The sequence below is a fragment of the Diachasma alloeum genome, unplaced genomic scaffold, assembly GCF_001412515.2.
Source record: "Diachasma alloeum isolate Michigan unplaced genomic scaffold, Dall2.0 Dall_scaffold_00178, whole genome shotgun sequence".
Lineage (NCBI taxonomy): Eukaryota > Metazoa > Arthropoda > Insecta > Hymenoptera > Braconidae > Diachasma > Diachasma alloeum.
Window position 1 is genome coordinate 3979546 of NW_021680344.1, and position 68936 is coordinate 4048481.

At 38.5% G+C, this 68936-nt stretch overlaps 10 protein-coding genes across 17 annotated transcripts in view; 6 read left to right on the top strand and 4 right to left on the bottom strand.

The window, feature by feature from the left end:
* The window catches only part of LOC107040421 (serine/threonine-protein kinase 11-interacting protein), a 7392-nt gene extending 3002 nt beyond the window's left edge, over positions 1-4390 (bottom strand). Inside the window, exons 1-4 of one of the 3 annotated variants that reach the window (XM_015260516.2) lie at positions 4089-4390; positions 1342-3318; positions 752-961; positions 100-168 (exon numbers count right to left, since the gene is read on the bottom strand). In XM_015260516.2, the coding sequence (XP_015116002.1) occupies positions 100-168; positions 752-961; positions 1342-3304 (2242 nt within the window). In that variant the 5' untranslated portion in view covers positions 3305-3318; positions 4089-4390. Of the gene's footprint in view, positions 1-81; positions 169-751; positions 962-1341; positions 3319-4088 lie in introns of all 3 variants that reach the window. The other 2 variants (XM_015260510.2, XM_015260523.2) reach the window with 2 other exon arrangements.
* A 490-nt stretch (positions 4391-4880) lies between these two features.
* Positions 4881-7481, top strand: LOC107038789 (eukaryotic translation initiation factor 4E type 3). The gene is made up of 6 exons (XM_015258065.2): positions 4881-5379; positions 5439-5559; positions 5933-6040; positions 6210-6332; positions 6653-6752; positions 7201-7481. Exons 1-6 carry the CDS (start codon positions 5249-5251, stop codon positions 7233-7235), a joined length of 618 nt encoding a protein of 205 aa, XP_015113551.1. The 5' UTR covers positions 4881-5248; the 3' UTR covers positions 7236-7481.
* Positions 7482-18998: 11517 nt separating this feature from the next.
* Positions 18999-23845, top strand: LOC107038686 (rhythmically expressed gene 5 protein). The gene is made up of 4 exons (XM_015257921.1): positions 18999-19659; positions 21078-21249; positions 21563-21655; positions 22371-23845. Exons 1-4 carry the CDS (start codon positions 19549-19551, stop codon positions 22775-22777), a joined length of 783 nt encoding a protein of 260 aa, XP_015113407.1. The 5' UTR covers positions 18999-19548; the 3' UTR covers positions 22778-23845.
* Positions 23846-25279: 1434 nt separating this feature from the next.
* On the top strand, positions 25280-30657 carry LOC107040198 (actin-interacting protein 1). 2 transcript variants are annotated; one of them, XM_015260165.1, is made up of 8 exons: positions 25280-25491; positions 27045-27166; positions 27237-27327; positions 27749-28339; positions 29033-29760; positions 29986-29988; positions 30065-30215; positions 30348-30657. In XM_015260165.1, exons 1-8 carry the CDS (start codon positions 25476-25478, stop codon positions 30455-30457), a joined length of 1812 nt encoding a protein of 603 aa, XP_015115651.1. In that variant the 5' UTR covers positions 25280-25475; the 3' UTR covers positions 30458-30657. The 2 variants fall into 2 exon arrangements, with proteins under 2 accessions (XP_015115651.1, XP_015115659.1); XM_015260173.1 differs by lacking the exon at positions 29986-29988.
* Positions 30553-37238, bottom strand: LOC107040212 (B-cell CLL/lymphoma 6 member B protein). Of its 5 annotated transcripts, none has more exons than XM_015260193.2 (5): positions 36693-37238; positions 35428-35615; positions 34856-35032; positions 32291-32940; positions 30553-31820 (listed from the first exon to the last, which is right to left on the bottom strand). In XM_015260193.2, the coding sequence occupies exons 2-5, from the start codon at positions 35608-35610 to the stop codon at positions 31748-31750; spliced, it is 1083 nt and encodes a 360-aa protein (XP_015115679.1). In that variant the 5' UTR covers positions 35611-35615; positions 36693-37238; the 3' UTR covers positions 30553-31747. The 5 variants fall into 5 exon arrangements, with proteins under 5 accessions (XP_015115679.1, XP_015115670.1, XP_015115687.1 ...); XM_015260184.2 differs by having other exon boundaries at positions 36671-37238; XM_015260201.1 differs by lacking the exon at positions 36693-37238 and adding an exon at positions 36516-36663.
* Positions 37239-37643: 405 nt separating this feature from the next.
* LOC107039679 (eukaryotic translation initiation factor 2-alpha kinase) lies at positions 37644-44250 on the top strand. The gene is made up of 6 exons (XM_015259441.1): positions 37644-37981; positions 38703-38829; positions 39111-39442; positions 39878-40266; positions 40738-41239; positions 42054-44250. Exons 1-6 carry the CDS (start codon positions 37851-37853, stop codon positions 43462-43464), a joined length of 2892 nt encoding a protein of 963 aa, XP_015114927.1. The 5' UTR covers positions 37644-37850; the 3' UTR covers positions 43465-44250.
* Positions 44251-44293: 43 nt separating this feature from the next.
* On the bottom strand, positions 44294-47702 carry LOC107039688 (apolipoprotein D). The gene is made up of 5 exons (XM_015259449.1): positions 47602-47702; positions 47036-47155; positions 46514-46640; positions 46136-46231; positions 44294-45027 (listed from the first exon to the last, which is right to left on the bottom strand). Exons 2-5 carry the CDS (start codon positions 47153-47155, stop codon positions 44564-44566), a joined length of 807 nt encoding a protein of 268 aa, XP_015114935.1. The 5' UTR covers positions 47602-47702; the 3' UTR covers positions 44294-44563.
* A 586-nt stretch (positions 47703-48288) lies between these two features.
* On the bottom strand, positions 48289-51283 carry LOC107039692 (cyclin-dependent kinase 1). Its single transcript, XM_015259454.1, has 4 exons — positions 51086-51283; positions 50567-50862; positions 49966-50285; positions 48289-49322 (listed from the first exon to the last, which is right to left on the bottom strand). The coding sequence occupies exons 1-4, from the start codon at positions 51120-51122 to the stop codon at positions 49079-49081; spliced, it is 897 nt and encodes a 298-aa protein (XP_015114940.1). The 5' UTR covers positions 51123-51283; the 3' UTR covers positions 48289-49078.
* A 675-nt stretch (positions 51284-51958) lies between these two features.
* On the top strand, positions 51959-56413 carry LOC107038641 (ran-binding protein 3). The gene is made up of 5 exons (XM_015257864.1): positions 51959-52021; positions 52307-52393; positions 52557-52637; positions 53821-54518; positions 55065-56413. The coding sequence occupies exons 1-5, from the start codon at positions 52006-52008 to the stop codon at positions 55374-55376; spliced, it is 1194 nt and encodes a 397-aa protein (XP_015113350.1). The 5' UTR covers positions 51959-52005; the 3' UTR covers positions 55377-56413.
* A 5938-nt stretch (positions 56414-62351) lies between these two features.
* Positions 62352-68936, top strand: part of LOC107039894 (FK506-binding protein 5) — a 14989-nt gene continuing 8404 nt past the window's right edge. The window contains exons 1-2 of the mRNA XM_015259763.1: positions 62352-62587; positions 64870-68657. Coding sequence (XP_015115249.1) covers positions 62502-62587; positions 64870-68657 — 3874 coding nt within the window. The 5' untranslated portion in view covers positions 62352-62501. The remainder of the gene's footprint in view (positions 62588-64869; positions 68658-68936) is intronic.

A 68936-nucleotide genomic window follows, 5' to 3' on the forward strand; every position in this document is an offset into this window, starting at 1 on the left:
GATCTGTTATTTTTTTACGTAAAATAATTAGTGAATAATTGACGATTTAGAGTATGAACAGTGCTGTAAGAGTGAAATTACTTTTGACTGAAAGCTTACAGCTGACTTGGGCTTGGGCTTGAGAGTCGGAGTACACCATAGAAGTGGACATAGCACCCTCTGTTCCACCTGCACCGGGGGATTAGTATGTTATATAATTCCCAATTCAATAAATCGAACAAAACGCCATTAATAAGTTGATAAATATAAAAAAACAGCACGCATAAAAATAAATTAATGGAAAATCTAGGAGTTTCGCTAGGAAGTTCCATTCCAATTCTATTAGTGTTTTTTAGAATTTCCATTGAAAGATATAAAAATGTCATAAATGCCGACTTTTATGCATAATTTATTCTGCTGTGATTTTTTGTAGGAAAAAAGAGAAGAAACAAATTTATACGTAAGAAATTTTACAGAAAAATAAAAATCGATGCATTCAAAAAAAAACATGTGCGATTAATACATTAATGATTAATATATTAATAAATTAATTAAATCTCTTAAATGACTATTTCATTCACTGACAATAAATTGATGGAGATGACAAACCAAACTAGAAGTAATAAATTTAAATTCTATCAGTGTTTCGCATATCATCTGTGCAAATAAGAAAAAAAGAGAAAGCAGCTGCACTGATCAATGCAGTAATGTGATTTTTATCGTCATTCTTCTAGGAAAACAGTCTCATGCAACTGCTTTATCTGATACTCACCGATACTCGAGTGCGAGGCGGAGTGTTTCAGATTAGCTGACTGACTCTCATCGGTGTCTCTCGTCACTTCAGACCTGTCGCGATTGGACTTTTGATTGTCTGGTTTAATCTCGTCTAAGTCCTTTACATTCTCTCCGTCTGATGTCAATAGCTCGTCGGTTTGGATTACTAGAGTGCTCTTGCACGAGGGACACGTGGGGGGCTTCATACCTGAAGAACATCATTTTGAAGATGAAATAGCAAAGAATGGATTAAAATTCACCAAAACTGACGAAATTATTTTGGAAATTTTTAGGCCTTTGTCATTTTGTGCAGTTTATTCCGTAAATATCTCGTTAACCAGTTGATTTAGAGACAAATTCCTAAAAATATTTTACCTACCCCATAAAATTCTCTACAAAAAATATCTTACGACATTTTCTGCTAAACCCCTTCCTCCCTGCGACATTCGCAGAACAATGAGTAAATTTTCGTCGTCAAAATTTGATGCACTCAATTTGCAAATAAAAAATAATTTCTCCCCAACTCTCTTCCCCAGAGAAATTCCCAGAATCATAAAAAAAAAATTATCTTCTCAAAATTTTACTCACTCGCCACAGGAACAGTTGACACCCCCAGGAAGCAATCTGGATCCTGTGAGAAATGTGTCGAGCACTTCATGCACTTGAAGACCTTCAGTAAAATGGGTCTCGCCTTAATGAACTCACAAACAGTCTTCACAATTTTCCCAGCGTCGTCAGCCTCCACGAGATAAGTTCTGGTCTGTCGATCCCTCCTGGTAGTATCAAAGATAAAATCAATGGTGGGAGTCTCTCCCCTTCCCATGACACAAGACAAAACCGTCTCTGTGGACCACCTGTACTTGATCCTCCCAGTGATGGAGTCCCTCTCCTTGACGTCCTCAGCAGTGATAACGAGGAACAACTCCTCCAGCTCCTCATTCTCCCTCTTCTTCTGGACCAGGAAGAGCTGTCCCTTCTCCTCCTCAGGGTCATAAGACTCTATCCTCCCCCCCTCGACTCTCCCCCCAACTTCCTCACTGGACTCTTCATTTTCCTCAGTCCCTTCCCCAGGATTTTCTCCAATATCCTCAATGATTCGATGATCCCCAGCTGCTGAATCCCCAATTGCAGCAGAGACAGGGCTGTCAATGGAAGGTGTCGACGCCAGAATATTCCTCTCGATCCCCATGATATCCTGAACAAAACTCCCCGCATCACTGCTCAGCCACCTTTCCCCCCCGAACTTCTCCCTCAACGCCAGAATCTTCTTCTTCGTCTCCAGGTGCTCCATCGACGTCTCGAGGTACGACCTCTCCCTGGCACTCTCACTCAAGCTCTCCTCGACCTTCTCATCATCAGCGATAACAGCCTCCATGACATTCTGCCTCCTCCTCTTGACGAAGGACCTCTCCATGCTGTTCAAGGAATCCGTCATCTGGGAGGTGATGATCTCAGAGGTGTTTGAATCGGAGTTGACTGAGCAACAAAAAGAGTTCGACAGATCTTCTTTACAGGGCGAGGGGACAGACCTCATCGTGAAGAGCCTGTTCTCAGACAACAGAAGCTTCTCAGACTTCGACAGGGGTGAATGATCCAGAACGAACTTGCTTTCAGCTAACGACGAGTTGAGATGTTTGATTGTCAGGGTCCTGTGGCGAAGGTGATAGGACAGAGGATTGCCCTCCAGTGTCACCCACAGCAGAGCAGTCATCGTCTCCAGGGGCCAGAGGACCGAGTGATCAGCGAGACAGTTGAAGGACAGGTCCAGCTCGGCCAAGCAGTCGAGCCCCTGGAGGCCACTCAACGTTTCCACGTAGTTGTTCTTGAGGACGAGGGTCTGGAGGGTTCGATAAGTCCCTCGATTGAACCTGGGGACATTCTCCAATTTGTTGTAACCGAAGTTCACGTGTTTGAGACTGGGGAGGCAGTCGATTTCCCCGGCTGTTGATATGAAATTGTGGCTCAGGTCGAGGGTCTGCAGCCAGGGCGCCAGCTCCAGGGACTTGTCGAGCCTCCCGAGGCCGTTGTAGGGCAGCGAGAGGCGCTTCAGGGAGGCCCAGACGAAGCCAACACCTGCGTCGCCACCACAAGCTGTCAGGAGACGACCTATCGAGCCAACTCCACCTCCCCCTGTGCAGGAGATTGACTCCAGCTGGCCTCGCACCCCTTGGATACCAGTCACCAGGTCTATGCAGACCTTCTGGAGCTCCAGGTACTTCAAGTGACGGAATTTTGTGATGTCTATGGAGGTCTTGGGGTCGATGGGCGTCTGGGAGACCTTCAGGGAGATCGTCTTCTGAACAAAGTCGTGGAGGAACTTCAGGTCTCTGAAGACTTCTATCTCCGAGCTGTTGCAGACCTGGAAGGAACTCTCCAAGTCCTTCGAGTCGTCCACGATCAGGGAGAAGGCGTCGTTCAGGTTGTGGAGGAGCTTTGTGGAGAGGGAGAGCTTGCTGGTGCCGTTGAGGACTTGGTCTCCGTTCTTTCGCAGGAGACCAGCCAGCTCCAGGATCTCCTGCATGCTTGGCATGCCTATTTTTGGGACTGACATTGTGCGAATTATGGCTGGAATGAGAATTCCATGGGTTTTTTTGTTTAATTGTTCTTTCTCGCGAAATAGAGTTATTGAATTGATATTTGGGGATGAAAATTGAGGGGAAAATAGTAGACACGTTTTTTTTTGTCTCGATGAAGGGTGAAAGGTTTAGGAGCGATGGGGGATTGGAAATGTCTTCTATTTTTCAGGTGATTTTTTTATTTTTAACAATTTTTTTTAATGAAAAAAATAAATCTCTGATATTTTTTATTTTGTTTTATAGTGTATCAAGATGATGGACTACAGAAATTCAATCTCACCAGATTCTGTACTGAAATCTATTTTTTTCTATAGAAAATTCATAGTCATAATTTTTTTTCTTTTTTTCTTATTACAATTATAGAAATTCTCAGGAGGTTTCTGGAGATTTTGAGCTTCTACAGGAAATATTTCCGCTAATGCTCCGATTATTTTACAGGGACTAATCTATAAATTCTAGATATTTACAGATTTTCATATATCGCCTGTAAAAATATCCTAAGCAACAATCAAATTCCTGAAAATTCCTCTGAAAATTCACAAAATCATCGCTTGTAGAGGCTAGAAATTCACCCAAATATTCCTCTGAAATTCCTAGACTATTTCGTCATGAAAAATGATTTTTTAACAGGCGTCATCCCTAGACAAGTCCATTTTCCACGAAAAACCCCTATAGAACCTGTCTATAGAATTATTTCTGGGTGTGCCATGTAATTATGAGATGAACAGACAAAAGAATTGGGCGATGAAAAATACTCACGCGTAGTTCACAAATATATGCTGACAATGTAAAAATATTTTCTGACACAATATTGGAATATTGACAAATTGATCCTCTCATTATATAATGGAGTGATAATTCTCCATCGGATGCTTTGTTCACACCAGCATTGTATATTCCCTTATTTCCTCACGGTCAATTGGCACTCGGTTTATTCGACGAAATTCTAACGAGTTTCAATATCATTCCCGTGTTCCACTTACGATGAATCAACTCCAACTGAAAGTTGTTCTTTGTGTCTGTGCATTTGGGGAAGTGTTGGTTGTGTTTATATTTTTGTTGACTACGTACGCCCATATGATCAGGTCTAGCCTGTTTTATCTGGCGATTTTGAGAATTGAGTGCTCAAGTGGTAAAACAGAAAATAAAAACGAAGAGATTTTCCTATTTATCCTATTTACTAAAGATGAAAGAAACGTGAAGTTGTTTTATATCAAAATATCTCGAAAGTGCCTGACCGCTAATCCTTAATTCTGATTGGTCAATATGTGACACGAAGTTATTCACAAAAAAAAACACGCGGCATTTTCAATTCTTCATCGGTGAAATTAATGTTAAGAATAATAATGGCAAAAATCTGGAATAGCAGGAGAAATTGAATACAATATGAATACAAGCGGTTGGAAAAACAATTCAGTTGAGATAAAATATTTTGCATTGAACATTTCTGTTGAATTTTTTTTTCAATAGAATTTTCCCAAAACTAATGGATAATTTTTAATAAAAACTTCAACAGAATTTTCTTCAGACGCGACTCGCCGGATGGCGCCCTGTGCCTCTTCCCATCCATCCTCACATTTTGCAAAAGCTCAAACTCCATTTCTCACTATCCATCCATTCCATCATCATCATCATCACAAATAAACAATTCCTAATCCATCACTTCCCAAAATTTCACATTCCCATCATCATCTCTCTCCATCAGAACCCTCTGAAATGTCTTCATCAGATCAATCCCCCATTATTATTCATCTTTAATTGCTAGCAGTCGCCATTTCTACTGTTTTTCCATCCGACTTCGATACAACAAATAGACGTAGTCCCTGAATTTCTTGTTGTCGACCTTCGTCACATGATCATCTCGAGATAAAAAGCCTCGAGTGAGTGAATACGCTGGTACTCGGGGTTAATACCGAATAATGGCTGGGTTGGGGGCCAAAACAGTTGATGGATCACCTGTCAGTGTGTCAGGAGCTCCGGTGAATGCCGGCGAGGGGCTGGAGAGTGAGGACAAACCCCTGCAGTCAGCATGGACCTTCTGGCTGGACAAGTAAGAGCACTTCGATTATTATTTTTTCATCGACTAAGTGATTGTTGTTGTCAATGAAGAGCTATTCCTGGCACCACTATGGCAGAGTACAAGGACAATCTCAAGGAAATTTACACTGTTGAAACGATATTGGGGTTCTGGTCGGTTTACAATAACATTCCGAAGGCTAGTGAAATTCAGGTGAATATCTAAAATCTTGTTATCGTTGTTGAAATTCTCTCACTATATGTTAAAACAATTCATGATTTTTTTCTGTATAAAAAAGGATCATTATTTTTTATTTGTAAATAGTTCGTTATTTATAAATAAATGTGAATCAGAGAATATTTACATTTATTCATAAATAACAAACTATTTATAAATAAATGTAAATATTCTCAGAGTTTTTAAGGGTATTTTAAAAGTTTTTTCTCAACTAAAATGTTCAAATAAACTATTTTAGTGAGAACAACCAATTTAATCATTTTATGCAATTTTTTCTTTGGGAATCCTTCTACATAATTTTCTAATTTTGTCGTGCGTGTAATGACGAATGAATTTTAATTTTTTTTAGATTAAATACAGTTATCATTTGATGAGGGATGGGAGACCGCCGCTCTGGGAGGAGAGTGCTAATCAAAAGGGTGGGACTTGGAGGCTCAAGTGTCGTAAGAGTGATACGGTGAGTATTCTTTTTTGTGAATGTCTGGAGACGAGAGAGGTTTAGAAAAAGAATCTTACAAGACTCTCTCGTAGGAAATTTCCAATCCAATTGATTCGGAAATATTCGTACGATAATTTCGGTGAATTTAATGCTTTCTTTTTTTTTATCTAATCCTTAAATTCTGCAGGAAAGAGTGTGGAAGGAAGTAGTGGTTGCCGCAATTGGGGAGCAATTCGATGACTGCGTGGCTGATGGAGATGAGGTCTGTGGGGTCACAGTCTCCATCAGAGATAGGGATGATTTGATACAGGTGTGTATTTCCAAAATAGCAGTCTGTTATTTTTGGATACAAATGGAATTAATGATCAAGATTTAAAATAAATAAGCGAGAAATGAGGCTTCCCGAAACAAATGTCAGTTGGTTCTCATGTGGAAGAGAAGGCTTCGAAACACAGAAATTAAGAACGTTTTGAAAATTCTAAACTAATATTGCATGCCACTACTCCCTGAATATTACAGAGCAGCTCAATTCCTCTATTCACATTCAACCATCATAAATTACTGGAGAAATCGAGATGGTATTGAGTTGTACCCATTAATTAATCAGTTCCACACATTAAATCTTCTCAGATTTGGAATGTCGATGCATCACTAGCCCCAGAGTCAAAAATACTCCAAAAAGTTCATGATCTCCTGCCAGACGTCAATTTTGCTGCCCAGTTCTACAAGCGTGAGTATTTCGCGTACAAAAAAAACATAAAAAACGTAGCAAACTTTCTATTAGGTATTAGCTGGTTCTGTTTAAAAATTCCGCAACTTATCTGCGAATTTCAAAAGATGAAATTCTAGTGATTTTTTCTATGACATATTTTCTATTCGAAATTTTCTATAAAAAAAATGGAGAATTTTCTAGAAAAATCTGAACTTTTCCAGCAAAATCTGAAATTTGCTAGAAAAATCTGGAATTTTCTAGAAAATTATGGATTTTTCTAGAATTCCGACAGATGGCGCCACTGCCGATTAGGAGCCATAAGGACTTTTCCCCCTAAATGCCCTCTTCCATAGTGAAAACAGACGTATTCACGTTAAAAAGAAAAGAATCGGCAGAAAAAAATTAATACAATTTTCAGGAGAAATTAAGATATTCCAATTAATTTTGATTTCGATTATTCTTGCAGCACACCAGGCACATCACGCGTACAATCGCCACTAAAATCATGATCGAGAACGACGAACAATGTACAGGCTGCTTAATAATGTCAATTACCACTGTTCAAATAAAATCAATGAACTCTATTTCTTCCACGGCGATGAAAAAAAATTATTAATTGAAAATTTTTTAAATTTAACAGAGATTATTGATGTTTAATGGCTTGTTCATCCGCAGAAGTGTTTATAATCGTCCTTGTACATGTTATTTTGTGATAATAAAAAAATCGATTGAGAAAAGACAAGAAAACGTAAGAGATTTTTTTACTTGTTATTTTACACTAGTAATTTATTAATATTATCACTATTAATATTATTATAATTTATTTTTTACTACATATTTAAACTAACCCGTTTTATTGGGGAATTCCCTAATAGAATCGGGCAAAAACGAATAGAATTTTTAATAGAATTTCAAAATAAATCCAGTGCAGTATGTCAAAAAGAATTGTTTAGGCAGTTTATCGCAGACCCAACACTCGAAAATATCTTGGGGCTATTTCAAGATTGACACATTTTACCATTTCTCCAGTGCATTCATCCCATCAGAAATTCCTCGATTTGCATCCCGAGTGTTATTTTCAACTTTCATCAGACCGTAGGATTATCATACAGCCTTCGTATAAATAATACCGCAGCCTCTGATACGCTAAACATCTCAGTATTCCCCGGAGGTATGTGGGCAACGCTTTTTGGAATTTCCTCGATTGATTAATCGAACGAGTTTCATTCTTTCCATTTTTATGTTCTCACGCCGGGATTTTTATGACATACCAGATTTTTTCTAAAACAGTATTCACGACCGCACTTGGTCCCGCGGATACGTCGCCAGACGTCTGGCGTCTAACAGAAATTCTAATCATTTTAGTGATGTACCGTCAAATTCCATTAGTGTCGCGTGGATTTTCCGTTTGCGCTGGGAATTTATTCGCCAGTTATGTCAATCCGGTTTGAGTTAATTCAAATCGGGGGGGGATGGGTTTACTGAATCGCAAAAATTTTGTTATCTTCATTTTATGGGAGAATTCACTGTAATTTTTTATTCATTTATTCAATAAAAATTGAAAAATTCCGCAGCTTTTGGAGATCCAATTGTTTTAATGATCGAGTCAGATTGACAAATGATAAGGTTTTAATTAAACTATGTGTTGTTAATTCGAAAAATTATTATTGGAAAAAATTGTTTAAAAAATTATTCACATCCCGATTTATTATAGGATTTATTCAATAAAAATAGAAATATTCCGCAGCTTTTATCAATCCAATTTTTTTAATGACCGAGTCAGATTAAAAATGAGGTTTTAATTAAATGATGTGTTGTCAATTTGAAAAATTATTTTTAAAAATGATTAAAAAATTTATTCAAATCCCGAATTATTACAGGAAATTTAAATTTCTGTACAATACCTTAGACTGAATTTCCGTAAACATCGTTCCCATGAAAACACTCGGAACATTCATAAAATTTTACTACAGATCATCATCATAATCATTAATTTTCGATAATTGGTGATAAAATTGATTTTTACCACAACTTTTTAATCAATATTTACGTGTTTTCTGAATGACGATACATTTCGCTATAACTCTCCGGTTAGGGGACTATCCGGATGGATTGGCGCCAGTACTCTAGACACTTTCAATCAATTATTATTCATTTCGGTGGGATTAAAATTGTCAGCGCGGGCTTAACGATAACGGAATAAAAAAAACATAATAATGATTGACATAGTAGTATTAACGTTGCAAGGCATTGTCAGGAATTTCGTTGAGATGAATATCTTATTATAATAGTTGTAATCTGATTTCTGATTTTGACCCTTGAAAGCATTTCACTGTTCATTGTAAACTTTTTTAAGGGTCATTTGACCCTCAGTATCGTTTGAGCATCACCTAAAAACCTCCTTAAGGGCCATTTGACCCTCAAGACCGTCTGACCATCAACTAAAAGGTCCTTAAGGGTCATTTGACCTTCAAGGCCGTTCGACCGTCAGCTAAAAACGTCCTTAAAGGTCATTTAACCCTCAAGACCCCCAGACCGTCAACTAAAAGGCCCTTAAGGGTCATTTAACCCGTGAAACCCTTTAATCGTTGACTCTGAACATTCTTAAGGGTCATTTGACCGGAATACCGTTCGACCGCCATCTAAAAAGGTCCTTAAAGGTCATTTGACCCTCGAAGCTATTTAACGCTTGACTCTGAACATTCTTAAGGGCCATTTGACCCTCAAAACCATTTAACCTTTGACTCTAGACAATCGAAAGAGTCATTTGACCCTCAAGACCGTCAATTAAAAACGTCCTTAAGGGCCATTTGACCTTCAAGACCGTTCGACCGTCACCTAAAAACGTCCTTAAAGGTCATTTAACCCTCAAGACCGCCAGACCGTCAACTAAAAGACCCTTAAGGGTCATTTAACCCGTGAAACCCGTTAATCGTTGACTCTGAACATTCTTAAGGGTCATTTGATCTTCAATACCGTTCGACCGCCATCTAAAAACGTCCTTAAAGGTCATTTGACCCTCGAAGCTATTTAACGCTTGACTCTGAACATTCTTAAGGGCCATTTGACCCTCAAAACCATTTAACCTTTGACTCTAGACATTCGTAAGAGTCATTTCACCCTCAAGATCGTCAATTAAAAACGTCCTTAAGGGCCATTTAAACTTCAATACCGTTCGACCGTCACCTAAAAACGTCCTTAAGTCTTCAAGGGTCTTGTAACCGTCAGGACCATGTAACCACACATGGCTTCCCTCATGATTATTGCGCACCTGACGTAATCTCTTCGATGTAAGCTTGGTTGCCAATTCCACTTGGGGATTTATTCAATGCACGCCCTATTGGTCCGAGTGAAAGTTTTTATTTCTTTCGTCAGACCTAGGCCAACTGTCACAGCCACTGGTCTCATTGCTTTTTTTTTCTCGATTTTTGTCGAAAAAATTTAATTCCCTGAAATTTGAAAAATAACGCTAGTTTTAAATCGAAAATAGATGGCAATATGAAATTCTATCATGATTTATCTTCGATCAAAGGCAAAACAGGGTTTTTACGGTAAAATGTGAGTCTCCGAAACTCAAAACGTCGACAGCCACCCACATTCTGATGAATTGATGTCCCTCGTCGACGATCCCAAGGTCGCACGAATAATCCCCCCCCGATAATATCGTCCATCACAAGCGTAACATCTCTCTCGATTCGGAAATTATTCACGAGATACGGAAACTTTGTTTTTCCGCACGTGATGTAACATTCTATCGTCCTTCGTCCCGACTCGAGACATATTTCAAATAAAACGAGTAGACGGGTTCAGGTGGAATTCGTGTCCGGAGGCGTCAACATCTCCAGTTACCACAATGGCGCCAATTCGGGGATCTTCTGAGAGATTATAATAGCGTGGGGCCCGGTGGGTCCTACTGACGTCAATAGTTTTATCGAGTTCCACGCATTCCAGGCAGACGCGACACCGTGTTCCTAATAAAAGTCTTTAAATATTCAGCGAAATTCCGGGTGGAGACTGATGTATTTCGGTTTTTTGGCAATTTATTGATGCGCTGGAGATGATCAGTTATAAGATATTTACATTTTTTGGGGATTAATGCAGCACTGAAGTGGCAAAACAGGATTAGGGATAACGTAATTTCACTTTAAAACGCATCGGTTTTCGGGGAATAGCGCAGAACCGAAAAAAATCGTTGAAAAACCGCTCGGATTTGCTAAAAAAATCTATTGAATTTCTATTAGTTTGTGACAAATTCTATTGAGATATTTTCTACAGAAATTCCGCGGTTAAAATTTCCCAAGCGGTTTTCACCCATTTTTTAATGAAAAGATAAGAAAATGGAGTGGAAAAAATATGTAAAATTCATGTCAAGGAATTTCTATAGAAAATCCTCCAATAGAAAAAATTCTATAGATGAAATTCTACAGATTTTTCCTATAAAATAGTTTCTATTGAACATTTTCTATAAGGACAATAGACAGTACAGCTGCGGCATTCTTCAATAGAATGGATCGAAAATCAATAGAACTTCGCTGAATTTTTCTATAAAATTTTTTTAAACTTGATTGATAAATCCGCTGCACCAAATCACCGACTAGATATTGAAAAAACCCCAATCGAAATTCTCTCACCTTAATTCATTCTGCTTTCCTAAAACGAATGAATACCCGAAAACCTCGAATAAATAGTGAATATTTCATTAAAATAATTTGACGAATCTAGCGGATTCGCTAAAAAATTTGATTGGATTTGTATTGAATTTTCTTTCAATTTTTGGCTGTAGAAATTCCTCGGCTCCAATTTTCCAAGTGTCTTTGATCAATTTTTTAACGAAAAAGATAAGAAAAATGGGGTGAAAAAAAAGACAAAAAATTCATGTCGAGGAATTCTTGTAGAAATTTCATCAATAGTTCTTGATTACACGGAGAGAAATATTCAATAAAAATTACGTATCTTTTCGTAATTCCGGAGCGAAATGTGGTTATAGGAAATTTTACGGAATTGTTCCAGAGCGTTCCATAATTTTTATCGAAATCTGTGAAAAATTACGAGAGCGTCACTTAAATTTTCTGTGTCGATTCCGTAATCGGTGAGCGAATTGTGACTTCCATAATTTTTTATTAACATTTCTCTCCGTGTAATAAATCCGTTGCACCATATCCCCTACTAAATTTTGAAAAAAGTATAGAAATCAATATATCCATCAAGACCTCAACCCCAATCAGAATTCCCTCACCTCATTCAACTCATTCTGATTTCCCAAAAACGAACGAATCCCCGAACCTCGAATAAATCGTGAATATTTATTAGTCTGGTCACTCCCACGTCGGCGCCAGTAGCTCCAAAAATTATGCTAAACCATTATGCCATGCTAGATAATTCAATTATGGAGCTGTTGACCCGAATAAACCTGAAATGCTACAAAAACAATTTTTTCTCGAAAAGGTCAGTGAATTTATTCGAATGCTTTATCAACAAAAATAATAGGCTGAGTGTGAAGGATAGCTCCAGTGGACTAGAACCCGTCACTACCGGTTTCCGAACCAACTGCCGCTTGTTGATTACCTGAGAATATCGAAAACGACCTTTCGAGGCCGAAACACGATTTACAGCCGCATAAATGTCTGAAAGCATTTGTGTTAATTGACTCTAAACAGAATTATCTGCGCCGAATAACCAGGAATGGGAAAATGTCGCCTCTTTGTTGGCGAGTCGTCGACCCCGTGGACGGAATCATGCCAATAGACATGACGCATTTCCACGTTTCAGTGAATTTAAAATAGAATACGGCAGTTATATCACGCTAATAGCACTCCACGAAAACAGCATCGAGTGAATGATTACCCTGTTTACGATATTTGGTGAAAACTTGAACGCAAAAATGCGCACGCAACTCGACATTCCTGGGCATTGGAGATGCCCATTACATATGGGGAACTGTTCGATAATCTTCGGTTCCGGAAGAGAGAGGTGCTATCGCAATGCGGCAGCTATTTCAGATTTATTCTTGGATTCACGTACGACAAAAATTAATTGAAAAATCTAGCAAATTCGCTAGACAATTCTATTGGATTTCTGTGGAATTTTCTGTTAGTTTTTGGCCGATTCTATTGAAATGTTCGATAGAAAATATTCTACGAATGACTGAATGATTTATTTTCTTTTGTATGACATTACACCTTTTACAATAGAATTACAGTTTCCTTTGGTTGTGCACTTGTTGTGAGATAGTACATTGGACCGATCGAGTTGGAGGTGCAGGAGTGCACTAGTTCAATGATAATGAAAATAACAAGAACAAACTGATAATAAACTCAATAGTCTCAAGTAGTAATGCGTTAGGCCGAATGCCGGCATGTTTCCACGTCCCTCGACTTCTATTCTCATAACGCCCCTCTCGCTTCTCCTTCCTTGGCTTTTGCCTTCTTTTCAAACTCTTTCACGTAGGTGCAAAGTGCCAAGTTCGGGTATCCCCTCAGCGTTTCCAGAAGCCATTATAGAAAATATTCTATAAAGAAAAATCACACGCACGAAAAAATTTAATAGAAAAACCTATCGAATTCGTTAGAAAATTCTATTGAATTTCTATTAAACTTTCTATTAGGTTTTGGCTGATTCTATTGACATGTTCAATAGAAAAGTCAACTGAATTCGATTTTTCTATATAACTTATTCTTTTCATATATTTTCTATAGAATTTGCTCGACTCAAATTTTCCAAGTTTTTTTCACTCTATTTTTCTTTTCTTCTCATCAAGAAAATCAAACGAAAAAACTTAAAAAATTTGAGCCGAGGAAATTCTATAGAAAATATCTCAATAGAATAAGTTATGTAAAAAAATTGAATTCTATTGACTTTTGAATATTTTCTATTGAACATTCAATAGAATCGGCCAAACACTAATAGAACAGTTCAACAGAAATTCAATAGAATTTTCTAACGAATTTGATAGGTTTTTCTATTAAATTTTTTCGTCCGTGCAATAGAAGAAAACAGAAATATTTTTTACAGAATTTCCTCGGCTCTAATTTTCCAAATTTTTTCATTTTATTTTTCTTTTCATCAAGAAAATGAAACAAAAAAATTGGAACAGTTGAGCCGAGGAAATTCTCTAAAAAATATCTCAATAGAATAAGTTGTATAGAAAAATATTTCATGGAAAAACCTAGTGAATTCGTTGGAAAATTCTTATAGAACAGAATTTTTCTCGAGTCCATTCTCATATTTATCATCCTCCTAACACCTGTCTGTAAAGATTACTCGTACTAAACCAACTTAATCTCAACTCATTAAATTCATTAAAATTAATTGAGTTTTCGTTTAATATTTTTCCTTCATCTGAGAATACCCGGCCGGGAGATTGGGTCACGTAGAGATGAGGTGAATTGCCCTGACATGAGGTTCTGGGATTTCCCCGACTCATCCGGAATAGTCGGGCCGGCACTTAATAATAAACTCGGGGTTGTAAAAAATAGTTGGGAATGGCCCCGGGAATTTATGGCCTCCGCGGGTGATGAATAGAGATTCATTGTTCTGTTGGAGTGCTCCTGACGTTACGAATGATCCTTAATTCTGTTCGGAGTGTCAATTCCACTCGAGTCTTAAGATAATTTTGACTCTTGCTGGTGATCGCACAGGAGAGTCAGAATATTAAACAAAACTGTCTCTGTAAACTACTGAATCTGTAAGTAGGAATTGATCTGGTGAAGCATATCCCACGACAAATGAAGATGAAGAAACGAAAAAGATAATTTGAAAAACACTTTGAAAGTCATTAAGACTAATCTAGAATCGACTAATTAACGCGCGGAAGTCTTCTCGCATGAGACCATTGACATCGTTCACTCCATCATCGTAGAATTACCCACCATTAGTAAATTACATTCTCATGAATGTAGAGAAATAATTGAACATAAAATTTCATATTCAAATGTCAAATTCATCAATTCAGTTTTCCACATCTTGTTAAATGTTCAGTTATCTCGGTGATGAGTGCTTCTACGAAGAAATGTCAATTGACATTTTTTGTGGGAAAATTAATTCTCTGTAAAAAAGGTCCTATGATATTTTCTCTTGCAATCGTTCGTTATCGAAATAATTGACGATTAGTGAGGACATGAAATTTGATTCATTTTAATGGACGTTTTCGCTACTGCATTAATCAGTCCTTCGTATCAATAAATCGTCTTCTCAATCATTCGAGGGTATCTACGACTGCATATTGATGGTATTGTCTCATTGATGATGGAAGACCCATCAGCAAATGCCTATTTACGTCGATGAAGATGTGAATAGGATTCCGCAATCAATTCGATTGAAAATCTCCATTTATTTGTCTGAATGCGGGCTTATGCAACAGCATTCTAGTGTCTCGTGCTATTTATGGTGTCTTCCTCCTGAGTCATCAGCTATGCAGCGAATTGTTTTCCTCAGAAACCCAGACAATTTAATTTTTTCCAATTTCTATCATCCGGAGATTAACGCTTTCACTGGGAAATTGTCTTGAAGTTCAATTGAAAATCTATTTGACTATTCTATTCATTTGTCGTCTTGCGATTTTTTGATAGATTTTTAGTAGAACAAATCGGTAGATTTGTAATTAAAGTTATTAACAACATATTTAATAGTAAAAGGCAACCGGTCTTCAACATTTTAAGTTTTAATTGAATAATTGCAATTAAAAGTTGCAATAATGTTCTATTTTGCAATGAATTATTTCAATTGCAAATTCAAGAAAAAAAAAATAAAAAACTAATTCCCTAGAATTATTAGAGAAAAACTAAAAACAAAATAAGTAAACTGCGATAGATATTTTCTCGTACTGAAAGCCCTATTTTTTAAAATTAAATTTTCAAATCAATGTTCTGTTCCATTAATTTCCAGAATTAAATATTCACTCGATGAATGAAATTCTATTGAATTTCAATTCAAATTCTATTCGAAAATTCTATTCTTTTTCGTCTTGTAATTTTCTGATAGATTTCTAGTAGAACAAATCCATATTTTTATCAATAATTAAAATTATTAACAGCATATTTAATTATTAAAATCATAACAGCAACAGATCTTCATTAACAATTCAAATTTTAATCAAATAATCGCAATTCACAGTTGCAATAATTTTCTATTTTTCAATGAATTATTCTAATTGCAAACTCAAGAGAAAAAATGGAAAAATTAATTCCCAAAAATTATTACAAAAAAACTTGTAGCAAAATCAGTCACCTGCCATAGATTTTTTCTCGCACTGAAAGCCCTAGTTTTTTTAAATAAAATTTCCCCACAAATATTGTGTTCCATTAATTTCCAGAATTAAGAATGCGCAAGTTACGAATTAAATATTCACTCGATGAATGAACATCTCCCCGCAAAATTCCTCGCGATAGGTATCGCATACGCGCCAGTCCGTGTCGGGCAATTTGAGAGACCACGAATAAACGGAGATGGAAAAAATGGGAAGAATAAAAGATGCAATCCAACTATTGTGCGATGCATTACGATGGGAACCTCAGTGAATCGTGTGACATAACTACTAGGATTTTTTTTATGACCGCATAATCGTCGCCGGGGGAGACGCGGTACGAACTGTGATTCTACACAACGATTGTTTTTATTTTTTAATGAATCACGGATATTCATTGTTTGCGGATTTTACTGCCGGTTAATCATGATGATTGTGTGGTGATGGTGAGGAGGGGTGGGGGAGAATTATCGACCGGCAATTGTGGCGCAAATTCGAAAATTTAGTTCGCAAATTATAATTGAAAATTATTTTTTCAAATCGTCCAATTTTGATTTCAGTAGCGAAGTGGTAAAACGGTTTTCAATGAATATCTCGGAATCTAAGGGAGATAGCAAAATTTTTGTTACAACCTTTTTTATACAGCTGATCGATAGCTACAACAAATGTAATTACAAAAATTTCGTTATCTCCCTTAGATTCCGAAATATTCCTCAAAAACTCAACTGGGAAAACCTTTTACCACTTCGCTACTGATTTTTATTCTTTAAATTGAACTTCATTGTGATCTCATGATGTCACTCTTTAAATTAATTCGAAATCGTAGACGTCAAGTGAAATCCCCTCGATCAATCAATCAGCCGGGCAATAAATCACTCATCAATCAACTACAGAGTTGAACTAATCAGAATCATGTTGCTGACCGTTTGAAATAATTTGAGCAACTCCAAATCCAGCCGTCAAGACGTGAAATCTATTCCATCTTCACCTCTGATGCCACGCAATCCCGGAGTGAGCGACCCCCCAAAATTTCGCGGATGAATATTACATTGTTTCGGAAGAATAAAAAATCCACATTAGCATGAACCAATCATTAATTTCAACTGGCCGATTCACCCATGACATCATTAGAACAAGAAAAAACAAATATTCCCCGCGAAAACAGAATGTTAAGAACAATAAATATCGCTTGAATCAGAGGGTGACAGTTTTATCAATAAAATAAGGAAAATTGTTTTGACTCTGGACGTCACAGTTATCCTTGATAATTCCGTGGGATTTCAGGCGCCAATTCTCTCGCGCCGAGGAATAAAATTCTGGTTCACAGTCATTCCACCTCTGCTGCGAATAGTTTCATCTCCGCAAATAATGCAGTGAAAAAAAATTTATCTCTTTATTTAGGATTCATAAGTCAACTTCTAACGAGTTTTTTTTTTGTTGTCTAGACAAGGCGCAACAGCTTGACCTGCGCAATCAGAATTTCAGGATTCGTCGGCCACATTCTCTCGGCTATTTTTTTGCGGGGCTGGGGGGAATGAATAAAATGGCCGATGCACACCGGAAATGTGGTCCAAGGTCATTGAACGGATCGCCTCCGAGGTTTTTCTTATCATTCGGTTGAGAGAGAGGAATATCGGTGAGTCTGAAGTCTTGATCCGTTACGATTTCTAAGGTCAGCGGGGCTGGTGCAACTCTTCGGAGGAGAACTCATTGTTGAGATGATAATGAGAACATTTTATGATGTTATTTATTTATTTATTCATTTATTTATTCATTTTTATGTAAATTAAGCCACTGAGTGAACATGAGATTTTTATTAATTGAGGATTTTTAGTTCAATTTTAATTATTCAACCGTTGGACCATTGGCATCTGATTTAGAATGAGAATGTAACAATTCTCTTTCTACTATTTATTTTATTATTGAAAAAAATCAAAAATAATTTATTGTGAATAATTCATTATCACTTAATAAATCCCTGCGGCACAATTTTTTTTGCGGAAGTTGTTTGGAAAATAGAATTTAAATGACGCTGAATTCATGAATTGAAAAAAAATTTGCAATGTTTCACTCTCCAGGTAAAAGTTTTAACATTTTCACCCAAAATATTGCTTTTTGCTCGAGTCATTGTACTTTTCTCTCCATTTTTTCGCAGCCACTCAAAGACTAGTTTAGAGAATGCACATGCCATATTGAGAACAATTTTTCATGCTAGAGATAATGGAGATTGAAAGTTGCAGGACGTGGCATTGAAAAGACCGGGAAACGTCATTAAAAATAAGAATAAACACGACCTGTCGTACCCCAGTAGTTTTCAAAGTGATAATTAAATTGTTCGTGAGAAAAATCTTGTTTTGACCAGGTGATATCACAAAAAATAGCGTGGAATACCACCGAGATAAATAAAACGAAGGGTCCGATGGGATATCGGGCCCCTCGTCTTCGTTAGATCGTCAGGTCTTCCGGGGTCACGCTGTTTTACGACGATGTAGGAAAACTTTGAAAAAAAAAATAACTGAAAAATATCGCAGGGTGTTTGACAGATAACGTGAGGGCCGCAGATGTCAACAGCTCGAGGTCGATGATATGTTTTATGGTTTATTTATTCTCTCAAATCGTTTAATTTTCATATTGGAGACCGACTAGAACTAATTCTTTTGCGTTTCTACGAGAATTCCGGTGATTTCAACAATATTTTTGGAAGTTAATAAATTTTGGTGTTTATTTCAAGGAAAATGCTTTAATTCTTTTGAATTTCAAAGGAAAATATTCTATTTTTCTATTTTATTTTCATTTTTTTTATTTTTATATTTTATGGATGAAATTAATAGAATTAGGTTTTTCTATGGAAAGTCCTCAGCTCAAATTGTCCAAGTTTCTTCGTTTAATTTTTGTAATGAAAAGAGAAGAAAATTTGAGCAAAAAAAAATTTTAAAATTCGTGCAGAGGATTTTTTACAGAAAATGTTTCAATAGAAAAATTTCTCCAGAATAGAATTGTCTATAGAATTCACTAGGTTTTTCCATGGAATTCTTCCAAATGGAAATTGTACAGAATAAAACACAACTGAGAAAAAAACAAGATCTCATGAACCATAAGGGTCAAACTCCACCTCGAGAGGACGTCATTGCCGAGCTAGGCATGATTCCATGACGTAGGATCCATAATGACCCCACAAATTTCACCGGATCTGAAATTCCTGATCTACCTGGTGCCCACCCGGTGGGGGAACAGGCGGATGCTAACGCGTAAACACAGCGTCACGACGGAGGTAGGTCGCGAGAGGAGCGACAAACGGAGATACCTGAAGCCCAAGTGGTGGGAGGATGGCTAAACGTGGGCCATCCGCACATAAAACCGAACAAACTACTAGTTCTACCTCAGTTCGCGTTCAACATTTCGCTGAGATACACTCAATATTTCTCAATATCTTCGCTAAACCCATCATCTTCCCGAGTCGATTGAGTTTAGTCGACAGAAACAATTGGAGTTGAATAATTGTTAAGACTATTTAACTGTGAGGAAGTGGTTTTCAGTGATTTTTTTTCAAACTAAAATCAGTGATCAGTCAGAATGAAGAGGCAAATTGAGATGATTGCGATCTTGGCCTTGGCTACTATCTGGGCAGTTAGAGTGGATAGTTCCGCTATTCCCATGTGGGAATTCCTGTCGAGAGATGAAAAGGTATTTTTTCAAAATATTCAACCATTTTTCTCCATCTAGCGAACAAAATGAAAAAAATTTATTTGAAAAAATACTGCGACACTTTCCACTCGACAGTATTTTTCATGATTTTGCAACATTTTATTATTTAATTACAATGTTTATTCACCAGGCAGACATAAACCGCGACTTTCATTCACAATTTCCCCGAGCAATCCAGTAAATTCTAGTGGTCACGAATTAATCGGCACGAGTAGAATGTTTTGCCGAGTAATAATTCAGAGTAAAAGGCAGTAGTAAAAGCGACGTTAGCCAGACCCAACGGAGAGTTGCTCGTTAGCCTTTTACATGCCGGTATTTCAGTGAAGTTCAAGAACACTCTCTTCTGCGATTACAAACAGACCGAGACCAGTGGATATCCACTTACGGTTTAATTTCATAAATTCAGTCGCTCATTAATGCTAATCGCAGTGATTATCGTTTTCTAATAATTCTGTTGAGCTCGGAGAATTTTTCATTTCTATTTTCGAAGATCCGGGGGAACTATTGAATAAAATATTTGAAGTAATGAATACATTTTTGAATTTGCGGTATTTTCGTGGTTTACAATGGCTGGAAAAATCAATTGTCACTTTCTCTCGGTTTCCGGGAATATTCAGGACCCAGGGGAACAATGGGCTGTCTATTGTCCATCAAAGTACCGCTGGAATGAGCCCAGAAACGTAGAATTCCGTTTTTTTTTCAAGAAAAAAGGGAAAAGTAAAATGAAGAGAAGAAAAATAACGTGAGGCTTTCTTATTTAATTAAAATGTAGTGCATTTGCTAGAGAATTCTATTGGATTTCTATTAAAAATTGCTTCAGCTCTTCGCTGATTTTATCGAACAATTTCACTTTTCTGCACTTTCTTGCAATAGAAACGATTTATACAATTCCTGGACATGAATTTTCCACTCGATTTTTTAATACAATTTTTTTCAATGGGATAAATCCTATAGAAACGGAATTTTCTAACGACTAAACTAGGTTTTTCTACGAAATTTTCTAGTTGTTAGAGAAAATCAAGAAGAAATAGAGGAAAAATGTGAAAATAAAACCAATAAAAATGCAAAATAACACACCGATGTGTCAATCAATTGTCGTAATCGTGTACCCTCGATCCCCCATTGTGAAAATAAATGTAAAAAGGAATGGAGTCGAAATTGTTGGAACGCAACATGCGTGCTACGCACTGCAAAACTACAGTGTGTGACAAGCATTTGTAACCGTCTGTTACACATTACCGAGTTTCACCGGACGCTATTAGAATTTACAGTGTACAACACGAGTAAAATCAGAAAGAGTGTTTCCACGGGTTCAATGGATGAGCTCCATTCTTCATGGATGGCTGGCGGTATGTGGAGAGATGTACAATTTATCGGGGGTTTTATTTTGCTTTCAGATAAGTCATCTGTACAGATTGTTCAGTAGACGAGTGGTGAGTTACTGTCAGGACTCTTCCATGCCTGATTGCAATAAGAATATTTTGGTGACTGGGCTTCGACAGTTGGCTAATATGGATGATAATGAGATGGACAGGCTGGATCCTTATCAGAGGGATGCCGATGACATGAGTAAGGACCACTTGTTTTTTTAATTTTACGAGACTTGGGAAGATCTTTTCTTGCATAATCCTGAGAGCTATTCATTCCTTTTTAATTCTATTATTAAATAAGAAAAATTATTTGAATAAAATGAATGAGTTTGTCAAAATAAGTTGAACCTGAACTTGATTTTTATTTGTGTTTTTACTCAAATCAAATAAAAATACATGTTAATAATTATTTATTTTTATGAAATCACTAGTTTAATTTCAATTCAATACCTTTAAATAATTTCCACTCGAAAAGTTTTTTTTAAAGATCCTCAATCATTTGCTATTTCCAGTCTGGAGAACTGTAATGGGTGACAATGGAATCGCCTCAACCGTTCACCAAGAGAAGCAGGACAACTATTACACCACGGACAACGATCCCCTGGGTAAATATCGATATCTCAATCTCACATCGATCCCTGTCCCTGAAAATAATCAATAACCGACGTACGTACGACTCGCGAACGAGGTCACTTGTCTCAGAGGCTCTTTCTACGAGATTTTAGCTTTCACAATTTCACTCTGCCCCGAATTACTTCACATACAACAGACTGATGTATCATTGACTCCTCGATCGACCTTCAAGATGTGAAATTTAAAAAAAAATCAAACATCCATTCATTTTTCATTCATTTCCATTCAATTTTTTATAGAATATATTCTAGAATATATTCTATAATATATTATAGTATAATAATAATAATATTCTATAATATTCGATATTATAGAATATTATTATTATTATTCTATAATATATTATAGAATATTTTCTATTGAAATTTTCTATCAAATCAGCAAACAACGAATAGAAATCCAATAGAATTCCAAGCGAATGCCGGAGCTTTTATCATCAAATTTTTCGTCCATCGGCTGGTTTACTACATTTTAATTTCTCATTCGTAAATAAGAAGTATCTGAACGTCATTGACAATTCATTTGACCTCGATCACCGTAGCTTCCTCGAGTCCCAGTATTTCCTTCATGCCACTGGCTCTTGACGCTCCCTTGACCGAAATAATCGCAATGACCTCCCGACTCCCATCGATTGTTATTCCTCTCAACTTGTCCATTAATAATGATATTTATCCCGTTCGCTTGCAGTCGCGAGTGGAAGCGATCACAATTGTCTTGGGGATGAGTCTGTGAGGTCCAACGACTACGCGAGGCCTTCGGACAGCGCCGGGCCGTATCTGGTGGGTCCGATGGTCATTCGAGTTTTTCCGGACGGACGTCCAGTCCCCGAGGACCAGAATCTACCTCTTCCCAGGGACGAAGACCTCGAGGAGTTCAAGTACCCCAGGGTCCCGTCAGTGCCGGAGATCGAGGGGAGGACCGACAGACAGATCCTCAAGAAACCTTACGGTTTACTCAAGAGAAATTCAGTCGTGAAGGCCGGACAGTGGGGAATTTTCAGTCCTCAGAATAACTATTATCGGGGCAATCCCCTCTTCCGCGCTCGGCGCATGCCGGAGACAGTCAACACGAGGATTTTCCGTTATTCCGAGTAGAATTGAAGTGATCGTACAGGGCAGGAGGAGATGAGCGAACTCGAGTTGAGGTTCAAGAGCTATGACATTTGTCTGATCATGAATTTCGGTATCTCCTTGGGTTCTGAGACATTTTCGAATGAATTGATAGTGAAATATCAGAAAAAAATTTTGTTTTGTTTTTAATTGAGGGGCATACTCCCTCGAGTGAAGGGGCAAAGGGTCACTTGACTCTCAAACCATTCAACTCTCGACTAAAAACAAAAAAAAGTTGCCTGAATTGTTTTCAATAGTCGTTTCGACCTGTTCTCCTCAGTTTTCCGTCAATATCTTGGAATCTATGAGGGATAGCGAAAATCCTCAAAAGATCTTTTGTATACAGAATTTCGAAAGGTACAAAAAAGGTTCTAGTACAGTTTTTGCTATCTCCCTTCCCTCTCAAGATATTCAGCAAAAACAAAACTCGAATTCGAATCACCTCATCTCGTTCTGTCTCTTTGAATTAAACGATTGACGATTGGTCGGTGAGGAAAAACTAACGATGCGAAATCATCACCGATCATGATCGAAACCATAATCTCATGCTGATAATTCACTCATTCTATTTATTTACACCGCCACTCACTGAAATTTAGAGTAATCAGGGACAATCCACGTGTAAATATCTCATCATATCATTAGGCATTTTTTTGTAATTTTTGTGGGAAATGTGTGATATTGAGGCTTAAATGTACGAGATTCACGAGGTTTTTTCGGCAATTTCGTTCGGTAAAATGCGAGAAGAAAAATGTGAATCACTTTGGAAAATAACTTGGCGCGTAATGAAATTACGATTACGCTCTAGTTTCGTGATAAATTGATTGTTTAATCAATTGATTGTGTGAGTTTTCATCACATTATTTTGCGTATGTCATATTGATAATACATTGATTGGATATTCTATTGAATCGTATCCCAATGTTGGGAGAATACTAAATTTTTAATTCTCATCGTCGTGAATCAGCTTTGTATTACTAGCATTTAACTAGTTTTCATTATTGTAAATATTTATTATTTGAGGAAATAAAGGCGAAATGATGAACTGAAAAATGCATCTTTCAAAGATTGTTGTCTTTGTTGAATTTCTTCTGCATGAATAAAAGCCATCGAAGCCATGTTGATGCAGTTCATACAGAGTTGAATGTTAACAATGAATTTTTGACTATTTTACATACCTCTATTGTTTGAATAAACTTCTTGTTTAATTATTCCTCTGAATGCCGCCTATCGAGATCCGAACAATTAGCGCCTCATGTATAGATATTCCAAATTTTTATTTTTTTCCTCATTGAAGTAGTTTTGAAGAAAATTGCGAGCTAATAAAAAACATTTGCTAGTTAGTACTTTTTTTAAAATAAATTTTTGAAAAATCACCCCTGAAAAAAAAGGCGTTATCCCCCCTATTTCATTATTTCCAAAAAATTTTATCACCAATCGGTAGCAAATTGTTTGAAGATTTTTGCGAGTTAAGAAAAAATCGTCAATGCACTCCTATTATTGTGTAAATTAACAATTCCAATTTCAACTGAAAACCAGAGTTGATGACCAGAGTTTGTAGCAGAGATGTCAGACAAGATATGAATGTTTTTTTTGGCTAAAATGAAAGAGCGGGTCGAGAAATGGCGTGCAGAAGTCTTTAAAGATGACAAATCTCTCTAAAGATGATCTCTGTTTTCAATTGAAAAGCGCAATTGTGACAACATTGTCCAGTGGGGTCTAGGAGTCTCCCCCGCTTCGAAACCATCTTTAGAGGTCCTAGCACGCCATTTCTCGACCCGCTCTTTCGTTTGAGCCCAAAAAAACATTCATATCTTGTCTGCCGTCTTTGCTACAAACTCGGGTCTTCAACTCGGGTTCTCAATTGAAGGCCCGAGTTGAAGACGCGGAGCGTGCCGAAAAGTTCACTTTTCATCACAGCGTGATGAAAATTGATTTTCATTAGAGAATTCATAATTTCCCTGCTAACTATGTGGCCGTTTTTCATAGAGAAATTGAAAAATATTTATTTAAAAAAAAATACTATCCACTCCCAAATTCTGAATTCATTTTTTTTTCAACTTCCCAACTCTTTTGCTATCGATTGATGCCACTAATTAATTTTTTCAATGTATTATCTGCTTTATGCTGCTTTATTATCTGCTGCTATATTTGTTTCTGAGTTATGAATAATTAAAACAAAAGTCTAAAGTGTCCATTTTACCCCACTCTCCCCTGAGCAATTTGAAAAAGAATTAATTATAAATAAATTTCCATTTCCTAAATTATAAAATTATACTATTGAATTCGCCCCAATTATTCCCACTTGATGAGTAAAATTTATTTGTAAATAGTTTAACCAATAGACCAAATAAACGTCTACCTCACCGACTCTCAGAACTGGAATTCCCTCGCCATCTGCCGATAGCTCTCCCAAACTCCCGTCCAGTCTCGAAATCCCCAGTGACTCCCTCACCTCAAACGCATCCAGCCAATGCACTAGCCAAATAAGGCGAAGGGCGGAACGAGTTCCACAGCGTTCCGAGTTGCAAAGCCCCTTCTCACCGGGGGAAACGGAGAATTGCGTGAGTAATCAGCCGATAGCCCGAAGCCGCACAAGTGACACATCGTCAGCGTAAAGTGAAGTGAAGAGAAGCCGGAGTTTAATTGTACTTACACTGGAGATAAAAAACACCGACTAGACATGTCATACGAAACAAGTAAGCCGTCTTTACATTTTCGAGCATGTGCAAGTGAATTTATCGTTGTATTTTCATCAACAATGGGCATGCTAGTGGTGATAGTTGGGGCTGTTGAGGGTCGAAGTCTCATTATCGGGTCTTATCGCATATTTTCACGGGTCCGGCACCTCGGGAAGCTGAATCACACCCACTTCGACCGTTATTTGTCGATATTCACGGATTACAGCGAGAGGGAACCGTTTATTATGATCTGGAGCGACTCAACGTGTCATTGACCCCTCGAAACGCTTCACTCGGCACCTGAGACTTCACTTATTGTTCTTGTTTTCATCGTGTGGTCTCTTTGGAGCTCCGAAAATATCTCCATCTCTGGGGAGGACTGGGGGGATATTGCACGGGGTTTACTATTCAATTTGGGGCATGATTTTCATTGGGATTTAATTTTTTTGATTGATTGATTGATAGATTTTATTAACTGCAATTTTTGTCTTATAAATGACACCGTAAGGAGTTGATAAAATATACACAACTATAATAGCTGCAAATAATATAAAATTTCGTCAGCGGAAAATTTAATTCAAGGGATATTTAAATGTCGGGGAGTCAAATAATCATATGTACAAATGATTTTACATGTGAAAGAGTTTGCACATTACTTAAAAACATTTGTACACTCCTAGATTCGTCTAAGAAAAATCTTCTGCTGTCGAATCTTTCGCTAGTTTCAGCTTCATCAAAGTAACGTAGACTCTGTGAGTGAAACATGTTAGATACAAAAGCTCTGCAAGTACAGCAGTATAATAAATCACAACATCATTAACAAGTTAAATGTAGGGTAGAGTGGGGTAAAATGGACACTTTAGACTTTTATTTTAATTACTCATAACTGAGAAACAACTTTATCAATTGAGCTCAGTTTAGGCCCATCACAAAGGGAAAGAATAGTTCTTTGCAATGAAAAAAAAATTATCAAATTTTATCAACATTTCAATCCGTCATTAACATTTTAACAAAAAGTCAAAAGTGTCCATTTTACCCCAACCTCCCCTGTTAATGCATATGAATAGAATGAGATTAATCACGTTGAATATGTAGCTCATTATGGAGCAAGAGATTGTTTTCGCATTGGAAGAGAGTTATTCTTCGATTTTTTGTTGATCAAATAAGCGCGACGATTTTTCCGAAGCGATACCTCCACTGTTCACATCGTTATCAATGTTTCTTTCTGTTATCGTTGATAATTGTAGTGAAGACACTCTAGGTGAAATTGTTCAGCAACTGGATATTCCCTTTTTGCTTCCGTCGGATTGATTTTTTTGTACAGAATTTAATGAGCTGTAAAAAATATTCTCGTAAAAAATTCGTCATAAGTTGAATGAAAAACAGGAAGTGAGATAACTTCGTGTTCTCGACTCTCAACAATATCCCTTACATCACCGGGTCGTCGTATAAACACGCATATTCTCAAAATAATTTTGATAAAACCAATTTGGATGTTTGCCCACTCGACGAGGCTGGATTCACCAGAAGCCGCTGATGACACAAGTCATTAAATCCGTTATTCCTTTCAGAATATATATTCGCTACGTTGCCTAGAACCCAGAGGGGTACTCCCCTCGTCCTTGGAGGTGATCCCAAGGGGAAAAACTTCCTGTACACCAATGGAAACAGCGTTATCATCAGGAATATTGATGTGAGTGGGAAATAACAAGGGATTGGGAACCATTGTTTTCTCAACTGTTTTTACATTTTTGCTTACTTAGAATCCTGCCATTGCGGATATCTACACCGAGCACTCGTGCGCGGTCAATGTCGCTAAATACTCGCCGAGTGGATTTTATATAGCGTCTGGAGGTAATGGATTTACATGAATTAGGGAATTTTATGACAATTTTATGACAATTTCATGATCTTCAAAAAGAAATGAAATTGATTTTTCTATCCAATTTATTCCATTGAAATATTTTCTACAGAAATTCCTAGAATCAAATTTTTCAAGTTTTTTATTTGATTTTTTTTCTTCAAAAGAGCAGAAAAACAATGAAAAAAAATAGAAAATTTATTAAATTAAAAATGAGAAATTTTTACAGTAAAAAAGAAGTACAGAACGATGAAATTCTATTCTTTTTTTTATGTAAAAGTTTCTATTGAACATTTTCTATTAAAAAAATGCGCAGGAAAGGAGTAAAATTATTTAATACCAATTCAGTAAAAATTTTTTATTGAATTCGCAAATTTTTTCAATGAAAAATGTCAAAATTCCTCACCTCCACAGATCAATCCGGAAAAATAAGAATCTGGGACACAGTGAATAAAGAGCACATCCTGAAGAACGAGTTCCACCCAATCGGTGGTCCGATAAAGGACATAGCATGGTCCCCCGACAGCCAGAGGATGGTGGTGGTGGGTGAGGGTCGCGAGAGATTTGGCCACGTGTTCATGGCCGACACTGGCACCTCGGTGGGGGAGATCTCCGGCCAGAGCAAACCCATCAACTCCTGCGACTTCCGGCCCGCAAGGCCCTTCAGACTCATCACCGGGAGTGAGGACAACACCGTCGCCATTTTCGAGGGGCCCCCCTTCAAATTCAAGATGACGAAGCAAGAGCACTCGAGGTTCGTCCAGGCGGTCAAGTACTCACCCTCGGGTCACCTCTTCGCGTCAGCTGGCTTCGATGGCAAAGTCTTTCTGTACGATGGCACGACCAGTGAACTCGTCAGTGAGATCGGTTCACCAGCCCATCAGGGAGGGGTCTACGGGGTCGCGTGGAAGCCTGATGGCACACAATTGCTGACGGCCTCGGGGGATAAGACTTGCAGACTGTGGGATGTGGAGACCAAAAGTCTGATTACTGAGTTCAATATGGGTATGTATGAAAAAATTGGTAATAATTCAGGGGAATGCGAATGCTGAGAAATATTTATTATTATTTATTTTTCATCGACATTATTCGGGATTAATTCCTATTCTACGACGAAGCTTTGACGACATAGACCCATGACAACCTCTGTTCATTCCAATGGTATTTAGTCTGAAAAACCAAACGCATAAATCCCATCTAGGATGAGACCAGGAAAAGCCTAATCGGCTATATGGGAATGGAAAAAAAATTTTTTGCCATCATAAAATGTAAACTCCAACAATTCCAAAAAATGAATTAATCAAAATTCCGTAGAATTCATAGGCCCGGTTGCACCAAGCCCTGTTATCCAAGTAAACCCCAGGGTAAAATTTATCATCAGGGTCAATTATATCGTAGGGGTCATAATTTTTCAATATTTGACCCGAAGAATAATTTTTTATTTATCCTGTAGCCCCATTTGAATTAACACTGATTTAACCGTGGGATTAAATTTTATATTTTGTTCCTGGGATAAATTTGATATATTCGCCCCGATAAAATAATCCATCGAATATTCAAATTTACTTTTTTTATTATCTGACGTTTTGGGTACCCGGAGCTGGTGCAACCGGGCCTTAATAATAATAATAATAATAATAATAATAATAATAATAGTAATAATTCATTCATAATTATTTTTATAAATAAATGAAACAGGCAATACCGTAGAAGACCAACAAGTGAGCTGCTTGTGGCAAGGTGAGCACTTGCTGTCAGTCTCCCTCAGTGGTTTCATAAATTACCTGAACGTCAATGACCCCACGAAGCCCTTGAGAATAATAAAGGGCCACAACAAGCCAATCACAGTATTAACCCTGAGCCCAGACAGGGGAACCATCTACACTGGCTCACACGATGGCCACGTGACGAACTGGAATGCATCAACTGGTGAGAACGATCGTGTCCAGGGTCAGGGGCACGGCAATCAGATGAACGGGATGAAGGCAGCGGGCAACCTACTGTACACAGCTGGCATCGATGACACACTTAGAGCCATTGACATTGCCAGCAACAAGTACAATGACGCAGACACCATCAAACTGGACTCACAGCCACGTGGACTCGATGTTTATAATGATATTGTTGTCACTGCGGCCATGAGGCAGATCCATCTGACTCAGTCTGGGAGAAAAGTCTCCAAACTTCCCATTGATTATGAGCCCTCTTGTGTGGGCGTCAATCCGGAGAATGGGGATGTGGCTGTTGGCTCTACTTCTGACAATAAAGTTTATGTTTATAATCTCTCGGGGACGACGCTGACGTTCAAACTCGAGCTGGAGCATCTGGGACCTGTCACTGATGTTGCCTATAGTCCGGATAATAAGTATCTTGTTGCCTGCGATGCCAACAGGAAAGTTATACTTTATATGCTGCCGGAGTACAAGGTAATTTGAGGTTCATCGTTTATTTTTTTATTTTTTTAATGAAAAGAGAAGAAAAATGGAGCGCAAAATTCATGTTGAGGAATTCTTGTTTTCTTCATTTTTAAATTGAAGGTAATTCACCAATGTAGATGTCTCATTTCCTCTCAAGTTTCATTATCTTGTAGAAAATTTGATAATTTAATAATTGATTCATTTTTTTCATCCTTCGCAAAACGTGGAACATAGGGGGTAAATTTTCTTTCAATCAAGATCATTATGTTTACTCTCGAGTTATCCCGAATTATTGTTTTGTGATCAATTTTAGCTGGCGCACAATCGAGAATGGGGCTTCCATAATGCTAGAGTGAATACAGTTGCTTGGTCAACTGACTCGACAATGGTGGCCAGTGGCAGCTTGGACACTACTATTATCATCTGGAGTGTCACGAACCCAGCGAAACACACTATTATCAAAAGTATGTTAATAATTAGCGGAATTTTCTTTTAAATGCACTAGTTTTTGAGATATTAAAAAAATTATCCATAAGAAATTATGGGGAACAATTTCAGACGATAAAAAAATTTAATTTCATTGAATTGTTCCCCAGATGCTCATCCCCAGAGTCAGATCACACGTTTGGTGTGGCTGGACGAGGAGACCCTGATATCCGTTGGCCAAGACTGCAATACCAAAATATGGCGTGTGGAGAGAATCTAACGACCCAACAGAGCAATACAACCGCAAAACAATTGATTTCGTCATTTTGATACTCTCGCTTCAAGGAAAAGTAAAAACCAATGAATTTTTGGAGAAACTTTTTCACAAACTTTTGATGCACTTTATTTATTTTATAATTTGTAGCATACAAATATTGTATATTATTTTTGAATACGATTGTTCATTGATATACAACTCAATTGCCAGTGGATTGTCATTTCCAATTGTCATACACAAATAATTTTTCAGCACTCGAATTATCATTACTTGGCACAGACGGATATGTTTTGTGAACGTATTTCCCCACATCTCAATAATTTCTAAACTCTTATAATAATAATCAACAACCGGTTCAGACACGATCAACGATTAACAACGATTTTAATCGAGAGATAAGAAAAAAAACGAATCGAAAGCAAAGAAGAAACAAAAAGATAATGTCCAGTTATTGAACAGTTTCACCTCAAAATAGACGAATCACCTAGAGTGCCTTCATTACACTATATCAACGATAACAAGAAAAAAATGTTGATAACAGTTTGAACACTAGGGGTATCAAGACACTCACTCTATTTCGATATATCACTTCAGAAAAATCGTCCAGTTTATTTGATCGTTAAATCTTATGCAATGATATGAGATTCTCGGTGGACGATCTCACTGAAAACACCAGGTTTCTGGGTCACTAAGCTTTATTCAGAGGATTTGGGACGATTTCATCACAAGAGAAGTGGTTTGAGCTTATTTTGTTCAAGTTGAGGACGAGTTTTTGGTAAATAATTTAGCATTTCCCTTGGATTGCGAGATATTTTACTAAAAGACAAGGGTCTTCACGCTTTTATAAACATTAGATTATCTCTGTAACGAGTTGTTCTGGGGAAAAATGTCTGAAGGCATTTTTTGTTGAAAATTTAATTTTCGACAAAAAAGTTCTTGTGACATTTTCTGCTCAAATCACTCGTTTCCCTGGTGAATGCAAAATTAACGCGACAATTCAACGTTATTGAACTTCTCAATTTGACTATTCCTCCACTTCTCACTTGAATAAAAATCCCAACAATTATCACGAGGAAAACGAAGGAAAAAAACAACAGGTGGGGCACAAGGATCATTCAAACCGTCTTAATAACTAAAAACAAGTACAACTAATTCATTTTGTCTTTCCGTTTTCCGCATGAGCCTCAACAAGATTAGCAGAAAATTAGCTATAAAAGTGGACTAGATATCCAAACAGTCGCTTCAGGTCTCGTCAAGTTTATGTACATAAAATATTCCCCATTTTGTTCCATTTTAATTTGACGATTCAGCACTTGATTCGTGGAACGAGATGAGTTGACTCTTTATGAAGACTCTTCCAATATTCCTGAATTGAAAAAAAAAATCCTAAAAACTCAGCAACAAAAGTAATTAAACGAAATAAATCAACAGAATTTTCACTTTTTCTTTTTTTAAATTTGGGAGATCAAAATCTTTGTCAAGAATTTAAAAAAACTAAAAAAATCCCCTACCTCCCAAGATCTCTTCTAACTAAAAATCCGAAAACGTTTGTCATGATTTCAAAAACCTCTCACAAATTTCAAGATATTTCCTAAAAACTCATTTCGTTGATTAACATTCTTCAACTGTCTCAGAATTCAAAAAGAGATATCAAAATTTCCACAAGAACTTTCTCTCCAAAAAGCCTCTTAGCAAAAATTCCCCCACCATCTCCGAAAAATCATCGCCAAAGAGTCGACTCACCCCTCTACCTCCCCTCCCATGGTACCGCGAAAAAAAATCCCTGAATAAACAATCTACTCTCGCCCCGAGTCCTACGGTTTCGAGATGCTGTACCTCGGGCGTTTCTGGGGTGTTGCAACAGGATGTCGGTAAGACACATGTTTCCTCAAGGCATCCCTGGACCTTGACACATGCGAGCAAGCAGTGCAGCTGTACGAGCTGTTGCTGTGTGTCTCCATGTGGACCCTGAGATTGTACTGATTGCTCAACTGCTTTCCGCAAATCAAACACGTAACACTGGTCTTGTTGCAAGTCTGATTGTTTCTAGCTGTTGGTGGTGTCGTCAGGTATCTGAATGTCGTGTCAATTATCGATGTCTTTCCCTCGTCAATACTGCAGCTCTGATCCTCAGCAATCACCATATTATCGTCTGCCTTGTCATCAGCAATTGTCTGCTCCACTTGCTTCGGTACATTCGGTCCATTCGTCGTGCACTGTTTCTTCTCCTTCTGGCATAGCTTCGCGTTTATCGAGTAGTAGGGCTTGGTCTTGACGCTGCAGGGGATGTCCTCGTGGTCCTGATAGTTCTCGTCGAGATCAGGATGCTCGGACTCTTGGGGAATCGACGAGGGAATCGGATTCTCTGGGGTATCAGGCACTGGTGCACTCTCGATTATCTCTTTCTTCACTGGGGCTTCTGTCAACTCCGTCTCCTCGGACGGTGGGTCGACGTACAGCCCATTTGAGTCTCGACGAGAGGTCTTCTGCAACAGGGAATTTTCATCACTGCGGGGAGAAACCTCCTGGGGGGTTGGAGATGTTTCAGCTGTTTTCTATTGTGTTACGAGTTGAATCAAGCTTGCAAATGCTAGGGCTACGTATGGAAAAGGGCAATGCATTATGTTCAATGGACTCTATTTTTTCTGTAGATGTCTCCATAAAAGTATTGTTTCTTATAAAAAATTTTAGCTCGATTCCTCCATAAGTTTGTCCTGCAGAATTTCTTATGGCCATTCTCAGAGAATGATCGAATTGCCATTTTTCATACGTCTAAGATCCACATATTTCTGGACCTGGGGATTGGTTTTATTGTTGGACATGTTGATCTCATCATTCGACTGATTTATTTGACTTTGGGTTTGAATAATCGAGTATATGCGTTAATTGGAAGCAGAGTAGCAGCACTTGGAACCAAACCTTTGTTGAGTGGATATGAAATTAATTTTCGTTGTCATCAAGAAATTTTTTTATTTTGAGGTCTTGCAGGGATGAAGTGTGTGTCCGAGTTCTACAGAATGAAGATTTTTTTATTAGTTGTAGATTTTTTTCATATTAAAGGCAGAGAGATGATTTATTGAGACTAAATGAATAATTTGTTGAAATTATTTATGCAGAAAACACTCTGTAAATTCGTAAAATAATGAAATTTCAATGCGAGATTTCATTAAACTGAATTTTCACGTAATTTCCTAGCATTTCATATCCCCTCAACGCAAAAAATCAAATAAATGAAGAAACTGCTATTATAATAACTGAAAAGGGCAGGATACACATTCCTCATCAGGGAACATTAATAAATACACGATAAAATATTAATAAACGAAATAAAAAAAATTAAAGGTGTACAAATAAGTAGAAGAAGAGGGAAGAGAAGCTGCAGATTAATTCGCTAGCAATGATAACTTTCGTAAATCGATACGAATAAGATATAAAAAAAACAATAGAGAACGTGAAAAGAGTTCTATTTGTAGAGATATACCTGGTAAATTCATTCTATGGGGTAAGGTTCCACGGGAGATGCATCCACTCGCATTTAGTTGCAACACACACAACGATCTTGATCTCGTGGATATCGTTTTTTTGGACTTTTTTGGTTTCGTTTTTTTGTTCGGTTTGTTTTTAATTTTTCGATTTTGTTTTTTTTCGGTTTTGGATTGTTTTCTTTATTAATTTCAGTGAAGTACTTCTTCGAGGAACGACATTGAAATGTGTTTAAGTGACCTGAACAAAACAACACGATGATAGGATAATATAAATATTGGGGAGTCAGGTTGACACTTGATTTTGGGATTTTTGTCATTATTCATGTGATTTTTCATGATTATGGCACTTTCTATCATTTATGAGGGAAGTTTCAGGAATTATTGAAGCAATATGTTGCAAGACCATATAAAATTATTGAAGAATTATTAAATGGGGACTTTTATTTGTTGAATTCCCAGGGAACTTTATTTATTTTTAGTTGAGGGTCAAACAAAGTTTTCACTCCAACTTACTGGATCTTTAAGACCATTTGATCCTCAAAAACTCCAGCAGAGCATCTCTAGGACAATTGCAACAAGATCGTCCACTCATAATAAATGGAATGTGCCATAAAAAGCTCGTTGCACTAGTGATTGCAAAGACGAACGCGAGTTGGGAATTATGAGAAGCTTGATGACTGTTGAATACATAATCCAAATTGTTAGTGGACTTTTTAATATCTCATCAGACGCGTGCGATATCACCACCCCGAGGCATCGAATTGATAAGAACTTGAATATCCCACTGAACATTTCCTTCAATTAATTTCTTTGCCCAAGCCTTTTAGACTCATTGTTCTTGCTGCAGTTCTGCAGGTAATTACACGAGGAAGTGACTCGGAGGGGGCTAGAGGTTCTTAAACAAGGGTCACCTTACCCCGGCAATGTCGGCGAGTCCACGAATGTGGAGGGTGTCAGCCATGGCCAGCAGGGCTGGCAGTTGCTCCTGGTATATGTTCACTTCGCCATTGTACATGAAGGTGACTAGGGCACATAAATTCGCGTATTCCATCCCAGGGAGGACTATTACAGGGTGCTGTAATGCACTCAAGTCCTAAAAATATGTCAACGAATTTTTAGTCAATTAATTACCTCATCATTAACAAAATATTGAAACTAGATTAACTTCTCTCATTTGAGCCCAGTTTTTTGTGAATATCTTTGAATCTGAGGGAGATAGAACAGATTTCATGGAGAGCTTTTTTGTAGAGAATTTCAAGAGCTACAAAAAATGTCTTGATGAAAATTTCTCTATTTCCCTTCAATTTCGAGATAATTGAAGAAAACCTGAACAGACCTGGAAGTGAAATTTAATCATTTCGTTTCGCTATTTCATTAATTGTTTTGCTCATTATTTAATGGACGGGACATTTAATGTCAATTCGACAGCTGACGAACCTGAGGTTAATAAACATTGTAAAAAGCAATTAGCAGAATAAATAATGATACCTTGAACAACTCTTTGAAGTAGTAGCTACAAGCTGATAGTATAATCCTATGTGCACGAATGTGTCTACCACCGGCGCTAAGCGTAACATCAGTCAAATATCCGCCGTCGAGCAATTTTGGCAATGAACTGAGTAGAGTATTTTGAAAATTGTGCCATCTCAAGCAAAACTGTTGGCCTTCCATACTACCTACAGAGAATTAACAAGCTTGTTAACATTAGTTTACTTCCTAGATTGCTCTACTGTACTCTACGGTCTATAATCAGTGATGTTTGAGGTGGTGAACCTAGAAAATGATTGAACATCTTGATGATCAGTCATTATGTGTTCATTCAGTAGTGAAGTGGCAAAACGTGACGAAATTAAGTAGAACGGAAACAAACAAAAATGGGAATTCGATTTTTTTCCCCCAGATGTCTCTAAACCCAGGGAGTTTTCCTCATTTTCATTGATATTGACAGTTCTTTTATTTAAATCTCTTATTAAGAGAGTGGGGTAAAATGAACACTTTAGACTTTTTTAAAATTATTCATAACTCAGAAACAAATTTATCAGTTGAGCTCAATTTTGGCTCGTCACAAAGGGAAAGAATTGTTCTTTGTATTGAAAAAAAGTAATTAAATTTCATCAGTATTTCAACCCCTCATTAACATTTAAAAGTCAAAGTGTCCGTTTTACCCCAACCTCCCCTAAATGTTTTATTTAAGCATTCTAAATTAATAGGTTTACTCTGCTGAAGCACAATAATCATGATACAAAAGTGGAAGAATAATTTATATCATTTGCATGAGTATCTCATACATTTACTTTAATTATTCTAATAAAGCAATAGCCATAATTGTTCTCATGTTGAGTTGACTCAGGAGGGCTTCTATACATGAAATAAACATGAAATAAAATTCTATTCTTTATGAATATCTCAGAATCAACAGGAGATAGCGAAATTTCCTTCAGGAAATTTTTTCTAGCTCTTGAAATTCCCTACAAAAATCTCCCCATCTCCTTCAGATTCAAATATATCCACGAAACCCTCATTTCAACCTGAAAACTCAAAATTTGTACAACTAAAAAACCAACGAATCCCCTCACCACTTCACTCCCAAATTCTCCCCCAAATTTAGTAAATATTAGTAATCTCGTATCCTTGAACTATGCACCTCCAACCTCCTGCCCCAAATAAATAAACCAACTCAACAAAATCCCCCCAACGAACCACTGAAAAATCAACTGAATACTCCAAGTACCTTGGACGTAAGGTTATGGTACCTCTTAAAGTTCTCAAAATAGTCCCCAAAAAAGAAGTAACAAAACTCGAAGCTCTCGCACAGATTTGATAGCCCGCAAAACTATTGTGCGTTAACTGCGATACATTTAGTCAGTCACTGGTGATTCGTCAGTTAAGAGGGGTGAGAAGACAATCCTATTTATTTAATCAGAGCTGTAAGGTTCCAGCCAAATCTATTATTGTCCTCAGGTATGGCTGGAGTAACAGAACAGAACAGAACTAAAATTTTCGAGTCGGGGGGAGGGGGTAGGCACTCACGCGGTGATCTTTCAACTGTATTTCCTCACGCGAATGAATGAAAAAAATTTATTTCGAGTGATAAAGGGGAGTTGAGGGGTTTGAGGGGATTATTATCGTTGGTGGCACTTGCGTGAGGCTGATGAGAAGTATGGACGATGTGTTTTGGGTATTTACTTGAGATAATTAACGTCCTCAACACACAACACTGCACGACATTCAGCACCTGGGGGGATAGCACGTCTGGGCCGTGGAAGAGGCGATACAGATGACAATACCTCGGGATTTGGCAATTCGGGGGGAACACGTGGGGGTTATTTATGCATGAAACGACACCTGCATTGTTGGGGGGCATTGTGGGTCGACAATGCAGGGTTTCGAGGGGATTTCGAAGTGGTAAAACAGGGGGCATTGTTGGGCCTCTCGTTTTTGGCTGATATCTCCGGATCCGAGGGAGATAGAGGATTTTTTGTCAGGACGTTTTTTGTGGGGCTTGAAATTCCCCGCAAAAAAGGTGCTAACGGGGGTTTCGATAGCTGTGACAGGTCCTGAGATATTTTGGAATAACCGGGGTGAGGCTTGGGTGATGGGTCGGGGCTCCACCAGCAGGTAGCACCACTGCCTAGTGAGCGAATTGGACGACGCAGCAGATCCATGTGCAACATCTGGTAAACATCACCGCAGTATCAGGATTAACCAACCAAACCTCAGCTGATTTATCAGGGTTCCTCATTCCTCCAGTTGTTTTTCAAGTTTATACTGTTGGAGTCGAGAAATCCGGAGTGATACGGGTGAGGTGTCCCGGAGATTATCGAAGAATGTGTAACTGTCGAGTCAGTGGGCAAGCCGACTCCCTGGGGCCCTCGAGTAGTCAATTATCGGGCGGATTTTGAGCTGAAAACATGTCACTATGGGCTGGAGCCAGGAAACACTTGATACTCGCTGTTTTTGCCACTATTGGTGTCGTCGTCGGCGGGAATATTGGAGCGTTGAATGTTTGCGGGCCCGATACGTCTGATGAAACATTCTCCAGGTGATTTGCATCAACCACTTTGTTTACTAATTGATCCGTCAATTTTTGGAGGTGGATTATGGGTTGGTGGGTCGGGGGGATCTGTTGATTGCTCGAAAACAATTTCACTCTTTTACTGGTGGAAGACAACTCATGAGTCATCCCTGTCGCAATTTAAAAGTAGCAAATTTTATTAATTATGGAGAAAATAAATACAACAGGGGATGACACGGGGATGAATGCACACTTTTTCAAGAGATTGTGCGGCTCTCTATTTTTTCAGAATATTTTTTATCCTCTCATACATCAAACTCGTTGTTTATGTAATTTATTTATTGTTATCCGTCATAACTCGAGGAAGACCTCACGTATTTGATAGCCTCCATCGAGAGAAAAATTATTTTTCGTCGTACGTTTTGAGGATTCGTCTCTGGAATTATTTATGAAAAACTCTCAGTTCGTTTTTTTAGTCTTTCGAGGTGTTAATAAAGTTTCATAAAACAGTATTTTTGATGAGTCAGGGTCAGATGAGTGGAGGAATTGATGGAAATTTATCGATGGACTTGTTTATGGGGAATTTCAAGAGGTACAAACTCACTCTTCACGACAATTTCTGTATCTGCCTTGGGTTATCAGATATTTACTGAAAACTGATGATTGAGAAGTTTTTTTTTGTTTGAATTTCATGGAACACTATTCGTTTAAAGTCTTTTCTGGGTATTAATGAGGGGTTTTGCTCCAGTTTGGTGTTTGTCAGTACTCTAGATGGAAATCTGTTGGCTCTCGATCTGAATAAGAATGGAGAGAAAAAATGGAGCGTTGATTTCGAGGATAAACCGATGCTGTCATCCAGTATTCACAAGCGGGAGGTAATTGACAAAATCATTGAGAAAATGCAGTTTGTTTACATCAAAAAGTTTACACGAACAATTTACGAACAATCGATTCCTCCCTTAAATTTTCTAAATTCTGAATTTTACCTGAAGTTAAACAATCCTCAAAAAATAAATAATTCCTCCCAAAGGTAAATGGAAAACCCCTTCCTGCTCATGAATTTTTTAATCCATTTTTCGTTTTATTCTTTAGATTTTATTTTATCGACAATTTTGATGCTAAAAAAATGGAAATCCCTTTAAATTCTTATCATCAGTTGAATAATGACGGGCATTGGGTGAGGCTGATTCCCTCCCTGAGCGGAGGGCTATATAAATTTGACGGTGAGAACCTGGAGTCCCTGCGGGTCACCCCCCAGCAGCTCCTGCGCTCGTCATTCCGTTACTCCGACGATCTGGTGCTCTCGGGGTCCGGGGAGACCCGGACCTACGGCATCTCCAGTTCAACGGGGAAGATCCTGTACCACTGCCACGAGGGCAGCTGCACGAACATGACGGAGAACGAGAGATACCTGGAGCAGGACGTCCTCATAGTCAGGAGGTTTCAAGACACTGTTCGAGCTGCAGAACCTCGAACAGGCCAGGAGAGGTAAAAGAAAGTTTTTGATTAATTTTCTAGGAAATTATCAACAACAGCCTGAGAACAGCCTCAAGACAAGTAATACTAAAGAGAATTAATTATTTTTAATTTTAGTTTGTTTTTTTTTGTTAAATTTCAATTAATTAATTAATTGAAGTAATTAAACTGAAATTAATTCATCAGGAAAGCTACATTAATTAATTGATTAAACTTTAATTTATAAATAAATAAATTAATTTGGTTTTCGTTGCAAAACTTATGCCCAAGGATTTCTACAGAAAAAAAACTTATGGGAATTACTCTTCCAGAAAATAATATCCATTGACTCCTTTCTATCGAATATCTATCTAAAAATCTTTAAAAAAAATTGTAATAAAATATTTCAACTAAAATTCCACTTAAATTCTTTAATTAATTTTTATTCATCCATTTTATTTATTTAAGATGGAACTACTCAGTTGGACAGCACGAACTAGAGCTCATCCCCAACGAGAACCAGAAGTGCAACAGTAAATTGATCCAAAGGATGGAGAATGTCGTATTGAAGGTGAACATTCCAGAGGGTCTGATCTGGGCGGTCAACAAGACGAACCCTGGGATCAAGTTGTGGCAGTACAAGGTGAACTCCCCGATAGTGTCGGTATGGCGAGAGCATGGAGAACGAAAGGAGAGTGACTATGGCGACAGCACCAAGAAGCTGACGTCCTTGAATTTATTCGAGAGCACCCAGCGGAACTGGGGGAACGAGCACACGGTGAGCCCGGATATCTACGTGGGGATGCACGATCGTCAGCTGTACATTCAGGAGAACGTGAAGCATGTCAAGCTAATAGGTGAATTTTCTTAAAATGATAATGATGGTTCATGAAATATGTACTTCGAATGCCTAAAACTATTCTACACGTTTATAAACTCATTTCCCATCATGAATTAATTCATCAGGTGATTGTTCTTTCTCAAGGATCAAATTCTAATGAAATTATTCATGACAGTAGCAAAAAATGGGTAACAATTTCGGTAAAAACAGCAGGCAGTCCTCACCCAAGAAATAAACAATTAATTTCTCCATTTAAAAAGGAAAAATCTGTCTTTTAACTGATGTTCAATTGATTTTTCATTCAAAAAATAAAGCAAAGATGAGGATTTCGTTAGCCAAAATATTTAACAATAAGAAAAATGGCAAATATCATCTACTCCAACCGTAAGTGAAGAAGAAAATGAGACAAAGCTGTCGTTAAGATGATTTCATGGACTGAATCGTCCCCCAAATTCACCCAATGATGTAAAAATTTCTAATTTCTCAGGCACTGCGGGCCCCCCTCGGACGTACCCCTGGCGTCCGTACCCAGCCTCTGAGACAGCCCTGGCGATCCACCAGGAAGACGCCTCCCTTTCGACCGCCCTCTCAGTCCTCTACAACTCTGAATTCATCAATGGCAACGGTTTCTACCTGCACAGCAAAGAGGTCCTGCAGCAAGAGGACTCCAACCAGTGCAACAAGACCCATGTGCCTCTTCTGGAGGCCCCTGCCCCCCCAGACCCACCCCAGGAGGACCCTTACTCCGAGGAGACCCCAGTCCAAGTGATAATCGTCTCCCTCTGGTACTGGTGGAAGGAGGTCCTCATAATCTCAATCACGACAGCCATTCTCTTGAATTTCATGCTGACCCAACGGCTCCTCAATGCTACCACTCTTGTCAAGGACGCAGTGCTGCCTCCCTTGATCGTTGAGAGGCCTCTGCCCCCGAATGGAGCCCCTCCTAAGCCACCTCCAGCCCTAGATTGCTCGGGAGAATTCGTCTCCAGGTACAGATAAATTTTCTATTGCAGGTTTTTCCTAGATTATTGAGAAATTTAATGAAGGATCTGCTTATGGTTCCAAGAGACTTATAAAATTTCTATTGCGTGTCCATAAGAATTCGATTAGAACTAATTTATGGTTAATTATTAGCAATTAGTTATTATTCATTATTAATCAATTATTTTTAAATTCCATAAAATTCTGTTTGTTTTCTGTTTAAATTCCTGCCCTTTTGGCATTAGTATTTTTGTCTGCTCCATTTATTGTGAGTTAAATTTGTTAAAATGAATATCAATTATCAAATTAAAAAAAATAAAGTTTAACCCCTCACGGCGCCTGTTTAACGCGGATTGTCCCAACGGCCGGGCGACTTACGGCGCGTGAACTCCGTTTTTTAATGAACGATAACTTGAAAACAGTCGAACGAGAAAAATTGAAATAAAATGCATTGGCTGTATTGAACTTTGAAATAAACTCCTAGAGAATTTCTTAATTTCTGACACCAATTTCAATGTTTGCCGAGATTTCCGAACATGCTAAATTTATTTATAACAAACAAATTATTCAACAAATCGAAATTCAACTTCTCCCATTTGATAGAAGCATCATTGATGTATTTTCAGTAAAAATTTCAATATTTTTGGGGGAAATTTTGTCTAAAATTTTCATCTACGACTTTTGTTCATAGAAAAAAATATTATAAATGCATTGAAAAATAACATAAAAATAATGAATAATGAATAATAATGATAAAAATATGAGAATAAAAATCATTATAAAGTGATATTAAAACCGCCAAATACTCTATTTACCCTTCAGATACTTAACCGACTTCGACCCAGTGGACTGCCTGGGTAAGGGTGGCTACGGTGTAGTCTTCGAGGCGCGAAAGAAGATAGACCACGTGAACTACGCAGTGAAGAGGATCACCCTCCCGAACAACGAGGACGCGAGGGAGCGAGTAATGAGGGAGGTTCGAGCCCTGGCTAACCTGGACCACCAGAACATCGTTCGATACTTCCACGCCTGGTTGGAGTGCCCCCCAGCTGGCTGGAAGGAGGAGCACGACGACCTGTACATCAACAGACAGAAGTTCTCCCCCTCGGAATTCCCCTCCGAGGTATCAATGACACCTTCAAAACCGAATGCCTCTGTCTGCATCGACCTCCCAAACAGCGAAAAGTCCTCAGTTGATTCGGCATTCGAGGCACTGGAGCTCAACAAGGTCAACGACGAATCTTCCTTCATTGTTTTTGACGAGGGGAGTGATGACTCTGCTGTCACCGAAGAGATCTACGACTCTGCTGGCATCACAGAGGCTTCGGGATCAGCCAATTATCCCAGGGGAGACGATGGTGATGATGTTGGAGAAGAGTCAGAGTCTATAGTCTTTCGGAACACCTGCAGCTCTGCGAAAATCGTCGATGAGGTCGACAAGAGTGAGAGGGACAAGAGGAAAGCGTCCCTGTCGCTGAACCTGGGGCAGAGGTCCACGAGGAAAATCCCCAGAATGTTTCTGTATATTCAGATGCAGCTGTGCCACAGGGAGAGCCTCAGGGAGTGGATGAAGCGTCAGACGCAGGACAGAAATCCTGACAATGTCGAGAGTATTTTCCAGCAGATTGTGGATGGGGTTGAGTACGTTCACCTTCATGGGCTCATCCACAGGGACTTGAAGCCCTCGAACATATTTTTTTCTTATGACAAGAAAGTCAAGATTGGGGACTTTGGACTCGCCACTGCCATGACTGAGGGCTGGGAGGAGCCCAGGACCCCCAATGGGGGCGAGGGCGTGGGGAATGGTCTGCACACGGCCCATGTGGGGACACATCTCTACATGGCACCTGAGCAGATGAATGGACAGGTTTATAATTATAAGGTGGATATTTACTCGTTAGGGATCATTTTGTTCGAGTTGTTGAGCCCCTTTGGGACTGATATGGAGAGGATGATGGCCATCTTGGATCTGAGGAAGGCGATTTTTCCAGGGGGGTTTGGGGAGAAACATCCCAGGGCGATTGAACTTCTGAGGATGATGCTGGATGAAAACCCTGGGAAGAGGCCCACCACTCTGGGGGTCAAGGCGAGACCACCGCTGGCGAAGAGTGAGTGGAGGGTGGAGAACGTGGGGGACGAGGGCAAGTGGCATTTTGATCTGCCACAGATCAGCAGACATTCTTCGGTTAATAATAGCAGTAGTGGAGAGTCTTGGGATATTAGTGCGTCTTAGTTGCGTGAGGGACGTGGGGGTGGACATGTTATTGAGGGGAGGATGTAAGAGTGAATTAACGTTTATGGGAATGGGGTTCTGGAGAGTAGAGATTACTCTAAGATTTTTTGAAGGGGAATCTGTTGACGAATTGATTCATCAAGAGAATGGGAGAAGAGATGAGTTTTAGAAGTATTGAAAGTTTATTTCCCGAAAATGTGTAGAAGGCTGAGATTTACGGCAAAATGTGAAAATATATTTTTTGTAGCCTATTAAATTCTCTACAAAAAATATCTTTCAACATTTTCCTCTAAACCCAATCGTTCGAGAGTTACTCACAAAAGAATGATCAGAAACTTCGTCACTCATCTCTATTCCTTTCTCTCCAGTAGAATAAATGGCATGAAAGTTCCGAGAATTTACATTTAATTTACAAATGTTAAGTTTTAATACTTAAGTTCACCAAACTCAATTGTACCAATTATTAAATTCCAGTTAATAATTAAAAAATTATTGTTATCACAGTTGTAGATTAAGGATGAGAGAATGGGGAACGAGTACAACACTCCAGTGATGATAACTGTATTCACTAATGCGAATTCTTGTGATGTTTTTTTGCGAAGGAGTGCGACAAGGCTGTCCTCAATTTTTATGTAAATACAATGAACCAAGATATAACTTAATTTTTTTATAATAAAGATCATAATATCAATTGTATCTCAGTAATGATAAAACATCACTTTGTATTTTCAAAGTATTTATTGATTAAATCGAAATCATTGAAGTTCGATGATTTCTGCAGTGAGAGTGTCTTGAATTCATTAAGTTTTTCCCAAGAAAACTCGCCAACTCAATCGTACGAATATTTATTAATAATCTCAGTTACATTCCATCGGCAGCCACTCAATATTCTTCCAGATCCAAAAAACTCATCCTCCTCTAATCTCCGCAGATAAGACTCCCCAAAAAGTCTTCTATCTTCACAAGCGAATCGATAAAAAACATCACGAAATAATACAAAAGTCTAATGACGAAACCCCCAAAATTTCCGCTTCTTCTCCAGCTAAATATCAGTCACAATGGGAATGAGTTCATAAAAAAATTACTAATCCAGAATTGTTCACGGGATCCACTCCACATCATTAGTCTCGATCCTGCCGTGACTGGGGGGTGTCGTGCTGGCAGGCTTCTTCTCCTTCTCCTCAGTCCCCGTTATCTTGTGATAAACTTTGCTCCCAGCGTTGGCTACCCACTCCACACCGTCTCCAATCTTCTCCCCAGCCTTCTTGAATAAGTTCCCAATGTTCTCGGCACTGAAGGTGCCAGGGTTGATGTCGATGTCCACAGGATCCTTTCCGGTGTCGCAGCCTGTCTGGGGGACGATGCTGAGCTCGAAGGGATCAACTCCGAATCTACTCAGTTTAGCTCTCACTTCATCGATCTTCGATTTGTCGAGCTCCTTCGTGCGAGAGAGGATTGTTGCGCTCTGGCGGTGGGCGAACGCCAGGGACTGGCAGGTGAAGATACCCGCGTAGGTGTCGTAGTCGGTTGCAAAGACTACGTGCGACGCGGTGCCAGCAACACCTGGAGGAAGAGATATTTTTTTAAATCTTTTTGTTTGTACAGAATCGAACAAAAAAAAAAGGGAAATTTGAGCTGAGGAATTTCGATAGAAAATGTTTTAACAGAATAAGTAGTATGGAAAAATCAAATTATTCAATATTTTTTATTGAACAATTCTACTTATCCCTCATGTTTTAGGGCTTTTCACTGGTCGCTTTTCCCTATTATCCATTTATTTCCATTGTAAATAATCTCCCTGTCATTTGAATAAAATACAACCCCCAAGATATTTGTAAGTAAGAGCCCAAGGGCTGAGACTACGACTGAAACTATCATAACGTGTATATAATTTGTATATATATATATATATATTGTTAAATTGCCAATTTATGTTAAATAAACGCCTTTAAAATTTTTGGAATTCAATTCCTTTAGGAATTAGGGGGAAACTTTAGCAACGCCCTTTTCGAATATTTGTTCATTAAGCAGAGAAAGGAAGTTATGTTTTCTTAGCCTGTGATATCATTTAAATAAGCCAAATAGCGAATTGAAGTCTTTTTACTCATGAAGTAATGTTTTTCTGTTATATTAAGACCTTGTTGATAACCGAATTAATTGCAAAGACTGTGCTCCTGTAATTATAATAAGGTAAGAAAAGGAGAAATCACCGCGTAGAATTAAAATGAGTTAATAAATAGGAGATTTAATAACGAATAATTAAATAATGAATAAACAAATGAGTAAAATATGACAAATGGAAAAAAAATGATGGTGAATAAAGTTCTGTAAAGACTGATTAACTAACTAAATGAAATGGGTAAAATTTTATTTAGGGGAGGGTGGGGTAAAATGGACACTTTTGACTGTCTGAAATGCTCATGACGTGTTGAATTGTTCATGAAATGGAATAATCTCATTTTTCAATTAAAAGCACAATTCTTCCCTTTGTGACAAGCTCAGACTGAGCTCAATTGATAAATCTATTCCCTATTTATAAATATTTTTAAAAAAGTAAAAAGTGACCATTTTACTCTACCTTCCCCTGAGAGAATTTCGCAAATTGATTTTGAGTCAGATAACTTCTTCTCTATTTCTGTTAGTAAAAAAATTATGAATAAATCGTACTTACTCAACGGAAAACGAACTTGCATGCGTCCGGGGGTACTCGGCTCGGGCACCGTGAGCTCCCCAGTGTAATGGTACTCATGTTTCAGTGGTGTGAGGCCTGGAATAAAAAAAAACGTGAATCAACTGCGAGAGCAGCAACTAACAATAAACCACTTTAAACTCATTCATTTAATCGGTCTCGATCATGTACAATCCTCATTCGTTGTAGCCGGCATGACGCATCACTCAGAGAGAATCCTTCATAAAGTCATTAGCAGATTTTTTATTTTCGACTTCTTGTTCAAAGGTTTTTCCACTGAATTACAGCAAATTTTTTATGAACGATTCGACTTCTGGAGATTTCTTGAGTTCTATTTATTCATGAATGCAGGGAAATTACCTAGGACTGGATGATTGGAGTCTTGGGTGATTATATACTCCCCGGGCTCGTCCCCGCGGGTGTAGTTGTAGCTGATGCATTTACTGGCTGTTGATGTCTTCTGGATGACGTACCAATTGCCTAGAAACTGAATAAAAAAAAGGTTTTTCGATAATTCATGAACGGGAAATTTACGGATGTCCGTGTCGGGAGAATATCTCTGGAATCAGTGGGTTTAGAGGAAAATGTCATAAGTTTTTTTTTCTGAGAAATTTTAAGATCTACAAAAAATGTCTTATGGAATTTTCTATTTAATGGACTAGTTGCCGTGATATTTGCAGATGAATGAATAAAAAAATTATTGAGAATGAAAAAAAACTCCAATTTCACTCTACAATACTTAAAAAAACCCTCAACATTCTTCTCTAAACCCACTCCCTCTTGGAATATTCACTATCTAGTCTCTATGAAATTTCCAAGACCTCAGGAACCGCAAGAATAAAAAATTCTAATAATAAAAATTAAGTTATTTCTGGTAATTACCCGGCCCATTTGGAATCCCGGTTGGGGCTCCACCGTGGGGCACGACCCCATGTGATAAGTGTGCCCACTGGCCACCGCCAGAACTCCCACGAGAACTGCTAAACTCCTCAGCAAAACCATCTGTCGAAAATCAATCATCTGATTACAATAACAGAATTCCACAGGGTCAGCCAACCGGTTTGGTAATTACACCCGCGAAGGATCAATTGAGTCGATTCACTCGCCTTCAACCCACGGATGTGTCCCTGAGCACGACCAAGGACGTTCCCACGAAAGCAACTCTAAATATTGAATATTTAATCGCGATTTCATTGCAAGAATTCAAGAAGTAAAATTAATTCTTCTAAAATACTTTTAAAAAAATAGAAAACATTTTCACATTCCATTTTTCTCGTTCTCCAAGACGGAATATGAACGGAAATAAATCTAAATGAGGCATAATAATTTATAGTAATTGAGGAATTAATCTAAAAGCGCAAATAAATAAAATAGTGGAGAATGTCCGCGGTTTGTGAAACGAAAATTTTGCTCTAGTTGAAATAAAGGAAAATTGTAATGCAACTTACGATGACGAACGTCCGCACTGTGAATTGTCACTGTAAACAGCCACTGAACGTCCCTGAGTTTTATAAGAATGGGCCCTCTCCCCTCATCGTCACGCATCCCCACATCGCCTGAATGGAGATGACGAATCGTTCGTCGAAACGCGTCACAAGAGGCATCAATAGAATGGGACATCTTTCGAACGAACGATGCGATTTGGATGAGTCTTTTTTCATTTTCAAGCTTACGAGATTATCTTGAAAATGGCGGTAATTTTTTCAAATTTCACTCAGCCAATCCTGAGATAATGGCAATTGAAGAGGGTTAATTTTCCTCTGTTCTTGCCTAATAGATCGATTTTTCAGGTCTTGTTCAATTTATCATTATCTCGATACCGAGTGGTTTTAGAAGGAAAAGTATCAGGACCTTTTTTGTTCCTGGTGAAATTTTCAATAAAAAGTGTCTTATGATTTTTTCCCCTAGAATGACTGGTTACTGAGATAATTCTAAATTTATACAGATGAAAAAAATCCAGTTGTTGAATTTTCCCACTCCATGCTGTTCCAACGATATGATTAAATCTCAGTGATAACGAGAAAATTGTATGACGCATGCCGGACCGCTGACCCGACACTCCGCATTCCCGGAAAGTCTCGTCTCTCTATTGAGGGAAGACCCACGAACGACTTACATAATTAATTTAACGAGAATTAATCTGATCTAGAAACATTACATTATTTCTCTTTATTTTTCCAACTCCTCAGACAATCAACGTGTCACATGTCAAAAATTGAACACTCGTACGGTTTCGTTGTTTACATAATGAGATAATTCTCAATTTTTCGTTTATCATCCAAAATATTTACAAGTTCATTGGACGAATTGCCCTGCGAGCATGATGATTGCTTGGACAGGGAAGGAATGTGTATTATACAGACAATTGTGACGACGTGGCTGAAAATATGTTATGGACATGTTCTGCAGAAGATTTTATAGATGTGGGATGACAGGAATTTCAATTGCGATTCCATTCAAATTCTGTTGAAATTTAAATTCCAGTGAATTTCTATTGCAATTTCATGACATAAAACTCCATTCTCATCGCCTTAATCCACCCAAAGACATTTTCTCTAAAAAGATCCCCCAGACCATGTCCAAAAAATATCTCAACCATGAATTTCAACTCGAAAATAATGCGAAGAGTCAGCGACCTGTGGAAAACCCCTCAAATGAACCGACATCAAGATAAATAATCAAATGAAATAAAAAATGAGATACACAAAAGTGCGATTGAGTTAAATTATAATAAAACTTGAGAGGAATAATAAACACCGAGTGCATATCGACGTGAATATGGAATCAAACTGGAGTATTTAACGATTACACTTTAAAATCGAATTGTGGAGTTAAAAGAAACGACAGAGGTATTCCCGTGAACGAAGCAGTGGAGATTGTCGTCCCGGAGAATCCAAAACCACATGATTTTCCTCGGTATATTTATCACGTTGGAGGAAGTTTATTGAGATCTAGATCGTCGAAGTAGGGGTGCTCGAGAGCTGCACGTGCTGATATACGTTTCTCTGGGTTGTAGATGAGCATCGCCTGGAGGAGATCAACACCCTTTTCGTTCAGGGGCTTCACCTGACTTCCTAAATTATTTGACGTCCAGTTGGGAAATGTGGCTTTGTAATCTGCTAGTTGAGTGACACCAGGCCAATTTTCTTCTGTTGGTGTCTTCAAGACACTGGGCAAACATAAAACAAAAGAATTAATTAGTAATAATTACATAATTTTACTCGACATGATTTTTTAGATGACTTTTTCCTCTGAAATTCTTCACTATAGTGATATTTATTTATTATAAAATTATCGAATCATCTCAGCAAAGATCTATTCTAGATAAAAATGTAAAAGAACATTCTTTGTTGAAATTTCAGTTGAATTAATAAACAATATCTCGATATTTTCCTGACAGCACTTGTTATCGAGATAATTACATTCTAAAAAAGCTGATGTAAATGAGAATAGCTTGAAGATAATTTAATTTCATAAAACAAAAGAATTAATTAGTAATAATTACATAATTTTACTCGACATGATTTTTCAGATGACTTTTTCCTCTGAAATTCCTCATTATAGTGGTATTTATTTATTATAAAATTATAGAATTATCTCAGCAACGAGCTATTCTAGAGAAAAATGTACAAGACCATTCTTTGTTGAAATTTCAATTGAATTAATATAAAAAATCTCTATATTTTTCTCTGAAAACACTCGTTATCGAGATAATTAAATTCTAAAAAAGCTGATGTTAATGAGAATAGCTTGAAAATAATTTAATTTCGAAGAAAATTAATGAAATTAGAAGAAACTGAAGAATGAATTACCGAAATATTCTGAACAACTGATCAATTTCACTGTCCCCCTGGAACAGTGGCTTCTTCGTCGCCATTTCAGCGAAGATGCACCCTATACTCCAGACATCGATGGCACACGTGTACCTTGTGGTGCCTAGGAGGATCTCGGGAGCCCTGTACCAGAGGGTAACGACCTCGTGTGTGTAGACTCTCACTGGAATGCCAAATGCCCTTCCCAGACCGAAATCAGCGACTTTTATTCCGCCACGCTCGTCGATGAGCAGATTCTGGGGCTTCAAGTCACGATGGAGGACTCGTCGTGTGTGACAGAAGAGCACAGCTCGTGTGATCTTAAATAAATACGATTATTAGCTATTATTCTCCCATAATTTCGTAGTAAAAAATGGCAAATCATGGAAAATTAAAATTTCCATTTTTACTTACTATGCATTTATTTCGAAAACTATTGGTTTTAGAGGGAAATGTCAGAAGATCTTTTTTGTGGGGAATTGAATTCCTAACGAAAGATGTCTTCTCATATTTCCTCCTAAAGTCACTCCTCACCGAGGTAATTACGTGTTAAATTCCCCAATTACTTCAAGCCAATTATTTTCACGTTTTAAGTATTCACCTGGTACAAATACGACTTGACAGTATCGGCGGGCATTAATTTTTCATTCCCCAGAGTGTCCATATACTTTTTGAGATCCATGGTGAGATACTCGAAGATGAGATAAAGCCTGGACTCCTCCATGAGCACATCAATCAAGCCCACGATGTTCGGATGCTTCAACTCCTTCAGCAAGGAAATTTCGCGGATGGCTGTGGAGGGTATGCCCTCGTCATCGCTCTCCAGACGAATCTTCTTCATGGCAACAATTTCCCCAGTTTTCTTGTGTTTCCCCTTGTACACGACGCCATAAGTGCCTTCGCAACACAAGAAAACAAAACGTCAGAACCTCTGGGGCTCTTCAACGTCACGAAAATTGTCGACACAATGATCGAGACACTTTTTCCGGACTTTTTGCTCTCCAAAATCACGAGTTGAAGGTGAAAAAATGGAAATTGTGGGGAAAAACCCACGTGAGGACGAGATTTTGGTGACGTCGAGGGACAGGACCGGCGGTGAGATACGTTTTTTGGTACTTACCCTCGCCAATCTTCTCGACCTTCATGAAGTTCTCCATCCTGCTGATTTCACTGTGAACCTGACTCACGTCGGTTCGGTTATAATCCCGAAAAACACCTAGTTTTTTCACTTTTAACTGAGGAAAATGAGGGCTCAATAGGCGGGATGTGCATGCACCTGCACGAACGCTGACCGTTCGTAACGCTCAAAATTCAAACGCGCTCGCCATCTTGGATTGAGAGGGGATGTTGCCATTGGCTCGAGGGCGAACTGCTTCGTCCAATGGCAATTCCCATCTTTGTTTTAGTTTTTTGAATCGAAAATCCCTTGGGCATCTGTCAAAAGACAGATTTTTTCATTGGGTGGAGAGGGCCACTATTTTTACGTCAATTGTTGCCTATTTTTCATTGTAAAAATGAATTTAAAGAGTACAAAATCATCTCACGACTGTTTCCCCTATTTTCTTTCTCATTTTTATTTGGAATAAATTCAGATGACGATGAGTTCTGCAAACGTTTTCACTCGACGAGGAGCAAAAATTTTAAATAGACCTCTCTCTCAAAAAAATCAACAGATCTTTTTAAAACAAGGGTATCTCAAAATTCATGTGAAAGCTCGTTGTCTACATCTAGACATTTTTTAATTTTTTCAAAATATTCATAACTCAGAAACAGATTCATCAATTGAGCTCATTCTAAGCTCATCACAAAGATGAATCATTGTTTTTCAATTGAAAAATAAAATTATTCCATTTCATGAACAATTCAACACGTCATGAATATTTCAAAAAAAGTCAAAAGTGTCCGTTTTACCCTACCTTCCCCTTCCCTTGTTTTATTCGACGTCATGATGTCGTCGCGACATCTGTTATCACCCGCCACAATCACCTCCAGATTTCCCTCTACAACCCCGCCACCACGAATCATTTCGCACGTTAAAAAATGGCGGACTGCACGGGTGCGTTTTGTGATACTGTTAAATAAACTATTCTCATAACACATTTAATCGCCACGATAACCCTCTCAGCCATTTTCTCAACAATCCCTCAGCCCTCTGCTCTCCTCCCCCATCAGCCCTTCGAAGGGACAATTCACGATTAAACACCCTTCCCACGTACCTCTCCGTTGTTCGATGTGCGACGGTTACTCTATTTTGCTTGTGATGACAATGGATCTGTGCCCTTCTCATCGAATCTAGGATTACTCTTGTTGGTGAATAATCTCGAATTGCTTTGTTGATTAGAGAGCACGGAGGAGTCCAACAGGCCCAGGCCGCCGATAATCATGAAGTTCGACGCACCGGAAGAGGCCAGTGAGAACTCAGCCAACGGTTCGTTTATTTATTCCATTAAATTCCGTTTTTTATAGTTGAAATTGCTGGTTTTACGCCGGCTTCGTTGAATTTATTCACGTTTTACTCGATCCTCTGAGTTATCTCTTGGGGATTGGTGAGGGAATAGGTGGGAGGGTTCATAACCTCAATGAATTTGCAGACGAAGCTGAGGGACAATCAGGGGAGGACAGCTCCCAGACGCCGTCCTCGCCCTCCTCCAACTCCGCCCTCAAAATCCACAGTGAGTAGTCTGAATTTCTAACGATTTTTTCAAGTCCAACATTGCAAATACTCTGAAAAATATATTTTTCATCAACTGAGAGACAGAATTCGCTGGACATTAATTCATCAACCCTTGGTGATTATTCAGAATTAAGTAGACAATATGGGGCTTGATTTCGCTCTCTGTTTCCATTTTTATTTTTGGAGATCTCCAGTAGATGAATTATTAATTGGAAAATAAATTCTGTGAGAGCCTGTGTGAAATTATCTTAAAAAAATGTTGAATCCAGGGAAAAATGGAAAGACTCCTTTTTCCCTCAAAGTCCAGAATGAGTAGTTGGAATTTCTAACGATTTTTTCAAGTCCAATATTGCAAATACTGAGAGAAATATATTTTTCATCAACTGAGAGACAGAATTCGCGGCTCCATGCTGATGGACATTAATTCATCAACCGCTGGCGATTATTCAGAATTAAGTAGACAATATGGGGCTTGATTTCGCCCTCTGTTTTCATTTTTATTTTTGGAGATGTCCAGTAGGGGAATTATTAATTGGAAAATAAATTCTGTGAGAGCCTGTGGAATTATCTAAAAAGCTATTAATTTCAAGGTAAAATAGGAAAACTCCTTTTTTTCCACTGGCATAATTCCACATTCATCAACATGTCTAATTATTAGAAACTTCACTCAAAAGCAGAAGAATAAAGTAGCTCCACCCTTACGGTAAATTCAAAGATTATTGAAAACTGAAAAAAAAAAATTCAGAAAACTCGATTACATTCGGAATCGTAATTTTTTTCTCAATGGTCGTTTTGTTTTTCAAACAAAAAATGTTTAAGAATCAGGATTTACCCCAGTGTCTTATGTGAAAATATTCTAATATTTCACATAATATTCTAATATTTCTATTGTAATTGAAGATTAAAATCTCAATATTTTATCCAAATTTTTTGACGCCTAATAAAAAATGATCTACCGTTTTGCAAACAAGTTCTACCATTTATTTATAAGAAAGAAATGTTTGAAAAAATATTAACGATTTGCGAAATTCAATTTAGATAATACTGACTGGGTATATATATATTTTTTTCAAATTTTTCTCACTCAATTTAATTGGAAAATTCCAAAACTGAAAATATTCTAAAGTAGCGTAGCCCGGCCAGAGGATGGCGCTACTTTAACCGCATAATAATCCTTGCAGGTCCAGTGTTGACAGCCTCAAAATTCGGCAACTCCTTCGGCATAAGTGAATTCAGCAAATCATCATCGACCTCAGTCCTGAAGCCCTCGAGCCTCCTCCGGCCCTCCCAACTGACTCCACTAGCAACTAATTCCCCCAGCACATCCCTGACCCCCACCGACACGTCGAATCCCTTCACTAAAGTAACAGACAGTGCATTGTTCGATGGAAACGGTGAGGAGGTTAAAAAATCGAGTGAAGACACCCCAGAGACGAATAACGAGACAAAAAAGCCAGAGGAGGCGCCAAAGTTCCTGCCCCTGGGGACGAGCTCCAAGGAGCATCACGAGAACAGTGTAAATAGTGCAGTGACAGCTAACTCGTCGGCCTCGAGCTTCGTTTTCGGTCAGAACCTCAAGGAGAGGGTGACTGTTGCTAAAGAGAATGATAACGACAATGGGGAGAGTGAGGAGCAGGAGGAGACGAGCAAGGAGGAGAAGAGCAATGAGAATGGTTCCTCGGAGTTGCTGTTCTCCAGTGCTGCTGCTGTCTGTCGAAGCACTAGCAGACCTGGACTCACTCTGACGCAGGCTGCCCAGGAGATGGAGGAGGCCAATCGTGCTAATAAGAGGAAGTACAGCCAGGTTACTCTTCTCACGGGCGAGGAGGGGGAGACCAATGTTCTTCAGATCAATTGCAAACTTTTTGCTTTTGATAAGGTGAGGCTTTCTCCATTCTTTCATTTTTTTCAAGCCTGTTAACGTTTTTAAAATTATTCTATTGATGAATTTGTATTGGATATTGATTTCGAATAATGAATTTTCAGTGGGACTGTAACTTGATAAAAATTTCCATCAATATGAAATAGAATTGAATTTTGAAGTTCTCTAATTAATGGTGAATAAAAATAATACGTATAATCATGATGAATAATTAGCAAAAAATATGATAAATAAAAACTTTGTTTTTATTTATCACATAAAATGTTCGATAAGTTATTGGAAATGAAAACTTCTAGGCCATATACCATAGCCACATTCCTGGCAGAGATAGACTCTAAAAGTCTAAAAATTCTTCATGATTGCATTAAAAGAGATAATATAAGAATTTAAAAATATGTTCACAGCAACTAAATACAGGTTGACAGAAAAACCAAAGTTTATATGTAAATAATACTCGAATGAAGTTATGTAAATAATCCACCGACGGATTAATACTTATCAGTACAAAAATGAATAAAAAATAAAAACTTTGCAATTCCCCAGGCAACTAGTGGTTGGCAAGAGCGAGGGAGAGGTACCCTCCGCCTGAACGACCGTGACGACGAGTCCCGACTCGTTGGACGTGCAACAGGCACCCAACGACTCATATTAAACACTAAAGTATGGCCTGGAATGACAGCTGAACTCGCAGGGCCGAAATCACTGAGGCTAACTGCCATGGATGTTCACGGTGACATTAGGATTTTCATTGTTCAAGCAGCACCTAAGGAAGTCGACCAGCTTCACAATCTCCTAATGCAACGACTCAAACGTGCGAAGGAACGTCAGCCAAAAAAATTAGCCACTGAACACTGACAATTGATCACTATTTTAATTTGTTAAATGAGTGATAAAAACGTACCGAGACTCGTGTTGAGACCATTATTGACTGATCATGTTGGCGGATAACTTAAAGTGGATTTACTGGTGTGCGATTCCAGTTTCTTTTACCTTTGCGAGTTTATTCAGTGGGGAAGTGGTGGAATTTAGGGGAGGGGGAAGGGCAAAATGAAATCTAATAGGAAACAACGTTTGAAAACAGTTGAGGAAATTTTTTTTTTGCTTTTTTAGATGAGGTCAAGTAATTGTGACCTTCAAGACCTTTTGACCCTCAACTAAAAACAAAAAAAGGGTTTCAAGTAGACGTTTTCCAGATGTTTCAGTTTATCACGAAAAATGTTCTGTCTCCCTTAAATTCTGAAATGTTTATTAAAAATTTTGCGATTGATTCCATTTGACGTAAGCTTTGAGCTTTGTTAATTGTTAATTTATCTCGAGAACGAGTGATTTTAGAGGAAAATGTCAGAAACCTTTTTTTTGAGGAATCAAATTTCCGATTAAAAGTGTCTTCTGACATTTTGTCGTAAAACCAAAAGTTAGGGAGATATTCTTATGTTTGAAAATCGAAAATCGACTCTTCTCCACTGATTTAAACAACAACGCGATGTTTTTTGTACAATTTTTGAGTTTGATTATTAAAAATTTAGGATTTTCCATTTCCTTTCGCCTCCGATACACGAGAGTTTAAAAAATCTATTAAAAAACAATAACTGAAACAAACACGTGACCGAAGTGGACGCATCAATTTGATGATTTGAGATACGAACTTTTGAAGGATTTATGCGAGAGAACACACGTAGCATAATAATAAATTATGTATAGTTCTTACGGGTAATGAATGTTTTTTTTTATTTTTTATGAAAATTTTAATTTTCCCCCTTTATTTCGTGAAATGAGTCAGCAGAAAGGGAGTTCATCGATTTGAGGGGTTTGAGTCGATGGATCTAATGAATTGAATCTAAAAATCTGCTGAGGAACGATAAAATTGAATAAAAGTTGATAAAGCGATTGAATTGTCTTTCTTTTATTTTCACCCCTTTCAAACGATTTCTTATGCAATGTCTTCACGTTTCGTATTATTTCCTGGAGGAAATTTGATGCTTGAGAAATGCTGTACTTTCTTGTGATTTTTATCAGTAGAAAGTTTAATAGAAATTCAATAGAATTTTTCAGAGAATTCGCTGGGTTTTTCACTCGCGATTTCAATGAATGATTTAAAAAATGTTTACAGTAAAACCAAAAGAAACTAATCATTTTTACCAAATGCAATAAATATCACATTCGTTTCCACATGGAAAATAATTACTCGATAAAAACAATTAATTTACCTAAGGCACTCTCACCCCAAAAATGACTAAAAAATCATGTTAAATGGCGCTGGTGGTGTAAAAATCATGCGCAGTTCCATCGAAGATTCCATCAAGTTGTTAAAAAATATAGGTATGGCGGGCGGTATTCAACGCTACCGATATTTATAGACACGTTGAGATTTTCGTAGCAAACCCACGGCGTTTTTAGGCGTCAAAAAATCCGGTATCATTTGACCCCTTGCATTTAATCCATCCTCACAATATCAGCCATGTGATTCATCCTCATCCCCTCGTTCAGTTTGAAAAAAAAAATCATCAGAGTTCAATTAATCAGGGACTGGTGCCTCGTGATAATGATTGAGCTTTTTCGGGGGCTGTTGAGCTCCCCATGGTGACGAGTGACGTTCATGAAAATATCATCGAATTCCGGAGTGAATCATCGGAGAAAGAAATCATCGATTTTTAAACTATGAATCACAATTTTTTTTTTAATTTGAAATTCTGGTTTTTGTCTTTCACTCGCGATTCTATTTCGAAGCCACGTGGACGCGAATGAAGTATTCCAGAGCTTTTTCTAGGGGTTTTGTATTTATTTGTTGACGGAGGGATTAATTATTGTTGATTATCAAGAGACTGATTGGGAGATGTTGGAACTACCGGTGAAATCGGGGTATCGGCGTTTTAATTGACTATTTTACTGGAGGCTCTGGAATTAATTGGGGGAAGAGGGTTTGGTGATGCATTGAAAATCGAAATACGGCGAAATTAGTGGCACGAGGACTTTGTAATATTTATAGACGCCTCATTTTGGTTTGTGAGAGTGCCGGACAGAGGTGTGAATCGACGCTACTCGTGGATAATACTTCAAATTAACATTTCGAAGTGGTTTTGGAGATCCGAGCATTTCGATAGAATTAATCCGGTCGGGATAGCAATGGGCGGGAGTTCCGGAGAGACTTGGACTGGTGAATGTTAATCAGGAGTTGTTTAATTGGGAAAGGGGTAATTAGTCGGGGGGGAAGATGATGTTTACGGGGGGAAGGTCCTCGCACTCGAAACGCCGGAATGCGAATAGTAGTAGGAATACTAGTAGCAGTAGTAGTAGGAAGTGTGCACTTGATCATCGACTGCCACAGCCCAGAATGGGGCCAGAGGGGTATACCTACAGGTGAGTAATTAATTTTTTTGTTGTTACAGAATTTTTTTGCAATATATGTCTCACATAATTTAATAATATATATTTTTTGTTTTGAATGAGGGTCTGGTCACCCTTAATGACGCTCGGGGTTAAGGGTCAAATTTTTTCGAAGAGCTGACGACATTAAAAAAGCGAAAATAATCCTTTTGATGAATTTTCTGCAATTTGTAATTTTAATCCTAAACGATTTAAAGGTCACTTGACCTCCAAAACCCTTTGACCCTAAAAAAAAAAGTTTAAATTATGAAACAGGCTTTTTCCCGGTGTTTCATTCTGAAGTTTTCGTGCAGAATTTTAAATTTCTAAAGATGTTAACATTCAAAATAATAAATAAATTACATTTGAAATAAATAATGTCCGTAAATTTTTGCATTCACCCACTCCCTTCACCCCCCGAAAAAATCATCTCCACTCATTATCGATTAAGCAATTAATGGGTCGATTAATTGGTTAATGAGTTGACGAAAATATTTTCCCCCGAAACAGAACGAGAATTCCATCGCCACTGAACCCAGAAGACCTGCCATCCCCGTCAGCAGGAAGGACATACGTCTACCGAACTAGAGTCCCCAGGCGCGATCTTACCGGGGAGTCAACCTCCTCGGCCACTCCCCTCCCGGATCATGACCCGGGTGGTCCCATCACCCGGCGACGAGGAGCCGTCAAGCACAACAAAATTCACGTGATAAGGGGCCACAGACTCGTCGCTAAATTCTTCCGACAGCCCACGTTCTGCGCATTCTGCAAAGACTTCCTCTGGTACAATCCTATTACTCTCCAGAATTCACCGGTGAATTTTCTAATAATAACGGTCAATCGTTTTCTCATGCATTTTTTTTAGTTCAGGGTTTATAAGTGTCGACTCAACGGGGTTTTATACATATTTTTAAGAATCTGGTGACGTACGTTGGAGGAGAATATATTCGAGATTAATAAATTATGCAATTGTTGTTTGGGAACTGGTTTTTGGGAATATCTCGGCATCTGGAGGGGACAGCCAATTTTTTTTTAGAGATACGACAACATTTCTCAAACAAATTTCACTTTTTCCTTGAATTTAAAGAACTTAACTAATAAATGAACAATTTTGTTGCGTCAAAAACAAAATTACTCGTTTTTTCATTAAATTTTAAGGTGATTTTTTAAAATATCTCACAAAATAAATGAATGAGTTCATTAATTGATACATTCTTCTTTAAAATCTCTCAAACTAATTAAGATGGCGAAATTTTTATGGAAACGTTTTTTATATTTCTTGAATTTCCATTTTTTTTTAAATGTAACTTTGAAAATTTGAAGGTTCTCAGATTTTTTTAAATCTAAAATTGATGTTGAAGTTCGTTTTATTTAGTTTTGATTTTTTATGCTGTTTAATAAATATTTTTTCATGCTTTCCAGGGGCTTTGGAAAGCAGGGCTATCAATGCCAAGGTGCGAGGTCGTTTATCACTTTTTTCTAAGTACGTATACGCCCCGAAAACATGTGATATTATAATATTTTCACTCTGGTTTCAGCCTGTCAGACTGCAGTCCACAAGAAGTGCCATGACAAACTGTTGACGAAGTGTTTAGAGAGTGGGAGAGACTCGGAAAACACTATTGTAAATGGGCTCATAGTTATCAGCATGCGTTCATGATGGATTCAGTAGTGAAATGGTCATGCGGGGAGACACACGAAAAAAAAGAAATTGAAGAATCTAGCGTTTTCCCCAAGAAATTCCATTGAATTTCTATTGGAATTCTATAAGAAATCTCTCGATGTTCTATCAGAATTCTATTAGCAATTTAAAAAAAAGGAAAATTCATGCCCATGAATTCTTGAAAAAAATATCTCAATAGAATAAATTGTACAGGAAAATCAAATTCTACTGATTTATTCTATAGAATGTTTCCCGTAGAATATTTACAAGAATTTTGCAAACATTTTTATTGAAAAACAGCGCAGGTAAAGCTGCGGATTTTTTAATGAATTTGATTGATAATTATTTTATATGAAATTTTTCCCCACAAAAATTAAAAATCAGTTTCCTGCATTGAAAAAAGTTTTTTTCATAAAAATTTAAAAATATATAGAATAATGGGCAGGAGTGACTGCTTCTGATCTGTTTTCTTCTATTAGTTGTTGTCACTTCACTACTGAACATCTCAGTAATTTATTGACTTTCGAGTTTGGAAGAGAAAAAAAGTGAGGATGCCTGCATGACAGCACATTGATCATATTCACTTAGCCAATTTATTTGTTTTAGGAAGCTACTCGACTCTGATTTATTGCTCGGGTGTTTCAAGCGAAAGCGTCTTGATGGAGCATGAAAGCTTCGTGTGAGCGTGGGATTGCATTAATATCGTATTTTTTTCATTTGTAATGTTTTCAATTATTAGAAACATTCAAAAGCTATTTATCTGTGAAAAAATCTCAGAAATGAGGAAAAATCTGCATCAACTTCATCTCAGAAGAGGGGTGGAGCAAACAATGCGAATAAGATAAATTCCTTTCACTTCAAAAATTGAAATTAAAATTGAAATCTTTAAAATGACATAAAATTTCTTAATTCCACTTCGTAATTTGATTTTTCTCATGTTTATAAAAGTTGAATTATCTCCATAAATAAGGAATTTTACGAGAAAATTCCAACAGACATTTTTTGTTGCGACTTGAATTCTCTACAAAAAATATCTAATGACATTTTCTTCTAAATGCTCTCCTTTACGACATAAATCGAAAATTAACAACAATATCAGATTGTAGTTTAAAAGAACGGGGAAAGAAGAAATCTTTTCGTCGAAAACTTCTGATTAAATTATGCAATTTGGAAAAATCTGGTCTCATTTGAAAATATATTGAGATATCGATAATTAAAAACAGTTAATTTAATCTTGAGTATTCACGGCTTCATTCTCGCTCTCATTTACCAATGAAATAATTAACGATTGACGATATACCATTGATTGGATTTATTCTATTCAGTACTTGAGGGAACGATTCAAGGTGGATGTGCCCCATAGGTTTCGACCGCACACCTTCATGTCGCCAACGTTCTGTGACCACTGCGGCTCAATGCTCTACGGATTCTTCCGCCAAGGTCTCAAGTGCGATGGTAAGTCTGTTTCTCCTTTCGATTATCTACGATTGCCAAAGTAAGCAATCATTTAAAATCATCACGATCGTGTCTAGAAAACCTCGATCATATTTCTAAACATGAATTTAATTCACGATTGAATTGTCCTTCAATTATTTTTCGGAATTCTGGTAATTTTGGTAGTCAATCTTACCTCGTGGAACACACGATCCCCTTAAGGACGTTATTGATTGACTCATTCGCCCCTTAAGAACTCTTGACCTTCCATTCCAAAGGTACGTGAGGGTCGTTCAACCCTCCTCAGCCTCCTGAAGGAATTAGGCCAGTCAAATCAGTAGCGAAGTGGTCAAACGGTTTGAGTCAATTCAGTCTTTAGTTGAGTTTTCCAGAAATATTTCCGAATTTAAGGGAGATAGCGAAATTTTCATAATAACCTTTTTTGTAGAGCGAATGGAGTCCTACTAAAAAGGTTATGAGAAAAATTTTGCCATCTCCCTTAGATTTCGAGATATTCATTGACAACTAGCCAAGTTTGACGATTTCGCTACTGAAATTACGATTTCGAAATCAGGATGATAGAAGAAGATTAAAAACCACAGCACACCATGCGGAAAAATGATATGAAACCCACATTAAATTTTTGGGATTCTATCAAACCGGAAAATTCTATAAAAAAAATTCAAAACTGCAAAATTAAGCGTCCGCGTGAGCTTTTTCGCTTTGTACTGACGAAACCGCAGCAGATAAGGTAAAAACCCATAAGACATGATTTGCAGAGCATTAAATTTCCTACAAAAAATCCACTAGCAGCATTTTCGTAATTTCAACCGTTAAGCCGCCAACCGCGCTCAAAGTAAAGTTCTTACTTGACTGGCCTAAACTTCTAAATCCTAAGTTACCATCCGAGACCAGTCCGTAATTCCTCTCCTACCGAATGACGTTACTTCAACAATCGTCATTCCGAAATGAATATATAAAAAATAATGCTCTCAATCCTCCCCCCCTCCCCGCCCCTCCGCCCCCATCTATAATTACCATTAAGTAATGAAGCATTGATCTTATCGATTTCTTTGGCTCCCCCCGAAATACTTCGATTACGGTTACATCTCCTGGCGCGTAACAACTTGAAATTTTCTGGCGCACTTCCCTGTGTCCCCTCATCCCCCAGCATGTCCCCGCCAATTGGTCCAACATTTTCCCACAATTACAAATACTAAATGTTTTTTGGTTGGTCAGATCATTGTGAAAATGTTATTAGCCAGCTTGGATTGCTTGTTGTCTATCTATACAGTGTTGTGCTAGGGAAGACCTCATATACTAGAATTCTATAATTACACACTTGGGTTCGCTGGCTTAAAACTCAGTCGGTCTTGGCTCCCTGAACCGTGAGAACGGTCTTTTTACTGTTAATTGTCTATCACGTGAATTGTCCAGTGACACCTTGAAGTGAGTGATACAGTGAGTTTATCGATTTTAATCGCGTTTACTGTGGTGGAGATTCGATCGGAGACGTCAGGATGTCGTACTATGGGGACAGTATGTCTTATTACTACGGGGGAGGAGCGTTCGCCAATCACAGCTCGCTGATGACAGGCACCGGAAGGTAAGACATCTTCATATCAGGGTTTTGGCCATTCGAAAAATGCTCACTATGCTTTGATGGGGCTATTAATACAGCCGAATTGGCTCCGGAGGTGGCGATTCGGGGGAGCTCTTCGGGGAAATATTTGTTGCTTAATTGTTGGGGTGAGGGGTTGTTCAGGGGGAGAGAATTCATCTTTGCATTCTAAAGAACGGAATGAGAAGATGAAGATGCATGAGAATTCTCTTAGATATTTGTTTCATCATTTTTTAGGGGGAGATGTTCGATTAGAAAATCTAGTCGTTCTTTCAAAATTGCATTAAGTTATTCTCGAAAGTCTCCACTGAGACAAAAAATAACTTTACCAAGTAAATTTATTAATTACAAGAAAACCCACAAATTTCAAATGTAAATATTTATGGACATTTACTTGTGGCAAGCAAACACGGACGAAAAAATTTAATAGAAAAACCTATCGAATTCGTTGGAAAATTCTATTGAATTTTAATTGAATTGTTCTATTAGTTTTTGGCCGATTCTGTTGAAATGTTCAATAGTAAATATTCAGTAGAAAAAGTCAATAGAATTCAATTTTTCTATATAACTTATTCTATTGAGATATTTTCTATAGAATTTCCTCGGCTCAAATTTTCCAAGTTTTTTCGTTTGAGTTTCTGATGAGAGGAAAAGAAAAATAGAATTTTAAAAACTTAGACAATTTGAGTCGAGCAAATTTTATAGAAAATATATGAAAAGAATAAGTTATATAGACAAATCGAATTCAATTGACTTTTTCTATTGAATGTTTTCTATTGAACATGTCAATAGAATCAGCCAAAAACTAATAGAAAGTTTAATAGAAATTCAATAGAATTTTTCAACGAATTCGATAGGTTTTTCTACTGAATTTTTGCGTCCGTGAATTTACTCAGCAAAAGTAATTTTTTTTCTCAGCGTATAAGAACTCTATTGACAATTATGTTAACGAAGAAAACTCTTCACTTGGAATTTTCGTATTGTATGAAATGCAATAAATGTCAACGGCGTTTGTTTGCATAAAAAAATTACTCGATCTGAATAACAACGTTACATTCGGTGCAATTTTCCGTGAAAAATCTCTCTCAAATTTTCTTCTAATAATAAAATTGGCATTTAACAAGATGGAAGTGCATTTGTTTGATCAATTCCTCGAAACATTCTTCAAAATTCAATTCCCGAGACTAGGTCAACAATCTGTCATTATCGCTTGAGATCGTGAATGGCCCGAGAAAAAATTGTCTCTGTAGTATCATCCGCTAGTTTCTTTTGAATCAGACACGATGCGCTCGCTATTTGTCATCCAGCCAAATGTTCGGATGGATTCGAGATCGACTGCGTCTTCGATACCATTCCACCGAACAATTGCAACAGCTGAAGCATTTTTCAGATTCCCTTCGCCTCCACCTTTGAGTTTTAATTACTTTTTCGAATCCCAATTGTCCGGCTAGATACCGCTCCCTGGATAATTATCCAGTTATGATATTCAGGGGTAATGTGATCGAGAAAGATCTCCCATTGCATCAGGAAAATTCGCTGCACTTGAGAAATCGCGTCTTATGATTGCAGAATGAATATCCATCATCATAAACTAATGAAATTAACCCAATTCATCTCGTTCAATAATAATTGGCTGGATGCCAATCAGATCAACAATTATAATCGCCCCAATTCGACACCCACGTGGAAACCCCAAAATTGCACAGACTATACCTCATTCAGGCCAATTGAACCCCTAGATGAAAGTGACGCGCGTGTAAATATTCAGCGACAATTGATGCTGTTGAACTAGTGTCTCAAAGAAAGTCGTTCAAGGTCCACGTGTCAGATATAATTTTAAACAAGACGAATGTGTATCGTCATGTCTTCCAACTTGTTTATTTACGATTAAAAATAAGCACAATGTGACGTACCAAAAACGCGGTAAATTACGTAAGAGGAGGGGCTGGGATTATTTCTATTTTCAGGGAAAGGAAGTCATTAAATTAATTTTTTAGAGGCTTTTTTAACGGGAATTAGTCCTTCATTCCACGATTGTTTCGTCCCGAATCAGATTCTAGTAAAATTGTTCACGGTTGTGACGGTCATAAAAAACGATACGTCGAACGCCAGCGCATCAATTCTCACAATCATTATTATTAATCGTATTAATTCCAATCAGAAATGAGACAGAAAATGGGATAAAACTGTCGTAGAATGAATTCCTTCCTGAAATAACAGGCCAAATTCCAAAAAAATCCCACCATAATCATCACCTTATTTTCCAGGGTCTACACGCCCCACCGTTTCGCCCCGCACCTCTCGACAATCTCGGAGTCCCCCCTGAGTAACTACCGTCGTTACGCCCCAGTGATCCTCCCCTCCCGCCCAAAAAGAATAATCGACACAGCGGACATCGACGTGTCAACCCCGCGGACCCTCCACGCGGACCACTCACGCCCGGGGAACCGTCTTCGCCGAGACCGCCCGACCATCAGGATTCGCTCGCAAGCCCTGAAGGACAACCCGACCCTGCGAGAGCACAACGAGCGCCACGAGAAGACCGTCGGAGAGCTCCTCCGGGAGAAGTTCTTCATAAAAGACAAGAAGCCCCCCGAGGATGCCCCCAAAATCCGTCAGCTCGCGCACGAACCCCTGGAGGACCCATCAGAAGCGCCGCAGGGCAAGCTCACCAGGAGGATGACGCGTCGTCGCTCATCAGCGGACATTCAGATGGACCCGGGCCAACTGGAGCGAGAGCTTGCAATCGCCCAAGTGCAGGCGGAAGTGCTGGACAATCTAGTCGCCGAGGAGCAGGCGGAGATTGAAGTCGAAGTGCGGAGAGGAACTCTCCTCCACAAGAATCAGCTGCGATCGGCTGCAGTCGGCAAATCCGAGTCGGAAGCCGACAAGTCTGACGACACCAAGAAGAAGATCCCGAAGAAGATCAAGAAGAAGAAAAAGGGAACGGACAAGCCATCGCCGCCGTCATCGGCGCCGTCAACCCCTGGTGAAGATGGAAAAGACCCGGCGAAGGGGTTCAAGATCGAGGCCTGTAACAGCGTCGGCGACTTCTCCACGATTGTAGTCAACGCCAAGGACAAGCAGAAGGAGATCGAACTCAGGGAGAGCGTCAGATTGCCTCCACCGAAAGCAGCACGTAAGATGGAAGAGGAAGAAGTCGTTGTTCTACCCATCAAGAAGCCGTACATTCTCGACAATTCACGCAACAGCGTGTACTTGACCCTGAGGCAACAAATTGCAAAGTCATCGGGGCCGAGGGACGATGAGGGGGCCACCAATCAGCGTTCATTACGATCGAAAATGGATCGTATTAAGAAAGAGAGTGATTCAAAACCTGCCAATATCCGGGCTAAAGATACATTTAAGAGTGATACAGAGGTCGGAGGAGTGATCAATGTTATTGATGAAGAGACTAGTGCTGCGAGGTGTGAGATCACTTCTGATGCGAAGCTGTTGATGAAAGCATCGGAGGAATTGTCGAGAGTTGGTGGAGAGAGTTCGCAGGGTGTGATTGATGAGAGTGCAGTGGAAGAGACTCGAAAAAGTTTGACTCGTGATTTTGGGAAAGATGTTTGTGAGGATATGGCAATTACGAGTGAAGATTGTGGTGAGGGAGGGAGCCTGTGGGAATTGCGTGGGGCAGGTAGCGGAAATTCCCAGGTAATCGATCAGGGATCGGTGAGTGGGGGATCTCCTGTGGGCAAAGGGGGAGATCCGGACATTCTGCGAAAAAAGGAAGATGAGGTGATGGGGGACGCTTGCAGTGAGTTAAAAATATCAGACGGGAAGAGTCAAATCGCAGCTGGTCGGACTGACATCTTGGAGAAAAATAAACCATTGAGTAAGCTGAAGTCTTCTGTAAGTGAAAGCAGAATTTCGGATTCCAAATTTGATGGGTTGAGGAAGGAGAAACTGAATAAGTCGAAGTCCTTGTCTGTTGAATCGAAGGCTTCGGCAGTTGAGAAAGAAACTTCTTTAGAATGTAAGAAACCTTCTGACGGAAACAAAATAGCTATCAAGCAGGAAACACTTGTAGAGAAATCAAAATCGTTCTCCATTGAGAGTGCAGTCTCCTTGGTTCCTAAAGTTAAGATGATTGAGACGACCAAAATTCTTGATGAATCTAAATTTCCAGTTGTGAAAGAAATTTCGTCTGAAGACAAGAAGCTTGTGAATGAATCCCAACCATTGTTAATTGAGAATGAAATTCCCTCGATTCTCAAGCCCGAAGAAAGCCTTATCGAAAAGAGCGAAAATATTATTGACGACCTGAAATCTTCAGAGGACATAAAACCCTCTAACGAAAGCAACCCTTCACCCCTAGAGAAGGAACTTCCCCCAGAATCCAAAATAGAAATCAGAGAGAAGGAACCTCTTGAGAAGTCAAAACCACTCCAACTCAAGGAAGAATCCACTCCTATTAAAGAGGAAACCCCGGAAAACTTCAAGCCCCTCAGCAAATCGAAATCCTTCACCGATAGTGCCCTGCCCTCGTTATCCCCTCCAGACCCCCCAAAGCTCAAACCAAAACCCAAAATGACCAAATCAAAGTTCCTCTCCACAGACAGTGGAATAGGTTCCCTAGAGCTTGACCTACATCACCCAGAGAAGAAGACAAAAAAGAAGCTCCAGAACTCGAAAGGTTCTTCCTTCGAGTGCGACGAGGACCCGAAACCAAAGCTAAAACGTTCGGAAAAGCCAAAAATACCGCCAGTGAAAAAACTAAAGAAGAAACTGACAAGTGCAAAGTCCCTCCCCCTGCCGCTGCTGAACGATCCTCCAAAGGACATAATCCTGACCCGAGTGTCTCCCACCGAGGAAAACCCCCCAAAAGGACCCTTCAAATCCTTAAGATCCTTCCCCCTCGCAAAATCCGAGCCCAAACCCCTGCCCCCACTCAAAGAAGACGAAAAAACCGATGAGATAGACTTCTGGTCGGAGATTCGCAGTTCATCACCTCCGAAAATAGACCCCCCAAAACTGTCATTAAAGCCTCAATTACCCGACGAAATAATAAGAGATGAAGTTAAACCAAACACTAGTGAAATTATCCAAGATGCAATAACGAAAGAAGTCAAACTCCCGGAAGCTATTTTTGACAACTTGAGTTCAGAGAACTCGTTGTCGAGCGAAAGCAATTGTGAAACAGCGGAAACTACGGGAATGGAGGTATTATTATCCCCGGTGAGTGAAACACAATCTGAAGTGCCTGGAGATGATGTGAAATCGGTGGAAAAAGGAGCTGTCATGGAAGTTGGATCGACTGGGGTTGTGGAAACAAGCGATGTTGAGACGACAGCAAGAGATGAGGACAGGAAGCTTCTGTTAGATGTGTCCGGCGGAAGTGATGGACCTGCAGAACAGGTACCTGAGGAAGGTTCAGAGCCTTCGACGCCTGTTGTGGAAGTCCCTCCTTTGTTGACGAGTGTTGAACCTATTCCTGAAGTACCTGAAGCTCCTGAAGATGAGGACGAAGACGACAGTCCAGTGACCCCAACTAACGAGGACGCGAGTGGGGGTCTATCAAAATGGGACAAAACAACAGACCTCACGACGTTGAATGGCAAAAATGTCCCCTCCAGTGATGCTGGAAATGAGGTCGCAACGCCCAAAGTATCGAAGAAGAAACTCAGCAGACGGAAAAAGTCTGGCAGTGAGGACACGATCGTAAGGAGAGTGCCGGAGAAAATCACAAGTTCGACGGAGGTTTCTAAGGTCTGTCAGTTCCCGAAGAAGAACTTGAAGACGAGCCCTCCTAAACCTGCGAAGCGACCCATTGATCTCAACAAGATGTTCTATACAACGCCCTCGTCATTGCTGACGGCTACCCCGAGGGATCTGGCGAAGGTCAAACGGGTCAAAGTTAAGAAGGAGAAGCATCCGGTGAGGACACCCTCCGCCAGCAGTGACAGCACCGGAAGCACCAGGAGCAGCCAGGACACGACCAGCTCCAGGAGCAATTCTACGGAGGTGGAGGATGAGAATGGGCAGAAGAGGATCTCATCCACCAGGAGCAATGACTCCGGATTCGACGGATCGCCGAGATTATCTAGTACTGTGTTTATATTTTATTTCATTATTTTTAGGTTTAAGGTTTGCACGTATTTGTGGTTGAGGAGATACGTGGGAGGGAGATTTGGAGGGTGCGATGCCGGGATTTTTCGGAAGTGTCAGAACCTTTGGGTAATTGGCAAGAATTGATCTGTTGGAGTTAAATTAATTCGTCGTCTTTCATCACTTCGTCAATGCATTTTCCTGCAGTTATCTTTGAACGGAAAGGATTTAGCGGAAAACCACAAAAGACCTTTTTTGCAGAGAATTTCGAGATCTA

Excerpts from the sequence above, each read along its gene's own strand:
- LOC107040198 (XM_015260165.1), top strand. Across the intron at positions 27,328-27,748 it reads ATTTTATATAGCGTCTGGAG|ATCAATCCGGAAAAATAAGA; the intron begins GTAATGGATTTA and ends TCACCTCCACAG. Across the intron at positions 30,216-30,347 it reads GAAACACACTATTATCAAAA|ATGCTCATCCCCAGAGTCAG; the intron begins GTATGTTAATAA and ends ATTGTTCCCCAG.
- LOC107039688 (XM_015259449.1), bottom strand. The coding sequence starts at position 47,155 with ATGGTTTTGCTGAGGAGTTTAGCAGTTCTCGTGGGAGTTCTGGCGGTG. Across the intron at positions 46,641-47,035 it reads CGGGATTCCAAATGGGCCGG|TTTCTAGGCAATTGGTACGT; the intron begins GTAATTACCAGA and ends TTTTTTATTCAG. Across the intron at positions 45,028-46,135 it reads GCAAGTTCGTTTTCCGTTGA|GTGTTGCTGGCACCGCGTCG; the intron begins GTAAGTACGATT and ends CTCTTCCTCCAG.
- LOC107040212 (XM_015260193.2), bottom strand. The coding sequence starts at position 35,610 with ATGGAAGGCCAACAGTTTTGCTTGAGATGGCACAATTTTCAAAATACT. Across the intron at positions 32,941-34,855 it reads GACTCGCCGACATTGCCGGG|AAGACCTCTCGTCGAGACTC; the intron begins GTAAGGTGACCC and ends TCCCTGTTGCAG. Across the intron at positions 31,821-32,290 it reads ACACCCCAGAAACGCCCGAG|GAATATTGGAAGAGTCTTCA; the intron begins GTACAGCATCTC and ends TTTTCAATTCAG.
- LOC107038641 (XM_015257864.1), top strand. Across the intron at positions 52,394-52,556 it reads CAGTGAGAACTCAGCCAACG|ACGAAGCTGAGGGACAATCA; the intron begins GTTCGTTTATTT and ends ATGAATTTGCAG. Across the intron at positions 52,638-53,820 it reads CTCCGCCCTCAAAATCCACA|GTCCAGTGTTGACAGCCTCA; the intron begins GTGAGTAGTCTG and ends TAATCCTTGCAG.
- LOC107038686 (XM_015257921.1), top strand. The coding sequence starts at position 19,549 with ATGAAGAGGCAAATTGAGATGATTGCGATCTTGGCCTTGGCTACTATC. Across the intron at positions 19,660-21,077 it reads TCCTGTCGAGAGATGAAAAG|ATAAGTCATCTGTACAGATT; the intron begins GTATTTTTTCAA and ends TTTTGCTTTCAG. Across the intron at positions 21,250-21,562 it reads GAGGGATGCCGATGACATGA|TCTGGAGAACTGTAATGGGT; the intron begins GTAAGGACCACT and ends TGCTATTTCCAG.
- LOC107039679 (XM_015259441.1), top strand. The coding sequence starts at position 37,851 with ATGTCACTATGGGCTGGAGCCAGGAAACACTTGATACTCGCTGTTTTT. Across the intron at positions 38,830-39,110 it reads CCAGTATTCACAAGCGGGAG|TTGAATAATGACGGGCATTG; the intron begins GTAATTGACAAA and ends TCTTATCATCAG. Across the intron at positions 40,267-40,737 it reads GAAGCATGTCAAGCTAATAG|GCACTGCGGGCCCCCCTCGG; the intron begins GTGAATTTTCTT and ends CTAATTTCTCAG.
- LOC107038789 (XM_015258065.2), top strand. The coding sequence starts at position 5,249 with ATGGCTGGGTTGGGGGCCAAAACAGTTGATGGATCACCTGTCAGTGTG. Across the intron at positions 5,560-5,932 it reads CGAAGGCTAGTGAAATTCAG|ATTAAATACAGTTATCATTT; the intron begins GTGAATATCTAA and ends AATTTTTTTTAG. Across the intron at positions 6,041-6,209 it reads AGTGTCGTAAGAGTGATACG|GAAAGAGTGTGGAAGGAAGT; the intron begins GTGAGTATTCTT and ends TAAATTCTGCAG.
- LOC107039692 (XM_015259454.1), bottom strand. The coding sequence starts at position 51,122 with ATGGAGAACTTCATGAAGGTCGAGAAGATTGGCGAGG. Across the intron at positions 50,863-51,085 it reads GGTCGAGAAGATTGGCGAGG|GCACTTATGGCGTCGTGTAC; the intron begins GTAAGTACCAAA and ends TGTGTTGCGAAG. Across the intron at positions 49,323-49,965 it reads CAGTTGTTCAGAATATTTCG|TGTCTTGAAGACACCAACAG; the intron begins GTAATTCATTCT and ends ATGTTTGCCCAG.